General features: G+C 42.7%; 1 protein-coding gene across 1 annotated transcript; it reads right to left on the bottom strand.

The window, feature by feature from the left end:
• Nucleotides 1–20,043: 20,043 nt before the first annotated feature.
• Nucleotides 20,044–46,340, bottom strand: THEG (theg spermatid protein). Its single transcript, XM_036742170.1, has 7 exons — nt 46,207–46,340; nt 35,956–36,126; nt 34,859–34,920; nt 34,060–34,129; nt 32,888–33,005; nt 28,161–28,317; nt 20,044–20,417 (listed from the first exon to the last, which is right to left on the bottom strand). Exons 1-7 carry the CDS (start codon nt 46,338–46,340, stop codon nt 20,179–20,181), a joined length of 951 nt encoding a protein of 316 aa, XP_036598065.1. The 3' UTR covers nt 20,044–20,178.
• Nucleotides 46,341–72,089: the final 25,749 nt, after the last annotated feature.

The following is a 72,089-nucleotide window of genomic DNA, read 5'->3' as shown; positions in this document are numbered from 1 at the left end:
GACAGTCATACTCACGGGTACTTTATATTATCTACGGTTATTTTAAATGAACTATCTCTTACTATCTCTTCTTGTAGGACTTTGTTGGTGATATATAGAAATGCTGATAATTTTTGTGGCTTTATTTTATATCCTGTTATTTTGCTAAAGCTATTATTTCTATTAGCTTTTTAGTTGAATCTCTAGGATTTTCCAAGTATACCATAACATTGTCTGCAAAAAGCTTTATTACTTTATTGCCCATTCTGATTCTTTTAATTTCCTTTTCTTCTCTTATTGCTGTTGATAGCATTTCTAGTACAATACTGAATAATACTGATGATAATAGGCATCTTTGTTTCACTCCTGATATTTTTGGAAAAGCTTCTAGCTTATCCTCATTACAGATAATGCTTGCTGATGGTTTTAGTAGATGCTTCTTATCATTTATACCTATGCTTTCACGTGTTTTTAATAGGAATAGATGTTGGATTTTGTCAAAAGCTTTTTTCTGCATCTATTGATATAATCATATGATTTTTGTTAATTTTGTTATTGATTTAATCAATCATACTAATAATTTTCCTTATATTAAACAAGCCCTGTCTGTATTCCTGGTTTAAATCCCACTTGGTCATGATGTGTAATATTTGTGATATATTATTGTAGTCTCCTAGCTAGTATTTTATTTAGGATTTTGCATCAATATTCATTACTGAAACTGGTCTATAATTTTCTTTCTCTGTTTTTGTTCCTCATGGTTTAGGTATCAGTACCATATTTGTTTCATAAAAAAGGAGTTTGGTAGGACTCCTTCTTTGCCTATTATTCCAAATAATTTATTTAATACTGGAATTAGTTGATCTTTAAATGTTTAATGCAATTCACTTGTAAAGCCATCTGGTCTTGATGCTTTTTTCTTAGAAAGTTCATTTATGGCCTGTTCTACTTCTTTTTCGAAAATAGGTTCATTTAGATATTACGTTTCCTCTTCTGTTTATTTGGGCAATTTATGTTTTTGTAAGTATTCTTCCATTTCATTTAAACTGTTAAATTTATGGGCATATAACTGGGCAAAATAATGCTTAATAATTGCTTTAATTTCATTTTCATTAGTGGTGTATTCACTCTTTTCATTTTTATATAGGTGATTTAGTTTTCTTCTCTCTTTGTAAATCATATTAACTAATAGTTTATCTATTTTATTAGTTTTTTCATAAAACAAACTTCTCATTTTATTTGTTAATTCAATGGTTTTCTTGCATTCAGTTTTATTAATCTCACCTTTAATTTTCAGGATTTCCAATTTGGTGTTTAATTGGGGATTTTTAATTTGTTCCTTTTTTAGTTTTTTAATTGAATATCCAATTCATTGATTTGTTCTTTCCCTATTTTACTGATGTAAACATTTAGAAATATAAATTTTCCTAGTTACTGCTTTTGCTGCGTCCCCTAAGTTTTTATATGTTGATTCATTATTATCATTCTATTTAATAATTTTTTTGTTTCTATGACTTGCTCTTTATTTTAAAGTGCATTTATTTATTAATTTTTAGTTTTCAACATTCACTTTTATAAGATTTTGAGTTCCAAAATTTTCTTCTTCCCTCCCCTTCCACCCCAAAGATTACATGCAATCTGATATAGGCTGTACATGTACAATCATATTAAACATATTTCCACATTAGTATGACTTGTTCTTTAACTCACTCCTTCTTTAAGATTAGGTTATTCATTCTCCAATTAATTTTTAATCTGTAATTTTTATAGCATTGTGATCTGAAAAGGACGCATTTAATATTTCTGCTTTTTTGCATTTAACTATAATGTTTTTATGGCCTAATATATGGTCAGTTTTTGTAAAGGTACCATATATCTCTGAGAAAAAGGTATATTCCTTTCTATTTCCATTGAATTCTCTCCAGATGTCTATTATATTTAGCTTATCTAAGATTCGATTAATCTCCTTGACTTCTTTCTTATTTTTTGGTTATATTTGTCTAGTTTTGAGAGGGGAAGTTTGAAATCTCCCACATGTTATAATTACTAGTTGTGTACTTCCCTCCATCCTATTTTTTCTCACTGTTAATCTCTCTCTCTCTCTTTTACCTCATCCCTCTTCAGAAATGTGATTTACTTGACCACTGACTCCCTTATTCTATCCCCTTGCCTCCTATTTCTTAATCTATACACCCTTCTAAGAGACTCTACCTTAGCCTATCTCCTTGCCCTCCTATTTCTCTGTAAATTAAGAAAACTTGTATACCTTATTAAATATATATTCTTGTAGCCAGAATGGCCTTTGTTTTCTTTGAATGACTCAGCTTACCTCATTGAGCCTCTGGACACTGTGGCTTGCTCTTCCGGGGCAGGAAGCCCAAAGAGCATTCCAGGAAGCAGACAACTTCCTGTGTGAGGAGTCATGGGGCTGGCTGAGGGGAGGTGTTAACGGCCACGCTAGGGGGAGGGGCCAAGTCAAGAACCAATCGGCCCTGGTCGTTCAGGCGGTGCTTGATGATGTCAAAAACTCTATAAGAGGGGAGAGGACAGCTGGAAGATCCTCTCTTTTCCTTTTCCGGTTGGAGCCAGAGACAGTTACAACGACAGTTACAGCGACAGTTACAGCGACAGTTACGGCAGTTACGTCAGTTACAGCCACAGCCACAGACACAGCTGAAACAGGAGCTGCCAGTAGCAGAGCTGACCTACGGGAGGAAGCTGAACAAAGACTTCAGGCCATTACAGCAACAGTTACAGCGACAGTTGGAGCCAGAGGCAGTTACAGAGGCAGTTACGACAGTTACGTCAGTTACAGCCACAGCCACAGACACAGCTGAAGCAGGAGCTGCCAGTAGCAGAGCTGACCTACGGGAGAAAGCTGAACAAAGACTTCAGGCCAGTGGGTAATCTTATTACCATAGAGGGGGAAACATGATTTTGCTTTACGCAATCATGCTTCTCTGTAGCCTCCTGGTTACTCTTTCAAGGCGTACTTATTGGGCCTGGAAGCTTTTGATCAATATATCAAAATGGGGTTGCTGGTTCATGGGTTGGTTACTGTGGAGCCTAAATAAATGTTTTGATTCTTCTGCCTTCTACTTTGAGAGTTTCTTATATCCGGCGATTCCGAACGTTTCAGACATGTTTATGATCCTATTTGAGATTATAAACTCTGCCCTCCTAATACATTTGGCGACGAGGATGGGATCGCTAGGTATAAGATCTCTATTTAGAAGCAGAACAATTCCAGAGGAAGAGATGAATATCCCAGGATGGGAGGATCCATTTTATTCCTCCCTAGCAAAAGAATTGGCTAAAAAAGCTGGACCCTGTGAAAACTGGGAACCAAGGCTACGGAGAGGAGATCCTAGGGATTTGGAAAAGTGTTTACGAGAAGTTGGGATTCAGTCAGGGGCATCACTATCTAGGCAAAGCTGGATAGTGTTATCAGCCTACCGGCTAGTATACGAAGATTGAGATTAAGTGAAAGACATGGGGGCACTCCTACCCCACAGGAAGAAGGGGAATCTCAGATAGCAGGAGACCAAACTGACTCAAATGAGAACTTTTCTATTAATGTGGCTAAGAGCAACAGGAGACCAAAAAAGCCCAGAGTGCATTTCAACCCAGCCCAGAAAGAGCCTGACTGCCTGCTTCGTCCTAGCCATGGTGGCAGAGGAAGTGAGTGGGGGGAGAATGAGACAATGTTAGGGGCTGAGGCACAAAACACTACTGGGGTTCAGGATGTGCCTCACACAGAGAATAGGAGATGGTTAAATGATCAGACAAGGGCTCGACCCATACAAAGGAGGAAGACAGAAACCCGAGGTGAAGATTCAGTTACAAGGGAAATTCAGGAAGATTTCTCACCGCAAGAGGTCACAGATATTTTGAGTAGATTCAGCCAAAGAATAGGAGAACCATTGATATCTTGGATGGTAAGACTCAGTGATCAAGGGGCCAGTGGAATATCAGTAGATGGGACAGACTGCATGAGATTCATAGGTATCAGCCATGATCCTCTAGTTCAACAAGCTTTTAGGGAACATCATCAGCAAGGAGATGGTGATAGCAGGACTACTCTGTTGGCATTAGCCGCTGTGGGATGCAATAAGAGATATGATACTGATTCTATGTGGCCCACTGAGCACAGACCCTGGTATTCACTTAGAGATTGTATCATGAGACTAAAGGAGGAGGTAATGAAGACTGCCATTATGATAGGAACTGCAGACAAATATTACAATGATCCAATGGGACTGCCTCATAGGAATTTAATAATTAGGACAGCTCCCCCTGCTTATAAACAACTAATTTTGAATTTATTACTTGGAGAAGTAGGGAGCCGTCTTACAACAGTGATAAATAAGATTTTACAGTTATATGACTTAGGTGACTGGGGAAGGGATAGATCTCCTCGAGAGAGAAGAGTGAATAACCAGCAAACTTGGCGCCAAAGGAGAGTAACAAGGAAAGAAATGTTTACTGCTTTATTGAGAGCAGGGGTAGGTTTTGAAATGATAGATGGAATTCCAACCAATGAATTATATAGAATGTACAGAGATAAAGGCCTTGATAACAGGAGAGATAGGGAAATCAGAACTGCTCCTGCAAATGCTACAGATGTTGAACCTTCATACCCAAGTGAATCACATGAAAGGGAATACTAGGGAACAGGCCGAGCCCCAGTCCAAATTAAGGAAATACACAGGCTGGATTGCAGACCTCACATTAACTTGACCATATATTGGAAAAATGGGTCAAGTACGGTAACTGAGGCATTAATAGATACTGGGGCCGAGGCCACCCTTATTTATGGAAATCCAGACAAGTTCAGCCATGGAACTCCTATTACCATTACAGGACTAGGAGGGACTGAAATATCAGCCAGACAAGTTAAATTGATGATGAAAATTGGACAGTTGCCCAAGAAAGAATATAGTGTGGTTATTGTGCCTATTCCTGAATACATCATTGGAATAGACATTTTGAAGGGTATGACCTTAAATTTACCTGAAGGGAAATACCAATTTGCTGTGAGGAAAATAGGCATTAATGCAGTCTTAGTGGGGAAAATCAAGATGGATCCAATCACTTTGCCCGAACCTTCTGAAGTAATTACTTTGAGGCAATATCGTGTGCCAGGTGGGCAAGATGAAATTGCCAACACTATAAGAGAATGTGTTGAGGCAGGAGTGTTAGTCCCTACAACTACTCAATGGAACAACCCTGTCTGGCCAGTCCGAAAATCAGATGGAACATGGAGGATGACAGTAGATTATAGACAGCTGAACAAAGTGACTCCTCCCTTGTATGCTGCTGTTCCAGACACGGTTACTTTAATAGAGAGAATACAAAAACATGAAGGGACTTGGTATGCAGTTATTGATTTGGCCAATGCCTTCTTTATGATCCCAATAGACCCCAAGCAATGGAATCAGTTTGCTTTTACTTGGCAAGGCCGACAGTATACATTTACACGCCTGCCGCAAGGATATATTCATAGCCCAACTATTTGCCACAGGATTGTAGCTGAACATTTGGATGAATTAAAGTTACCTGGTGTACAGCTTACACATTACATAGATGACATCATGATACAGGGAAAGAATATAAAGGAGGTGGAGGAGAGTTTAGCATTATTAATTGACCATATGAAAAGCAAAGGATGGGAAATCAACCCCGCAAAGGTTCAAGGGCCAGCTCAAACTGTAAAATTCTTGGGGATACAGTGGAATAGAGGACTGCGAGAAATTCTCCCACAAGCTCGACAAAAAATCCAGGATTTTCCCACCCCTACCAATAAGAAAGAGGCCCAAAAGTTCATAGGGCTGTTTGGTTATTGGAGACACCACATCCCACATTTGGGACAGATTTTAAAACCCTTGTATAAAGTCACCAGAAAGAAATATGAATTTGACTGGGGACTTGAACAAAGTAGAGCTTTTGAGGAAGCAAAGGCTGCTATTCAATTAGCTCTAGACTTATGGCCTATGCAAAATGGGCCAGTGGAGTTACAAGTGACTGTACAAGATGACTATGCAAATTGGAGTCTGTGGCAAAAACACAAAGCCGAAGTGTACCTTTAGGCTTTTGGTCAAGGAAACTGCCCTCATCTGGAGTGCAATATACACCTTTTGAGAAGCAGCTGTTAGCTGCATATTGGGCTTTAGTAGAAACTGAGCAACTAACTCTGGGTCATGAAGTGGTATTAAGGCCTGGAATTCCAATTATGACTTGGGTAATGAGTACCCCAGCTTCTCACAGAATTGGACATGCACAAGAGGCAAGCATAATCAAATGGAAGTGGTATATTCAGAATAGGTCCAGAGCAGGCAAAAATGGAGTTTCTGCTCTACATGAATCTGTGGCGAACATTGATACTGAGAGCAATGAAAAGCCCCTTGAATCTAAGCAACAGATGGTACCATCCTTAGTGAAATGGAATAATGGATATGACGGACTAAATGAAGAACAGAAGAAACATGCTTGGTTTACTGATGGGACAGCAAAATATTTAGGACAGAAGAGACATTGGAAAGCAGTAGCCTATAACCCCTGTACAAGGAGAACTCTGGAAAGTTCTGGGATAGGTGGAAGTAGCCAATATGCTGAACTGATGGCAGTGCATCAGGCCATCAGAGCAGAGAAAGGAGGACAATGTCATATATTTACTGACTCGTGGGCGGTAGCTAATGGATTAGCTACGTGGATGCCTATATGGAGGAATCAGAATTGGGAGATTCATGGCAAACAAGTTTGGGGTAAAGAGTTATGGGAAAATATATGGGACATGTCTTTGGTTACAGATCTGTCAGTTTTTCATGTTGATGCTCATGCAACCCTGACCACACCAGAACGTGAGTACAATGCACATGCGGATCGACTAGCAAAGATTGCTACTGAATGTATTGTCCCTACTCCGACTCCAACTGATGACCCAGCCTTAGCAAGATGGGTCCACCAGACTGCTGGCCATTTAGGGGTCCAGGCCACCCATCGATGGGCACAGGATCGAGGTATCAGTATTTCTCATGCGTTGTTAAAACAAATAACAGAGGAGTGTTGTATATGCCAATTAGAAAAAGAACGAACTCTTCCTAGGATAGTTACTGGAGAAATAGCAAGGGGAAAAGTTCCAGCCCAAATTTGGCAGATAGATTATATTGGCCCACTACCCCAGGATAAAGGATGTAAATATGTATGTACGTGTGTTGACACCTATTCAGGTGTACTAGTGGCTTGTCCTTATAAAGACGCAACTCAGAAAAACACCTGTAAAACTCTAGATATTGTAAGTTTATATTATGGAACCCCAATGCAGATTCAAAGTGACAATGGGTCACATTTCAAGGGCAAAGAAGTGAAAAGATATTGTGTGTTGAATAATATAGAATGGATATATCATATTCCATATTACCCACAAGCATCTGGGCTAATTGAAAGAATGAATGGATTGTTGAAAGAACAGCTGAGAAAATTAAGCTCAAATAATTCATATCGACATTGGAAGAATAATTTGTCTATTGCCTTACGTAATTTGAATAATAGGCCCTTAGGGGGGAGTACACCTCTAGCCAGAATGATGACCCCAAATCTGCAGATCAGAGAACAGCAAACATGTGAGATCCAAAACATTGAATTTTGGACTGTGAGGGAAGATGTCCCACTACCAAGTCCAGGAACACCTGGTTCAGCAGGATATGATTTACATTGTATAGAGAATTTTAGGTTAAATAGGAAAGAGATAAGAAAAACCCCTACTGGAGTATGTATGAGAATCCCCAAGAATCATCTTGGACGGATATTACCTAAACCAGGATTAGCAGCTCAAGGAATACATGTATTGGCTGGAGTGATAGATTCTAATTATCAAAAAGAAATTGTTGTGACACTCCAGAATATGGGTAAAAAACCTGTACAATTTTGTAGAAATGATAGGATGGTTCAAGTCATTATTATCCCCTGTGAAAAAATACCCTTTGTGAAAACTGACCCTCCTCCCAAAATAACTACTAGAGGGGCAAAAGGGTCTTGCTCCATTGATAGAATAAAGTCAGGAGCTAAGGTATGGGTAAAACGGAAGCCAGATGATATTCCAAAGGCTGCAGAAGTTATAGCCCATGGGAAGGACAACACTGTAACAGTTGTCTATTCAGGGGAAAATAATTACCAAATCGTACCCCTGAACCATATATTTTACCGTGAATAGGTTATAATAATAGATTCACAGACTATTCTTTTTGTCCTTTGTTTTGGCTAACCTTGTTGCTAGTTTTGTTTCCTTCAGGCTTAAGCACCCTGCACTTTCCGGTGACTGCCTAAGCATGTAGCATTCTTGGAATTCCTGCCAGCTCGTTAAAGAAATGACCTCTGGAATGGGACTTTTTGGGGGCAGGGCCATCTCTACATCCAATTTCAGCATGAAGAAGCTATGGAAAATGAGACCTTCACCCCTCACCCCAAGATTTTGAGCCCCAATCGTTCAAGGGGGGTGGAAATGATGATAGTGTTCTGTTTACTTATTTTGTGTTATCCTTGCTGTGTTGTTTTATTGTTATGATATTATTGATCCTATGTAATGGATACAAGGATTTAGGGGTGGACATTTGAATTATTAATAATTATTTTGGGGATGATTGATTGAAGAGATTATCTTGCTGGGATCTAGGGGTGGATCACATTTGAATCGTAAACCAATATTTAGGAATGTCACCAAATGATATGCTTTGCTTTATAATGAATGATATGTTTTAGTTTCCTTTGTAATTGGATCACAATGTATGTTCTAGGATACATGGCTGATTAGATTATGTATCCTATAACAAGGGGTGGAGTGTAGCCAGAATGGCCTTTGTTTTCTTTGAATGACTCAGCTTACCTCATTGAGCCTCTGGACACTGTGGCTTGCTCTTCCGGGGCAGGAAGCCCAAAGAGCATTCCAGGAAGCAGACAACTTCCTGTGTGAGGAGTCATGGGGCTGGCTGAGGGGAGGTGTTAACGGCCACGCTAGGGGGAGGGGCCAAGTCAAGAACCAATCGGCCCTGGTCGTTCAGGCGGTGCTTGATGATGTCAAAAACTCTATAAGAGGGGAGAGGACAGCTGGAAGATCCTCTCTTTTCCTTTTCCGGTTGGAGCCAGAGACAGTTACAACGACAGTTACAGCGACAGTTACAGCGACAGTTACGGCAGTTACGTCAGTTACAGCCACAGCCACAGACACAGCTGAAACAGGAGCTGCCAGTAGCAGAGCTGACCTACGGGAGGAAGCTGAACAAAGACTTCAGGCCATTACAGCAACAGTTACAGCGACAGTTGGAGCCAGAGGCAGTTACAGAGGCAGTTACGACAGTTACGTCAGTTACAGCCACAGCCACAGACACAGCTGAAGCAGGAGCTGCCAGTAGCAGAGCTGACCTACGGGAGAAAGCTGAACAAAGACTTCAGGCCAGTGGGTAATCTTATTACCATAGAGGGGGAAACATGATTTTGCTTTACGCAATCATGCTTCTCTGTAGCCTCCTGGTTACTCTTTCAAGGCGTACTTATTGGGCCTGGAAGCTTTTGATCAATATATCAAAATGGGGTTGCTGGTTCATGGGTTGGTTACTGTGGAGCCTAAATAAATGTTTTGATTCTTCTGCCTTCTACTTTGAGAGTTTCTTATATCCGGCGATTCCGAACGTTTCAGACATGTTTATGATCCTATTTGAGATTATAAACTCTGCCCTCCTAATACATTTCTATTCCCTCTTTAACAGAGTTCTAAAGAGATACATTTTCAGTCATAACCAATTAGGGAGTTTGTTTTGCTTGATTATTCGTATCTGAGATAATTTATTTTTCTTTCTTTCAGTTTCTTTGGAAGGAGGAGGGGAGGAAATTTAGAAATGGGATGATCAAATTTTTAAAAGTTTGGGAAGGAAAAAGGTAAAAGAAAAGAAAGTAAGAAAAAAGGTCATTGAAGCATCTAAAAATGCATAGAAGAAAGTAGAATGAAGGACAGTAGGAAACTCAGAGATCAGTTGTTTGTTTGTCTTTAGTTCTCGAAGAGGACCATAATATTAGGGAAATGATGACATGACTTGCAGTTGATTTTACTTGAATGAGTCAAGGCTCAGCTTTGGAAAGAATGTGGTGAATTAGGAACTTAAAAGTAAGTTGTTCCTAACTCATATTCACAGTTTCATGCACAATCCTTATTTTCTGTTCTAACTTCTTGGGTGGAAATATTCATTTTATATGGTGTTGGTTAAGATCAGAATAAAAAAAAAACTCAATAAAAATCCTAAAAGTTATCAATAAATTATTTGAAGACAAAGATCAAAGCAAATAAACAGGAAAGAACAATTAGTGAGAAAAGTTGCAATAAGATATTTCTTCTCTAAACTACTCCCCCCCATTCTGCTTCCAAATTCTGTGACAGAAGGTGGTAGAAGAAGGAGCAAAAGAGAATACAAGGTCTTTAGTGGAAGAAGTAGAATTTATAAATGTGGTTTTGAAGGGTTTCAACTTGTGAAGAAATTCAGAGATAAAATCTGGAGGAAGAGAAATTTAGAAGAAATTGAGGATAAACTGAGAAATAACAATTTGAGCTGGAGAGAAAGGAGGGTTCAGCATATAATATTTATTCCAGTTATGATTCTGAGGTTTCTCCACCATGCATTGGGCCTCAATGGTAGTAACTAGGAGACCCAGCATAGTGGAGTGTAAAGTGCCTTAGAGGTGAAATGAGAGGTTATTGAGTCATTTTCAATGGTATTTGACTCTCTATGACCTCATTTAGGATTTTCTTGGCAAAGATACTGGAGCGGTTTACCATTTCCTTCTCTAGCTCTTTTGACAGGTGAGGAAACTGAGGAAAACAGGGTGAAGTGACTTGCCCAGGGTCACACAGCTGGTTGTGTTTGTCCTTCGTTCTCAAAGAGGACCATGATGTCAGGGAAGTGATGACATGACTTGCAGTTGACTTTGATTTGAGGGAGGGAGGGCTGTGCAAGGTCACCAGCCTCACTTTCTCCTCCAGAGCCATCTGGATCCAGCAGCCAGACATTCACCAGGATGACTGCAGAGGGCCTAGGATGTATTGGGAGACCCTGGTCCTTTTAGGCTAAGGTCTTTCTTTTCAGGTTCTCACTTTGAGTGAGGTGATGTTCATTCAGTGAATAGGCCTCTTTAAGAAGTGAGTCAAGGCTATTGTGTAAATAAGTTTAAAGGTATGTATAGAATGTATATCAGACTACATGCCGTCTTGGGTGGGGGGAGGGAAAGGGGTGGGAAGGGAAGAAAATTTGAAATTCAAGAACATGTAGAACTGAGTGTTGTAAACTAAAAATTAAAAAATCTAATTAAAAAAAGTGTGAATCAAGGGATGGCCCCTTTAATCAGAAAAAAAGAAGAAGTAAAAAACGAAAGCGGGAGGGGAAGACCCTCAGGGTTGCTGGTCAAAAGAGAAACAGTTAACCATTGACATCCACTCTGAGCCAGGAGGGCCCAAAATACAGCCCTTAAGTGGAGTTTGGGCAGGGACCTATTGTGGTCCAATCTATGCACGTCCGAGTGAAATGGGTTTAAGTCTTGTCCTTTGAGAAAGAGAAAGAAAGTGCTTCAGGTCAAATTGGAATTCAGGTCCTCCAGACTCCAGGCACTGTGCTGCTGCCTCTAACCCCACCACAACCAGCCCAGAGAAAGCTAGGTAAGACAAGGGAAATAAAAGAAATGAGTTAATCAATCAAACAGTTGCTAAGATTGCTACAGGGTCCGGCATTTGCTAAGTGCCATGCCAAGCACTAGGGATAAAAAAAGAGGCTAAAGACAGTCTGCTCTCAAGGAGCTCACTGTCTAATGAGGAAGATAACACTCCAATGATTGTGTTCATACAAGATATGGATGCATAAGATGGAGATAATTAATGGAGAGAAAGTACTGGATTGAGGAGGGCTTGGGAATGGCTTCTGTACAAAGTGAGTTTTTAGCTGGGACTTGAAGGAAGCTGACAGGGGCATTCTGGCTGGGGGGAGGTGGGTGGCCAGGGAAAATTCTCACGGTTGGTGGATGGAGCTTATTGTGTGGTGAACAGCAGGGAGGTCGCTGTCACTGGATTACAGGTGTGTGTGTGTGTGTGTGTGTGTGTAAGAAGACTGGGAAGAGGGAGGGAAAGGGAAGGTTATGAAGAGCTTTGAACACCAAAGGATTTTATCAGTTGAATCTGGAAGTGAGAAGGAGTGAATGGAGTGCTGGGTCTGGAGGCAGAAGATCGGAGTTAAAATCCAGACTCAGACACACCTTACTATCCACGTGGTCTTGGGCAAGTCACTTAACCACTGTTTCCCTCAGTTTCTTCATCTGTAAAATGGGAGTAGTAAGAACATTTATCTCCTAGGCTTATCGTGAGGTTCTAATGAGATGGTCATTGTAAAGTGCTTAGAACATAGCGTGTGCTATATATATAAATGTTAGCTATTACTATTATTGCTACTGTTCTCAGTGCAGTCAGTTGCCTCTTCCCTCTGATTGGAGGGCTGACAGGCTCCCCTCAAAGCCTTCCTTTAGAGGGGTCTGTCTCAGAACTTTCCAGGTAAGCCTGCTTAGTTTTGACTCCAAGAGCACTATGTTCTGGTGATCATGTATTATCTTCTTCCATTAGATTGTAAGCCATTTAAGGGCAGGAAGTGTTTTTTCTTTTTTAATTTTGTTTGTATCCTTGGTGCTTTGCACAGCGTCTGGTACATAGTACACGTTTAATAAATGTTTTATTGAACTGATATTATATAAATGTAATAATATGTATTATATTATATGGAGGCTATGTGATAAATAATAGCATAATTAGGTGAATTTTATACTGGTTGAATGACCCAAATCAAAAGAGTTGCTAATAGTGCTGTGTCAGTTTGGAAGGGGAGTGCCCCCGAGGATCTGTGTTTCTGCCTGGATGTTTAGTTTTTTTTTTTATCTGTAACATGGATAAAGGTATAAATGACATACTTATAAAATCTGCAGATGATGCAAAGCTAAGATGGATAACTAATACTGGGCGACAGAGCCAGGATTTGAAAAGACAGCGACAAATTAGAATTATGGAATGAATCTTGTAAGGCCAAATTCAATGAAGGTAAGTGTACAGTCTTTTTTTTGTATAGGGAAGGTGTGCTCTGAAAACCCAGAATGGAATCACAGAAGAGAAAGGTCTGATAAGGTGTTAAACTAACTTAAAAAAACCACAGCCATGGGGGCAGCTAGGTGGTGCAGTGAATAGAGTGCTGATCCTGGAGTCAGGAGGACCTGAGTTCAAATCCAACCTCAGACATTTGACATCTTACTAGCTGTGTGACCTTGGGCAAGTTACTTAACCCCAATTGCCCTGCCTTCCTCCCACAAAAAAACAAAACAAAAACCACAGCCATTCCCAGTTGTTTGTTGTACATCCTTCATTTTGAAGAGGAGAGGACCAATGACATCAGGAGGGTGATGTCTTAGACTTGCAAGTGAATTGGATTTAAGTGAGGCAGAGCTGGGTAAAGCCACCAGTCTCACTCTCTCCTCCAGAGTCATTGGAGTTCAGTGGCAAAACATAAGTCAAGACACCTGGCAATGCCCCGCCCCACCCCCTCCCCTGCCCAGTGGTGATGTCTTTATGAAGTTCAAACAAGTCCCTTGATTGAATTAGAAAGAGAGTGATATCATTGGCCAAGCCAAGATTGATCGTGCTCCCAGGTGACCTTTTAGAGACAGTGGAACAATTCAAGGAGAGGTCAGTTCAAGCAAGTCTAGCAGGATGAGGAACTCAACTCTTGGCAAAGAGAAGCCACATAAAACCGGAGAAAGGAATGAGAAAGCTATGAGAAGTCACATTGATCTGTGAGAGTAGAAGTATAGGCTGAGGCAGCACCCTGAGGAGTAGAGTTTGTGGGCACAGATCAGGATGGGAAGTGTTGGGACAAATACTCTGTCTCTCCCCCCCAGGGACTCTAGATCCTAAGGTTATAATTGTGTGTTTATACGCCCTCATTGGAGTCTGAAGTCTTTTCCTCTGTCTTAAATGTCTTTATAATTAGTGCTAACCATGAGCATTTGGGGATTGTGGTTGGGAAGAGATGATTGAAGCAAAAGCAAACCAGAGGAGATAGAGTGGGGTGGTATTAAAACTATTTTGCCAGAGTGCTGTCTCTCTGTCTGGGTGCTTGGAGCTATAATGATGATGATGATAAAAATAAAAATGATAAAAATCTTTTGTTACAACTTTTCAGAGCAAAGAGAGAATTTTTATACTGGTAGATATACCTAGGTGAGGCAGCTAGGTGGCACAGTGGATAGAACGGAGGGCCTGGAGTCGGGAAGATCCAAGTTCAAATGTGGCCTCAGATACTTACTAGCTCTGTGACCCTGGGCAAGTCACTTCGCCCTGTTTGCCTCAGTTTCCTCATCTGTAAAATGAGCTGGAGAAGGAAATGGCAAACCATTCCAGTATCTCTGCCCAAAAAAGCCCAACTGGGGTTACAAAGAATTGGACACACCTGAAACAACTGACCAACAACAACAACATACCTAGGCAAAGAATCAGCAGTAAGGTTGAGGGCAAATAGGAGTGGTAGACCAACTGTACCACACCATGCCACCATTACTATAAGTATGAACTCATCTGAGAACATAGTTTTTTTAATTTAATTTTTCCTCTGCACTGGCAGTTTAGATGTTTTTATTATTCTTTCTTCCTGTTTCTTTTAAGCAAGATTTTCCAGAATTACTGCTGTAAGCATTGTAGTTGTCGTCACTGTGAAAATTTTATTTTTTATGCACTTGTTTTTTTTCTCTTTGTATTATTTCAATTTTCCTTTGATGTTTCGAGCTTGAAGTTGACTTTAACACCATGTTCTTACTACTTTTAAGAACTACAACTCATTAAATTTTATGATTTTGATACACAATTTAAAAAAACTTGAAATACACTTTTATTACTTTCCCACTGATATTTTATGACTTAACTTTTTTAATGCCTTCCAGAGAGACCATGACTGAAGGGAGGTGCCCAATTTCAAGGAGCGTGACCCCTGGTAACAGAGAAGAGAGTAGACTGTGAATTCATGACCTCTTTCTTTCTCTCCCTCTGTCTCATCCTCTCCCTCTCTCTTCTTTTTGTGCTATGCTACCCCTACACTTTGTACTCTGGGCCATCTCCAGTCATCCTGATGAATATCAGGCCACTGGACCCGGATGGCTCTGGAGGAGAAAGTGAGGCTGGTGACCTTTCGCAGCCCTCCCTCACTCAAAGTCAACTGCAAATCATGTCATCATTTCCCTGATGTCACGGTCCTCTTCGAAAACGAAGGGCAAATACAACAACAACCCCAACACCTACTGCCTCCTTTTCTCCAAATTAAAAAAAAAGAGCTTAATAAATATGTCTAGTCAGGCAAAATAAAATTCCCACCTTGTGTTTTATTCTGTTTCTTGAGTCTTTCACTTCTCTGTCAAGGAGTGGGTAATAATAATAGCTAACATTTATGTAATGCTTACCATGTGCCAGGCACTATACTAAGCACTTTACAAATATTGTCTCACTTGATCCTCATGAGAAAAAATATTTTTCTGTTATATTAATAACCAGTTAGTAAACTGGGATCTAGGCCTTTCTCCTTTATTTCCTCACTTAGGGCCCAGCCCCTATAGAAGGTCAGTCAGTGTCTGAAAGACATGACTGATTAATAGGATTGCCTTGGCCCTTGGGGGAACGTGCTCTTCAATCTTGGGCAGGACTCTACCCAAGTAGGAGACCTTGCTTTTGTTTAGAGTGTAAACAGAATCCAGTCTAGGCCAGTTCCTACTCTGAAAGAAATGAGCCCCTGTCCTTGTACCCCTTCATTAGAGTTTAGGGTGACTCAGCTCATGAAGGAAAACCAAGCAGAGTGGTCTGGATGGAAATGCATTCCCCTGTCCAGATTGCTGGTGGTGGCTGAGTCCCATGATCAACCCATGTTCTCAGCAGGAGGAGCTGAAGACTTCTAGCCCACATCCTCATTAAATGTCCACCAATCAGGATTGATTTTCATGTGTCAGGGACATTCTCTTTTACAAAGGTATTTAAGGCATTTGGTGTCTCCATTAGAGGTCTTTGGTTACTGAGAGAAACCACTTACCTTCAATTTATTGAATATTAGCTAGCATAATTAATAAGTTGATTATTAATTACCCAGAAACTCTGTCTCTTGGGTTTTTCATTTGTAACACAAAAACCCTAGGAGGTAAATGCTACTATCCTTTAATGACTTGCCCAGGGACACAAGTGTTGGAGTCTGAATTTGAATTCAGGTCTTCCTGACTCCAGGCCTGATGCTGTGCACTATGGTGCCCCCTAGGTACCCTCTGCTTCATCATCAGTCATATGGAATCATGGTTGGTTATTTTATCGATCAAAGTTCTGAAGTCTTTCAAAATTATTTGTCTTTACAATGTTGTTATCAAATAAATTGTTCTCCTGGTTTTGCTCATTTCTGCATCAGTTCATATAACTCTTTCCAGGTTTCTCTGAAACTATCTCTTTCATCATTTTTAAACTACACAATACTATTCCATTACATTTATACGCTATAATTTTTTCAGTCATTCCTCAAATGATATGCACCCCCTTAGTTTCCAGGGTTTTGTCACTATAAAAGGCTGACATACATGCGTATATATATATAATATATATATACTTTTGTGGAGTGTTAAACTATGTATATTTATATATGTGTGTATGTAAACATATGAGTCCTTTTCTTCTTTCTTTGATCTTTTTGGGGGCATAGGCCTAATAGTAGTATTGCTGGGTCAAAAAGTATGGACAGTTTAATGACTTTTGGGGCATAGTTCCAAATTGCTTTCTAGAATAGCTGGACCAATTCACAGTTCCTCTGATGATACATTAGTACACATGTTTCCCCACAGCCTCTAACAATGATCATTTTCCTTTTGGGGGGTCATTTTTGCCAATATGATGGATGTGACATGGAAACTCACAGTTACTTAATTTTCAGTTCTCTATTAGTGATTTGGGACTTTTTTTTCCCCGTGTAGTTGATAGTTTTGTATTTCTTTCTTTGAAAAACTGCCTTTCCTTATCTTTTCATCATTTATATATTGGGTAGTGGCTTTGTTCTCATAAATTTGAATCAGTTCTTTATATATCTTTGACATATATATATATACATATATATATATGTATATATATATATATATATATATATATATATATATATATATATATATATATATATACACATACATAAAATGACCTTTATCAGAGCAACTCACCACATGGATTTTTTTCCCAGTTAACTTTTTCACCTCTAATTTTAACTGTATTGGTTTTGCGTAAAAACTTTCTAATTTTATGAAATCAAAATTGCCTGTTTTTATCTTCTGTAATCTTCTCTGTCCTTTGTTTGGCCATGAACTCTTCCCTTATCCATAGTCGTGAAGGGTATTTTTTCTTTCTCTTCTAATTTATTTATGATGTGACCTGTTATAATCTGAGTCATTATCCATTTAGAGATTATATTATGTGGTGGGAGATACCTGCCAGCCTTCTTTCTAGTTTCCATAAACCCGTACCTGTACCAAATTGTTTCGATGTTTACTGCTTTGTAGTATAGTCTGAGATCTGGCACTGCTAGGTCCACTTTATTCTCACCTTTTATCATGATCTCCCTTGAGATTTTTTATCTTTTTGTCCTGCAGATAGATTTCATAATTCTTTTTTTCTAGTATTAGAAAGTAATCCTTTGGAAATTGGATAGTTTGATTCGTATGACACTGAGTTAATAAAATAATTTAGGTCATATTAGGAAAGAAGGAAAGAAATAAGTTTTTATTAAGCTGCCTCTGTTTCAGCCTTTAAAAAAAATATATTGACTTGGCCTGTACATCACAATTACTATTTCTCCAGTTAATTCTATTTTTAGTAGTTTCATCATTGTATTCATGTAGTCGCTATGTGTCTTAGAAGATAGACTCTCAAATATATACATTCTGTAGTTACTTTGAATGGAATTTCTTAATCTCTTCCTGTTGGGTTTGGTTGGCCAATATAAATGCTGCTGACTTATGCGTATTTATTTCATAACCTTCAACTTAGCTAAAGCAATTAAATCAATTTTTCAGTCGACTCCTTTGGGTTCTGACATTCTAAGAAAAAATTAGGCACACTGAAGAAAGGGAGCTTCAAGGGGTCTGACTCCTCAGGGCAAAGAGAAGGGTTATATATATATGGTCTCTACAAGGGCAGCAACTCTCAGAGCCCAGCAGAGGTCAGCACCTACAGGGGAGTTCATGAGGCCTCTAAGAGCAAGGGAGTTATGGTAACCAGGCACCGTGATACTCCTTTGTTACCCGTGCTCTCAACTCATGTGTCTCCCTGCCTGTATGCTTTCAGTTTGAGAACACTTGGAGATTTTTTTTTTTTGCAGGAGAAGAATGCACCAAAGACTTCTGGGGAATATCTTAAACCAACTGTTTTTGCTATATAACGTTAGTAAATATCCTTTGTAAAAACTAATTAAATCTACCTGATAATGATCATAGAGTTGGGACAGCAGAGAGAGTGATGAATGTCGAGTCAGGAAGACTTGAGTTCAAATCTGGTTTGATGTGCTCACTAGCTGTGTGACTTTTGGCAAGTGCTGAAATGCTATCTGCCTCAGTTTCCTCCTCTGTAAAATGGGGATGATAATAATAGCACCCCCCTCCAACATCATTGTAGGGATCAAATGATGTATTTCTAAAATGTTACATAAATGCTGGTTGTTATTATTATTGGGGATCATGAATGGAAGTGCTAAAACAATCTTCAATCTTCCTTCTAGAACCCTGAGGCAGCTAGGTGACTCAGTGGTTCCAACAGTGGGCCTGAGTTCAGGAAAACCTTAGTTCAAATCATGCTTTAGATGCTTACTAGCTGGGCAGGTCACTTAACCTCTGTCTGCTTCAGTTTCCTCAGTGACAAAATGCAGATCATAAAACCCAGGGTTGTTGTGAAGGTCAAGTGAGATAATATTTTTAAGGTGCTTAACACACTGTCTGGAGGTAGTAGGTGCTATGCAACAAAAAACGCTTGTTTCTTTCCTTCCTGAGGGGAGTAAGTAGCACCTTCTCCCTTCCCCCTTCACCCAAACCATATGAGTACAGTTTGGGGAACTGCCCTCAGAGAGAGTCAAATAAGAGAGAGACAGCCGGATAAAAGGTATTGTAAACACAAGGCTGAACTAAATGCCTGATCACAGAAGCACATGGCTGGCTGGGGTCTGTGACTCCATATAGGTGAAATAGTTTGTAAGTATGTGCTCTTTAGACCCGAGACCCTAGTGGGTGAAGGAACTGAGCGGGAACTCATCAAAAAGGGTGCACTAGGAGAGAGCGGCAGGATGTTGCCACTAGAGGGCAACAGTGGAAGCCATCTGCTCATCCATGCTCATCCATTATGTTTATTCCCTCCCTGTATGCCTTATGTACCCACCCCTCCATATGGGTTCCCCGGCCGTGTGTTCCTCCTTCTACCATACTATTAATAAATACTATTCTGTGGCAGAGTGCACTTCTGTGTGAAGGAGGGAACAGACCCACTCAAATGACATGAACCTGAGTGGCTTTCTGGGGACCCATTTGTGAGCATGAGGCCAGCTGCTGTATATCTATCATCCATTGATTCAGGCCTAACCATGTATGTGGCTCTTATACCAATGACTGCATTCAAGTCACCAAAGTCCCTGGGAGCAGTTAGCCTGGGCTCTCTTCCCAACCTCATTGCCCAATATGACCGACTAATGAAAAGAGGCCCTGGGCTGGAAGTCAGGAGACCTGGGTTCTAGCTCCAGCAGTGTCCCTTATTTTCTGGTGAAAGCTCAAGCAAATTATTTTCATCCTTCTTTGGTACTCATGTTCTCCTCTGTAAAGTGGAGATCAAAATCTCTGTCCTGTCTCCCTTCCCCGGAATGAGCATAAAATGGCAATTAAATAAAAAACACCACTGTATAAATGGTAGTAACTATTATAATGCTTATAATTAATAGTATTATTACTATTATGCCCCTTTCGTTCATCTGCTCCTCCTCGTTCAAAATAGATTGCACAGGGAAGACATGCTCTATTGTTTACTTGGAAGAAGAGGTTGGGCTGCTACCATCTGGGAGTATGAGAGGGGTGATGATGAGGAACGTGAGGCTCTTAGACTTTTTTGGCTACTCTTTTAGGAGTGGCAAGCTCATAGATTCGGGGAGATGGCTCCGCCCTCATGGCAGCCACTGAGATATAGTAGGGGTCATGGCCCTCATTGCAATCTTTCCGCTCCTTGGGCTTGGCCAAATAGAGGATCCGTTTACTGGCCACAGCATTCTTGGTCCCATCCGAGATCACCCAGGAACAGGGCTTGTCATAGGCATAGTTAGTGGCTAGCATCTTGGGCACTGCAGAGGCAGACAAGAAAGGGAATCGGGTTAGGTTTGCGCAGAACTATAGGCTAGACTCAAGAAGGAAGGAAGTTTAAGGAAGTAGGAAGATTCCTGAAGGTTCTAGGAATTCCAAACTGCCTCCTAGAATCATTGGGTTTACAGCTGGGAGGGACTTTGGTGCTTGCCTAGTTGCTGTTTGTCGTTCATTCTTGAAGAGGACTATGACATCAGGGAGGTGATGTCATGACTTGCAAGTGAACTGAATTTAAGTGAGGCAGGGCTATGTAAAGTCACTAGCCTCACTTTCTCCTCCAGAGCCATCTAGGTCCAATGGACAGATATAGATCAGAATGACTGGAGATGGCCCAGGAAGCAGTAGGGGACCTTGGCCTTTTCAAGTTAAGGTCTTTAACAGGTCTCAGTTTGACTGAGGCAGCACCCATTCAGTGATTAAGGCTTAATTAGAAATGAGGCAAAGAATGGCTTCTTTTAAAAAAAACAGATGAGAGTGGGGAAGACCCTAGTGTTTCTGGCCAAAACTGCAGAAACAATTGTTATTTACATTCATTCTGAGCTGATCAGGGCTCAAACAGTGACCAAGTAGGGCTTGGTCTGGGACCAGAGCGTTTTGGGGTAAAGGCTAGTCTTTAAGAGAAAAAAACAAAACAACAACAAAAAAGTTTCAGAGATTAAAATTTACATTCCTTTTGGGTAAAGCATGGGCAGGTAGGGGTGTGATACCCTATGTGGAAACAGAAGAAAGAAAAGAAAGGAAAGGAAAGGGAAGGAAAGGAAGGAAGGAGGAAGGAAGGAAGGAAGGAAGGAAGGAAGGAAGGAAGGAAGGAAAGAAGGAAGAAAACTGTGTTGCCTACCTGGAAGTTTGGTCTCTAGTGGGCAGCTCCTTCTCTACTCACAGAGGTTGCTGTTTGTCCTTCATTCTCAAAGAGGACCATGATATCAGGGAAGTGATGCCATGACATGCAAGGGAATTGGATTTATTTTGCTGTGCAAAATCACCAGCCCCACTTTCTCTTCAGAGCCATCTGGGTCCAGTGGCCAGATATGGATCAGGACAACTGGAGATGGCTCAGGATGCAGTGGGGGACACTGGCCTTTTCAAGAGCTAAGGTCTTTAACAGATTTCAATTTGTCTGAGGCAGCGTCCATTCGGTGAGTAGATCACACTCTTCCCTGCCCCTGCTCTTCCCAAAGGGAACGTACATTTTAATCTCTGAAACTTTAAAAAAAAATTTTTTTTTCTCTTAAAAACCAGCCTTAACCCCAAATCATTCCCAGACCAAGCCCTACTTGGTCACTGTTTGGGCCCTGATTGGCTCAGAATGAATATAAATAGCACTTGTTTCTGCTTGCCTAGTCCAACCCTTCCATTTTTCAGATAGAAAATTGATGAGGGGAGGGAATTAGGGATTGACCAAGGTCACAGCTTTCCTCATCTGGAAAGTGGAGGGGTTGAAGCAGATGACCTCCAAAGTCCTTTCCAACTCTAAAGACTAGGTTTTCTAAGGTCACAAAGGTAATTAATTAGCAGAGCAGCAACTCCAACCCAGATTACCTGGCTTGAGATCCAAGGAAATGGAGGTGAAGAAGGGAGAGTATTCTAGGAATGAGAGAGAGCCAGTGCAAAGATACTGAGGCAAGAGATGGAGTGTTGTGAGGTGTGAGGAACAGGAAAAAGGCAAGGGTGGCTGGACTGCAGAGTACTTAATAAAGAAGAATGTGCAATGAAATTAGAAAGGTAGGTTAGAGCCTAATCAGAAGAGTTTATATTTGATCATGGAGTTAATAGGGAGCTACTAAAGTTTATTGAGTTGCTAGTGACATGGTCAGACTTGAACTTTTTTTTTTTTTAAGGCAAACAGGGTAAAGTAACTTGCCCAGAGTCACACAGCTAGCAAGTATCTGAGGCTAGATTTGAACTCATGAAGTTGAGTCCTCCTGATTACAGGCCCAGTGATCTATCTATTGCGCCACCTAGCTGCCCCATACTTGAACTTCAGCAAAATCACTCAGGCAGCTGTGTGAGGGGTGGATTCCAGAGGGGATGGACTTGAGGCAGGGAGACCAATTGGGAGGTGACTGTCATGGTGCAAGCTATAGGTAGTAAGGGCCTGAACTAGCAAGGTGGCCAAATGAGCGAAGAGGAGGATGCACAGGAGAGAGACTTAATGGAAGGGAGACAGAAACAACAAAAATTTGGCAACTGACTGGCCATGTGGACATGTGAGCAGGAGGGAGATATCAAGGATGACATAAGTTTTGAATCTAGGCGAGTGGGTGGGGTTGGCCATACCCTTGACAGACATGAGAAGTCACGCAACTGCATGACTGGATCTATCACAAGTTTGTTTTCCAATACCCATTGGGCTTTCCTTGTCACTAGGCATCCTAGCACCTCTTCCCTGACTGACCCTGTTCTTTTCCCCTGTGAAACTGTTCTAAATTTTCTTCTCCCCTCAAATCATTCATAACACTCCCTGCCCCCTCCCTTTCAGCAGAGGACCTTGAATCCTATTTTAACAAGAAAATAGAGACCATCTGTCATGAACTCCCTCTTTGCTCTTCTCCTAAACCCTGACTTCTTTCCAGATTCCCTATAATGGTAGAGGGCACCATCATTCTTCCAGTACTCTGGCTCAAAACCTCATCTGGACTCACACTCACCACACATATCCAGTATCATGCCAAGTCTTGTCTTGTTTCTACCTTCACGACATGTCTACCTGTCTTATATATGTCCCTTTATCTCCATTCACAGTCACCACTCTGGTGTTAGAAGTTCTTTTACCAGATCACAGTCTATTGACTTTCTACCTCTTCTTCTCTCTTCCCTTACCAAACCTTGCTCTATAATCATACCAGGACCTCCAATCCTCCCAGCCTCTTAGTTCTCTACCAGGCCATCAGCCTAGCCACTCTCTCCTCTTTTCCTCATCTTGACCCCTTGGTGAACCAAATAAACGCTACACTGTCCTCTTCTCTTGAGTTTTTGACTCCTTTATCATATCACCCATTATGACCTGCCAAGCCTCAGCCTTGGATGGATCCCACCATGCACTGCTTTCACTCCTACACTCATGCTGCTTAATAGACATGAAGAAAATCATGAAATTGTTCTGACTGGGTCCACTACAAACTTCTTGTACATAACCTCAGCTGGGCCCTCACTGCTGCTGGCCAATCTTTCTACACTTCCTTAATTAACTCACTATCTCACTTTCTACAGTGGTTCTTCTAAACCTTTTCATCTGTCATGAAATCTCCCATGGTTCTCCTTCCCTGACCCTCTCAGGGAGAACCTTGCCTCACATTTTACTGAAAGAAATTGAGGCTATTTACTAATAGCTCCCTCTTCTCCCCTTCTCCTCGTCTCACGTTGCCCAGATGCTTTCTGCCACCATCTTAGCCTTGATGCCTGTCTCATGCCAAGAGGTAGCCCTTCTCCTTGGCAAGACTAACCCCTACAAATACACAAGTGATCTTATTTTATGCTGTCTCCTCCAAGAGATTGCCCTCTCTATCATCTTCACTATTTCTTTTATCTTTAATTTGTCCCTAATAGCTGCTTCCCTGCTGCCCACAAGAATGTCCATATCTTCCCATCCTCAAAAAATCCTCCCTTGATTTTTCCATCCCCAATAATTATCATCCCATATCTCTCTTCCTTTTGAAGGCTAAACTCCATGAGAAAGCCATCTACAATAGGCACTTCCACTTTCTCTCTTCTTGCTCTCTTAACTCCTTGTAATCTGGTTTCTGACCTCATCATTACACTGAAACTACTCTCTTCAAAGTCACCAATGATCCCTTAATTGGCAGATCCAATGGCCTTTTCTCAGTCCTCTTTCTCCTTTTCCTCTCTGCAGCCTCTGGCACTGCTGATCATCTTCTCCTCCTTGTTGCTTTCTTCTCCCCAGGTTTTTGAGACAACACTCTTAATTCTCCTCCTACTTGTCTGACCACCCCTTCTTAGCGTCTTTTGCTGGATACTCAACCAGCTCATGACTGCCAACCATGGATATCTCACAGAGCTCCTTTCCAAGACTTATTCTTTTCTCCCTCTATATTTGTTCACTCAGTGATTTCATTAGCTCCTACAGATTCAATTATCATCTCTATGCTGATGATTCTCCAATCTACCTGTCTAGCCCTAACCTTTCTGCTGACCTCCAGTCTCACATTATAGATATCTCAGAATAGTTGTCCTCTAGACATTTTAAACTCAACATGTCCAAAGCTGAATTTTTATTTTTCCACCAAAATCCTCCCTCTTCTAAACTCTTCTGTTACTGTTGAGGGTACCACCATCCTCCCACAAATCTCTCTCCACTCCAGTTCACTCTTTATTCAAATGCCAAAGTGATTTTCCTGTAAAGTACAGGTCTTTACTCAACCAACTCCACTGGCCCTCAATCAGCTCCAAAATTAAATATAAAATTCTCTATTTGGCATTCAAAGATCTTAATAACCTTCCCCCCTCCCACCTTTCCAATCTTCTTATACCTTACAGATATTCCCTAATCCAGTGACACTTGCCTTCCTTCTCACTATTCCTTCCATAAGACATTGCATATTTCAGCTCCGGATATTTTCTCTTGCTGTCCCCCATGCTTAGAATTATTTTTCCTCATCTCCTCCTTCTGGCTTCCTTAAAGTCCCAGCTAAAACCCTACCTTCTACATACAAGAAGCCTTTCCCACCCCCACCCCTTAATTTTAGTGACTTTCTTCTCTTGATTATTTTCCATTTGTCCCGTATATACCTTTTCTTTTTTTTTTTTTTTTTTTTTTGGTATGTGCTTGTTTGCACATTGCCTCCCCCATTATTGTTACCTCCTCAAGGGCAAGGATCATCTTTTGCCTTTCTTTGTGTCTCCAGGACTTAGCACAGTGCCCAGCACATAGTAGGCACTTCATAAATATTTATTAACTCAGTGATTGGTGCAAACCCTCATCACCTCACCCTTGGGATATTCTGGTTGGTCTTCCTGCCTTAACTCTTTTCCCCTCCAGTCCATCCTCCACTCAGCTGCTAAACTGATCTAACCAATGTGCAGATCTGACCATCTCACCTGCCTACTCAGTAAACTCCAATGGCTTTTTATTACTTCCAGTATCAATAACAGCAGCAGTTAACATTTATATAGCGCTTACTGTGTGCCAGGCATTTTACAGTTATTATCTCTTTTTGTTCTCAAAAATTCCTGGGAGGTAACTGGTGCTATTATTATCCCAATTTACAGATGATGGAACTGAGGCAAGTGGAGGTTAAGTAACTTCTGAGGCTGGATTAGAACTCAGGTCTTCCTGACTCCAGGCCATTCTTTTTGACTCTTAATTCTCTTCACAGCCTGGCCCCCTTCTACCTTTACAATCTTCTTATGCCTTTTTCAAACTGCTCCCCCCTCCAGTATTCCCCTTGAACCTTCTCCCGTGCACTCATCTCCTTATTGTTCTCTTCACAGGACACTCCATCTCCAGACTCCAGGCATTTCCACTGGCTGTCCCTCATACCTGGAATGCTATCTCTCCTCACCTCTGCCTCCTGATTTCCCTGGCTTCCTTGGTTAGCTCAAAGATCTCTGGTTCCTAGTTCTATGCCTCAGAAACACTTGACAGGATTCTTCCCACCCCTCCTTCTCTCCTCCTTTGCTCGAATCTCTGTTGAAGTTCTTCTGTGAAATAAGCGTCCCCAGTACAGTGGCGCCACTGTCCTTTAGAGAAAAGAATTTGTTCTATTTTTTTTTTTTTTTTTTTACCAATCATTTCCATTTTTTTTTGGTCTGTTGTTCTCCTTCCAATTTTATCCTTAAATGCTCTCAGAATGATCTGGATTGGCCTCTTGTCATGTTTCCTAGAAACTTTTATACTGCTTCTGAGCTTATATTCTAAACCAGTGTCTCTTTGATGTCCACAGCTCTCAACTTGATGAGTTGATCAAATGTTTGCTGGCTGAGGCTGTTTTCTAACTTCTTCTGGGTCCTTGTTGTTCATCTCTTTAAAGAGAATTTGCAAACCATTCTTCCATTTGGTGGCAACTTTCTTCTGTCTTCTGTTTTCATTTATAGCAAGAATGTCAACACTGATATGATTCAGTCCCTCCGTTGTATATTCACTTTATCACTGGATAAAGAGCCCTTATTTAGAGTTCTGACAGCTGTTAATGTTTATAAGCAGTGCAAAAATTGTGTGATTCTTAGCATCTGATGCCTCCTTTTCCCACTACTGCAGAAGTGGAAGGGGGATGCACCAGATTGAAAGATATTTTGTATTTTTCTTTGTCGAATGGGTTGCCATAGCCAAATAATTCATCAGCAAGTGGCCAGACTAATGGTAATGGTCTGTTTTGTACAAAAGCAGGCTAGTCTTTGCAAAGCAGGCATAATCTACTGTGGAAACCATAATCAAAACTTTTTTGGCTGTTAAGAGGATGCCGACCAACTGGGGAGTGGCTGATTAAATTGTGATATATGAATATAATGGAACAATGTTATGTCATAAGAGATGAGGAATGGGATAGGTTCAGAGAAATCTGGGAAGACTTGTATGAACTGATGCAGAGTGAAGCGAGCAGATCCAGGAGAACAATCTATACAGTAACCACAACATTATAAAGACAAACAACTTTGAAAGACTAAGAACTCTGCTGCAATTATCAATCACAATTCCAGAGGATTTAGGATGAAATGTGCTGCCCACCTCTCTTGATAGAGGAATGATGAACTCAAGGTGCAGAGTGAGACATACGCTTTTGACATGGACAATGTGGGAATTTGTTTTGCTTAACTGTGTATATCTGTTCTTTTTTCCCCCCTTTTAAATTGGGGAAGGTAACAGGGAGAGAAAATAAATGTTTATTAATTGAAAAACAAAATCATATAAGAAGGCAAGAGGGAAAATAGACCCTTTCCATGGTGGTAGGAACCCATCAAAGCTCATACTTGGCTGGCATACCCTTTAAGAATCCAGGTCACCTCTATGACATGATAAAGCTTTAGAATAGGATTTTCTGGGCCCATTTATCAGAAAAATAATAATGATAATTTCTATTTCTAGATGTTTATGAAATATTATGCAACGATATGCCCCACATTATTAGGAGCCGCTAGGTGGCTCAGTGGATAGAGTGCTCAGTGGATAGAGTGGATAGATAATAATAACTTCTATTTCTATATGTTGATGAAATATTATGTAACAATAAGCCCCATATTATTAGGAGCAACTAAGTGGCTCAGTGCATAGAGTGCTAGGTCTGGAGTCAGGAAGATCTGAGTTCAAATGTGTCCTCATACACCTACTAGCTGTGTGACCCTGGGCAAATCACTTAACTGTTTGCCTCAGTTTCCTCATCTGTAAGATGAGCTGGAAAAGGAAATGGCAAACCACTCTAGTATCTTTGCCGAGAAAAGCACAAACGGGGTCACAAAGCATCAGACATGACTGAAAACGACTGAACAACAAAATACTATTATGAAGGAAAGAATTAATTCCTGATTGTGGCATCTGGGGCACTAAGCAGGTCACTGGGGAGGGTTGGCAAGAGGGAGGCAGGGAGGCCTTCCTGGGGAGTATTTGGTACCCTGTTAGCAGTTCCTACTAGAAAGGTTGGTGGACAGTGGGTGTGCCAAAGCTTTCTCTACGTCTCCCTCCAAGTCCCAGCTTCTTCTCTCCCCTAGAATTAGAGGGGGAAGCGAAACAGGATGGCTAGTAACTGGAAACATTCCCAATGCAGGCTACTTACTAGCCAAATTGTAGATCCGGTCAAAGTCTGGAGAACGCTGCTTAGCCTTTTGCGCCATGTACCATTCAGTAGATGACAGGCTTTTGCTTTTGGGGGCTGCCAGCTCCAGGGTCCGAGGTCTGACTTGAGCCAGTTGTGCTGCCTTTGACACTTGGATCTAGAGAAGGGAGGGAAGGAGGAGGAAAGCAGATACGTGGCGTGGGAAAGGGGCCAGCATGTTACCGTCCCTCCCTCCCCCTCCCCTCTGCTCACCCCAGCATACAGCTCTAGAACCATCTATGTCAGTCAGGCAATAAACATTATGCACCTACTGTGTGCTGAGCACTGTGTTAAGGCACTCGGGATACAAAGAAAGGCAAAAGACAGTATCTTACCCTCAAGGAGCTCTCATTTTAATAGGGGAGACAACATACGAACAACTATGTACAAACAAGATAGTTATGGGGTAAATTGGGGGTGATCTCAGTCACTAAAATTAAGGACAAGAAAAGACTTCTTACAGAAGGTGGGTCTTTAGCTAAGACTCGAAGGAAGCCCAGGAAGCTGGGAGTTAAGGGGGAGAGTTTTCCCATTTAGAACTAGGTCTCACCTAACTAGGATGGTTTAAGGAGGAGGCCTGTCTGCAGGCCCAGAGATAGATTCAACAGCCTCTTAGTGGCCCATTTGAACTTGGGGATTGCAAGTATAAACTTATCCTGGCTTTGCCATGTCCTCCCTGTGTTACCTTGAGTGAGTCACTTAAACTCCAGGCCCTGACTTGTTACTTTTGGATAGCTCTCCCCATTGGAACATTTTTCTTGACACCCCCCCTCCCCATCAGCTTAAATCCATCTTTTTCTAAAATGTCTCCCATTGTTCCTGGATCTAGGACCAAGCAGAACAAGTCTTTAAAAAAACCCCAAACCAAAAGGAGGAATATTTTGACAATCCTTCAAATACTTGAAGAGAGCCTTTCTGCTGCTCCTAAGTGTTCTGTTTTCCAGGCTAACCTTTCTCAGTTCCTTCATCATGGGACATGATCTAGAGATCTTTTACATCCTGCATGGCTACATTGGCAGCTATCCAGCTTGTTGACGTTCTAGCTAAAATGTTGGGCCAGAATGGGACAAACTATATCAGATGTTATGACTAGGGGTAGAGTAAAGGAAAACAGTGATCTTCTGGTTCCTGGAAGTTAGCCCAGGATTTCTTGAGCTTTCTTGGCTGCTGCATCAGTGTTGATTTATGTTGCTCTGGTGTCAGGAAAGGTAAGTTGAGTCAGGTCAAATCAACAAACATTTAATAGTATGTTCCAGGGACTGTATGTACTAAGACTGAGGAATACCCTTCCCCCCCAAAAAAAACCCCACTGTAGTCCTTTCTCTCAGTAACTCCTCTCTACCCGTGCATCCTCCTTCCCTACTTGATCAAATGAAGTCACTTTTTAATTCAAGTGTATGACTTTATATTTATGTCTATTAAATTTCATCTCATTGAATTCAATCCAATATATTCCTGCTTGTCCAGAGCTGTTTATATGCTGAATGCTGTTGCCTGAGAAAGGTTGGATTAGATGATCTCTAAAGTTCCTTTCAACTCTAACAATAATAGCTAACATCTCTATAGCGCCTACTATGTGCCAGGCACTGTGTTGAGCATTTTACAACTGTTGCCTCATTTGGTCCTCACAACAACTGGGAAGTAGGTGCTGGTATTATCTCCATTTTACAGTTGGGTAAATTGAGGCAAACCGCAGTTAAGTGACTTGCCCAGGGTCACACAGCTAGTAAGTGCCTAAGGTCAAATTTGAACTCAGGTCTTCCTGAATCCAGGCCCAGCACTCTGTGCACTATGGCACCACCTAGGTCCTCTAGCTCTCTCAGTTTATGATCTTGGGTATTAGCTTGATGTCATCTGCATATTTGATAGGCATGTCGTCAAAGCTTCCATTCAATCAGTGATAAAAACGTTGACACAGGACCAAAAAGCAGCTCCTGAGGCGTGGTATACCTCCTTCTGAGATGCCTTTGAACCACTGGTAACAGCTACGGGCCTGGACATTGAGTAGTTCTGCAGGCCTCTCAGGCCTCTCCACATCTCTCCATCTTTTCCCCCACTTATGTAACATGAGACTTTGTCAAATATATCTATAGTATTTCCATGATCTACAAATCTAAACTCATCTTGATGGAATCTTCTTGGATTTGGGGGACGACAGTTTCCTTTTCTTTTGTTAAGTCATGTCTGACTCTTCTTGACCCCATTAGGGGTTTTCTTGGCAGAGATACTGGAGTGGTTTGCCATTTCCTTCTCCAACTCATTTTACAGATGAGGAAACTGAGGCAAACAGGGTGAAGTATCTTGCCCAGGGTCACACAGCTAGTAAGTGTGAAGCTGGATTTGAATTCAGGAAGATGAAATCTTCCGGACTCCAGGCCCAGGGCTTTATGCACTATGGTGCCACCTAGCTGCCCCTTTTCTAACTGTTCACTAATCAAATACATACATACATATAAATAATATGTAATAATTATATATACAGTACATATATATGTACTGTATATATAGAGAGACATTACATCTCTCTCTCTATGTGTGTGTGTGTATATATATATATATATATATATATATATATATATATATACACACACATTTATATAGTGAGAGCTTTGTAGAGAGCATTCCTCTTTGAGAAAGTACCCATGTGCTCCAGACTCTCTTTGGCACTGACTCCAGATACATAGTGAAGGACAGACTTTGAAAATTTCAGGCGTGTAGGACAAGCTGCTTCCATTATCAATGAGCCTCTGATTTCCAGCTTTCTTTCCTAAAGACCAGGAGAATTTCCCCTCGGGTGAGTGAGTTTCTGGACTTCTCTTGGTCGAGATGAGATTTCATCCCACTCCATCTAAACAGCTCATTCATTCTTGGATATTTTTTGATACATTTTCATCTGTACAACTTCAGTTTCTGTTTGCCGTTTACTTGGAGAAATGGCTTTACTTGCTATTCACTATTGGGACAGTCTTTTATCTAAGTAGCCTTTTGGTGGGAAGGTTTAAACTGCAGGCATAAACTTGCTGGAACCCTCCCACTTTAAGGGCAACTGTTAGGGGAATCAGCTTTTTGGTTTGAACCTATTGTACCGTAGACCAGCAATATTTATAGAGTACAGTTAGATATGTCTTGTCTGAGAGAGCACCCAGCCTGTTGGTACTCTAGGGTTTGCCTGCCCTTCTATTATCAACTATCATGCTGGCTCTCCCCCTTTCTTCAGGGGGTGGTTCAGAATCTAGATGCTGCCTCCCATGAACCACATTTAGATAATGCATGTGGACATACATATCTTCCATGAAAACACACTTTAGAGATACATTCTCAAATTTCACCAAGAACTGAAGCCTAGCTCACTGATATATTGTTTGCAGACTCTGTTCTTTTGCTTTTTTTTTTTTAAACCAAGATGTGAATCATCTTCAGGTCTGCACAGACACCTCTCCTCTCCTCTTTTTCCTCTGAGTCTTATTGGATGAGTTCTTTCCCGACAGCTCTTTCAAACCCACATCATCACTGCTTGAAGGTGAAGCAGCTGCTTCCTCCCCATGAGGTCCAGCTCTCTCTTCTTCAGGAAGAGTTTCTTATCTGTTTTTTGGCCATAAGTGTGCAGTGGTCCCCCTTCTCTTCTCCTTTTCACTTTCATGACCCAACATGTTGGCTGTCACAGCAAAGCTGTTCATATATGGTGTTAAAACTGCCCTAAGAATTTTGGGCTCTCTCTCTCTCTCTCTCTCTCTCTCTCTCTCTCTCTCTCTCTCCCTCTCTCCTCCCACCCCTCTCCCCCATCTCTCTCACTCCTCCCTTCTCTCTCTCTTTCTTTTTCTCATTCTTTCTTCTCTCTCCTCTTTCTCCCCCCTCTCTCTCATCTCCTTCCCTCTCTATCTCTTTCTCCCTTTCTCCCCTTCTCTCTTTCCATATATGTATTTATGTATATTTATATGTATATATGCAATCTATACATATATACACAAATATACATATCTATACCTGCTTTTTTTAAAAAGAAAACTTTATTCTCTCTCATAATTTAGAAAGTTTAGAAGCATTTCCCTGCCTCCTTTACCTTCTCTTCAGGTAGGGACATTGCCCTACATTTTGAGCACAAATACCAAACCCTTGGCTGTATCAGAAGCACAAACATTTCATACTCTACACAGATCTCTGTTCTCCATACTTGCTGGAAGTGAGATCCGCTGTCCTTCATTATTCTTAGGAGTAGCTCCCCTAGAAGATTCTTCACTTGGTAATGACCTTCCCCCATCAGGACTCACATAGCATGTTGCATTTCTCTAACAAATTCATGGAACATTCTGCATTATAACCATCCCTCTGTATTTGTGTCTTATTTCCCTAGTAAACTGGGAGCTCCATGAGGGAGGGGACCGTGTCTTACCTAAATTTTGCACCTTCTCTCCCCAGCCATCGGGGGCCCAGCACATAATGGGTGATAATAAATGTTTATTGTTTGTTGACTTAAAGAATGAGACTCTGCCACCATCCAGTATAATTCAAGGAATAGAACCCAGGAGGTACTAGCTTACTAAAGACCAAACCAGACCCAGAAGCTTCTAATATCCTCTAGCATCCTCCCCCCAACAACAAGGAGAACAGTATTTCGGTTTGATGATTTGGAATGGAAGAAGGTGGCAATCGCCCCAGAAAGACCTAGTAGGTAGTGAGGAGATACATACCTCAGCAGGATCAACGACCCAGATGTTGTTCCGAATCTTTGGATATGCAAGCATCTTCAGACGAGGTGAAGCCTTGGCCTCCAGTGATGCCCGTGAAATGGGCCAAATAGGTGTGGACCTGAGATAGGGAGGGCCGGCCCCCAGGGAACATCATAATAGAGAGCCCTCCTGCTCCTGGTGGTCCTTTTCCACCAGGGGACAAAGCCTGTGTGAGGTCTGCCTCCCTTCCCTCCTCCCCAGCATGGTCAGTCTCCATTCTCAGCTTGGTGCATGGACCAAGTATTCATCTTGGAGGTGTGTCAGGGGCTGTAGGATAGAGCTGGAAGGGGGCATCAGGGCTGAGACCAGTACATGCATCCTCCCACCTCCTGGTGGAAACAACTACCTAAATTTGGGTCATGATGAAGTGTCACTACTTTTCTGGTGCCCTGGGCTTATGAGTAAGCAGGAGGTGATAGGCTCTGGATGGCCTGGGACATTTCCAAAAGGTTTTACCAAAAGGGTTCCAAGAAGAAGCACTGGGATCTCCAGTTTCTCCCTCCCCCTCTGATATGTTGACCAGACCCCTAAGGAAAGCCGTGGCCCCAGCCACCCTCATTTGATCACAGGCAGGAAGAGGATGAGTCTTGAGTGCTTCCCTCTTCAGGTCCTCCCCTGTTAGACTGAGCCTACCAACAACCACAGACCTCCCTGGTCAAGACTTAGATCCCAGTTAGAATCATACCACATGGAAGGTCAGAGCTGGGAGGGCCCTTAGAACACAGGATGTCAGAGCTGGGAGGGCCTTTAGAACCCAGAATGTCAGTGCTGGGAGGGCCCTTAGAACAGAGAATGTCAGAGCTGGGAGGGCCCTTAGAACATAGAAGGTCAGAGCTGGGAAGGCCCTGAGACTTCTCATCTATAAAATAAGGGGCTTGTACTAGATATCCTATAAGGCACTTTCCAGTTCTACTATTCCCTGAGTCTAGTCCACAGCACTGGGAATGGCAATGCTGGGAGGGACCTTGGAAGTCACCAAATCCAAGTCTTTCATTATTCCCTCAGATTTGTTCCAGCTTTGCCTAAGATTCCAGATGAGGCCAGGAGAAGCAGTGATGGGGGGCTGAGTCTAGAGGCGGGCAGTCCACCTCTATCTTTTGCTGTATATATTGCCCCCCTGACAACCCTCTTACCTGCTTTCATTGTAGTAGGTTGAATAGAACCTCTTGGGTCTAGACAGCTCTTCTACCCTTGGTGTCACAACTACAAAAAAAAAAAAAACAACAACAGCCCAGGAATTACTCCTACATCCATCTGACAGGTAGAGGGTGACAGCTCCTGAGTAGCCCCTTGCCTTGCACAACAGGCACCTTCCTGAAAAAGCTGTATTCGAGTCAAATCCAATTTAAAACATAGACTGGAAATGTAGAACCACAGAACTGGAAAGGACCTCCGAACACAGAGTGCAGAATGCCAGAACTTAGACAGACCCTGGAACGTAGAATGGCAGAGCAAGGAGGGACCCTAGAACAGAATGCCATGGCTCAGATGGACCTCAGAACATGTAATATCAGAACTAGGTGGGCCCTTAAAACAGACTATCAGGTCTGAGAAGGACTTTAAAACATAGAACACAAGAGTCAGAACATGGACAGAAATTACAACACAGGTAAGAGGCAGGAGGAATCTTAGACTTAGATCATGAAGGCCAACCCCCTCATTTTATGGGTGGAGAAGCTGAAGTACTGAAAGAGGAAGTGGGCATGCAGCCCATGAGTGACAGTATTAAGATATTATGCCCCCTGCCCTCCATCTGTGTACTGGCATACACTTACATGACAGTTTGGTGGTCACCAGGTTTTCCCTGGATCTACATGTCTGCCCAGTGGGCAGGGTTAGGAAAAGAGAAAGCAAATCTATAGATGGAGGGAGAGAGACTTCCCTAGGGACAATGGGGAAGAAAGCTGGGCATGGAACGTAAGTTCAACTTACTAGGAAAAGTCACACTGAGGGTAGTATCTGGTTGTATCTTATCTGTCCAATATACTGAAGGCCTGCAAAGAAACCAAGGAATTTCATGGGTTTATAAGATCTGTAGCTTGAAACAACCTCAGATATCATCTAGCCCATTCCCTCTCATTTTATACATGAGGAAACTGAGGCCCAAGTGCCTCAATTGTTCCCAGTGGCCCCTTCCTCCGTCTCCAGTAACTTATCTATCTATACCATTCTTTCATCCATCCACCCACTCAGGTGTATGACACTAGGGGCTAACCTCTGCCCTGACTCTGCCCTCTATTTCAACCTGAACCCATAGAAAGGTGCCCTTTCTATGCCATCACCAGCCAGGGACCCTCCCCTCCTTTCTTGATTCATCAGTCTCTCAGCCTCACTTAAGACCCTTTTTCAGCAGCAAAGAATCCCAAAGACTTTGAAGATAGTCTTATTCCACCCCCCACCCCCCCATTTTACAGATGGGTCCACTGGAGTCCAGATGTGGTAAAGGGACCAGATCACACAGGGATGAAGACCTGAGCCTGGGTTCTCTTACTCCAATTCTGGGGCATTCTCTGCTATAGCATGCTGCTTTGCCTTCCTTTCTGACATCTAGAACCTTACCCATTCCATCCCACTCTCCTCTCCTTCCTCTTGTTCCTTTCCTCTATTCCAAGGGGCAAAGACCTTGTTTACTCTCTATGGCCCCACCTTCACCTGACCCTGTTCTAAAGGTTGTTCGGGGATTTGGCATGGGATGAAAGGTCATAGCAGGAGAAAGCCAGGCTGGCATGTGGTTCTGAGTACTGGGTCGGGGACCCAGAGGGTTAGGAGGGGACAGGAGACCCTTGGGGGCAGAGATTAGTGAAGACCCTGAGTTCTTATTTCCATTTAGAGTCACTGAATGTCAGATCTGGAAGGAACCTTAGGAAATAGAAATAGGATGTCAGAGCTAGAAGGGATCCCTGAGACCATCCCACTCAATGTCCCCTCTCCCATTTTACAGATAGGGGAAACTAAGGAAAGTGACTATAGGCTGGGATCTTTCCATCCTTCTCTCTGTTCCCCAGTGATACTCCTGGTCAAGTCCACACCTGTCTATTATGATCTGATGGTTGATCTTGGGCTTGGCCAGCTCATCGATCCTGCATTTCCTGTGGCGTCCAGAGCCATGGCGTTGACGAATCTTCTTCCATGACCGAAGCTCGGTGACGATGACGTCTGGCATTTCATCATCTTGTATACAAGGATGCGAGATGATCTCCCTTGGGAAGAACTTGGTGTTAAGGTTGAGGGCAGGAGAAGGCTGTAGAGGGTGTGAAACTGGGCACACAAGCCCAGAGTGGGGAGCCATGGAAAGAGCCCCCCTGAGTTTGGAGTCTGACAACCAAGTGCTGCCATTTTGCCACCTGTGACCTTGAACTTCTCCTTTGGGGACTCAATTCCCCCTCCCCCCATTTTAAGATGAAGGGACTGAACTAGATGGCCTCTAAGGACCCTTCGGGGTCACATAGTCTGTTTTACACAATGTAAACCCGTCAATTATAGAATATGTGTTCTGAGATCTCATCCATCTCTGAAATTCTGGGTTCTTCTGAGTTCTGTGGACTAAGGTCCCTTTCCAGCTTCTGCCCTTCAGTGTGCCAAGGTCCCTGCTTTGCACTCTTGATGCCCTGGGTGTTGTTCTAAGGGCTTTTGCTGCTTTGAATTCTATAACCTATAAAATGCCAGACACAGTTTGAGCTGTCCTTGCCTGCCCCAGGCATGCTCAAAGAAAGTTTCTCTCTTATTGAGAGAATATGCCTGTCTGTATTGTTGTTCATTCGTTTCTGATTCTTCATGACCCCATGGACCATACTGTCTATGGGGTTTTCTTGGCAAAGATACTGGAGTGGTTTGCTATTTCCTTCTTCAGTGGATTAAGGCAGACAGAGTTTAAGTGACTTGCCCGAGGTCACTCAGCTTGAATTTGAACTCAGGTCTTCCTGACTTCAGGCCCAGAATTCTTATCCACTGGGCCACCTAGCTGTCCCCTGTGCCTGTCTGTACACCTTCTCATTCAAGGGCCTTTGTCTTTCAACTATAACTTTGAGAATGTGGCCCCCACTAACCTCTATCCTCCTCTACCTCTTTGTCCTCAATCAATCATATACCAAAGATATATTAAAGAACCATGTGCCAAACACTGTGCTAGGTGGTAGGGGTACAAATGCTCCCACTTTTACAGAGCTTACTTTCTTCTTCTTTCCCTCCCCCCTTCTCTACCACCACCTTTTCCTCTTTCTTCTTCTCTTCCACCTCCTCTTCTTCTTCCTCTTCTCCTTCTTTTTCTTCTCTACCTTCCCTTTTTACTCCACCTCCTTTCCCTCCACTTCTATGTCTTTCTCCTTTCTTCTCCCCATCGCCCTCTCCTTTTCTCCCCCTTCCTCTTCTTCCAACTCCTTCTCATCTTTTTCTTCCACCTTTTCCTGTTCCCCTACCTTTTTATGTCCTTATTCTTTCTCTATGTCTTCCTCCTTTCTCTTTTTCTGTATTATCCCTTTCCCCCTTTCTTCTCTTTTCTTCCCCCTCTCTATCTTCTTTCCTCTACTCTTTCTGTAGTATAGAATGAATCAGATTTTTCAGCCAGAAAACCTGGGCTTGAATCCTAGTTCTGTGCTCTTTACTATGTGACTTTGGACAAATCCCTTCACTTCTCTAGGATCTCAGTTTCCTCATCTGTAAAATGGGACAATTGGAGTGGATGATTCCAAAGGTCCCTTCTGGCTCTAAATCCTATGAGTTGGAAGACTGAGCTCAAGAAACATCTGAGCTGCGTGGCATGGCGTGACTGTGGGTATCAAAGCTTGTAGCAATCTTCTACTCTTTACTCTTCCCTCAACCCCCACCTTACTGTGACCCTAGACAATTCATCAGTTCCAACGTCTAGAGCCTATTATCTTCTAGGTCATCTGGCTCAGTGGATAAAGAGCCAGGTCTGAAGCCAGGAAGACCTGGCTCTAAAGCATACTGGCTGTGAGCCCCTGGGCAGCAACTTAACCTCTCAGGTTCTAGGCAATGTTCTAAAATCCCAGTTTCCAGAGCAGGAGCTGGTCTGTATTGGATAAGGAAGTTTCCCTTTTGGGAGGATTTCCTAATGCCTATAAAGTAGACCGATAAATCTGGTCCTTGTCCTAATCTACAAGTTACTGTTGGAGATACACAGACAAAGCGGAACAACAGTCTCTGTTCTCAAGGAAATGAATGAGGGCAGGACACTGACACCTAGAAGATCTGGGAGGGCTTCCCGTAGGAGGTGGCTCCCGTGCTGAGCCTTGGAAGAAGCTAAGGTTTCCGAGAATCTGAAGTGAGGAGGGAGCACCTGCTAGGACTGGGGGAAAGTATATACAAAGGCAAGGAGGTGGGAGAATGAGTGTATAAGGTACAGCAATAGGAAGTCTGGAGAAGTAGGATAAAGGCAGAGGCTAGGAAGGACTTTCAAATGCCCAACTGGAGAGTTTACGTCTTGTCCCTCGGCAATATGGCGTCCAGCCTCATCACTTTTTTTCTTTTGGACGGGGGAAGGCAGGGCAATTGAGGTTAAGTGACTTGCCCAAGGTCACACAGCTAGTAAGTGTGTCAAGTGTCTGAAGCTAGATTTGAACTCAGGTCCTCCTGACTCCAGGGCCAGTGCTATACTCACTGCACCACCTAGCTGCCCCCAGCCACATCACTTAACTGAAACTACCCTCTCCAAGAGTTACCAGTGATCTCTTAATGGCCAAATCCTCATCTATCTTGAGTCTCTGCATCATTTGGCAAAGGATCCCAGAACCCGAGACTTGAAAGGGATTTCACTGGCCCGCTAGTCTAAGCCATACACAGAGTTGCCAACTATTAACTCTGCTGACCGTCTCCTTCCAGCGATCCTCCTCTTTAGGTTTTCATGACATTTCTCATGGTTGTCCCCCTACCTTCCTAAAGTTCTCTGTTGGTCTCCTTTGCTGGCTCTTTGTCCGTGTCATACCCACCAACTGCGGGTACTCCCCAAGGCTCTGTCCTGGGCCCTCTTTTGTCTCTATGCATTCTCATCTGGTGATCTCATCAATTCTAGAATCGATGCAATTGTTACCCCTATGTAAATGATTCTCACATCTATATATCCAACCCTAGGGGCAGCTAGGTGGCACAGTGGATAGAGCAATATATTGCTCTGAAATCAGGAGGATCTGAGTTCAAATCCAGCCTCAGATATCTACTAGCTGCGTGACCCTGGGCAAGTCACTTAACTCTGCTTCCGAAAAGAAATCCAACCAAATATATTTCCAGCCCTAGTCTCTCTCCTAATTTGTAGTCTCACTTAGCCAACTGCTTTCTGGATATTGAATTAAAAAAAATCTTTTAACGAATGCATTTATTCTTGCATGAATTTATAATGTGTTCCTCCCATTGCCCACCAATCCTCCCCCACACCCCATAGGGAAGAGAAGAAATGTCATGCTATAGAGGACCAGACTCTTCCCTTACAGGGAAGAAGAGAAAGGCCATTTCATCAAGTCTCCAGCTTGGTCTCCTGTCTTGAAGGAAGGGAAATAACATCATTCCTTTAGCTCCTGAATCGCCTAAGACCCTGAGAAGGTGCCACTGTGAGGCCATGCCCCATTGACAATGGAAACCTCCCCCAACACATTCCTCAATGATTAACAAACTCTCTGTGGGTCACACCTCTTTTGGTGATTCCGAATCAAGTCATAATTCAAACCCCCATTCTCAGTCTCCTAACACTTTATTCTTTATTCCCATGTGCCTGAACCCAGTCCTCACAATGTCTCCCTCTAAAACTACCCACACCTCCCACTGTGATATCTGTAATGCCTGTTTCACAGGCAATAAACTTGCTTCCATGCTAAATCCTCTCCTTTCCCGTTCCTACTTTCTGGCTCTCACTGAGACCTGGCTTCTATTGATGACATGACCTCCCCGGCCTGCATTTCTAGCACTGGTTGATGTCCTTTCACTCATTCTCCTGACTAACTGGACAAGTTGGGGAAGTTCGAATACTCCTTGCTCCCCACTGCCCCTTCTAGGCTCTCCCTTCATCATCATCTCTAGGTACCTTCTCTTACTTTGAGCTTCCCTCAATCCATATCTACCATTCAATCTCCTTTTTTTTGGTACAAAACTGGGATCCAACCAAGGACTTTTAGGTCTTCAGAGTGAGGCTGACATCATCCAGAAGGATGAACGACAACAACAAGCATCCAATCAAAATGCTGGTAGCTGTTGTCTGCCTGGATACTCTTCCTTCCTCAATCAGTCCAGTGCCTGGTTCACAGAATCTCCTCCCTAACTCCTGTCCTCATACTTGGGGACTTCAACATATGCGTCGATGCTCCCTCAAACACTCTAACTTCCCAGTTCCTCCACTTGTCCTTTGTCCACCCCACCTCAGCCACATGCAAAGACAGTCATACCCTTTGCTGTTCAGTCATATCCAAGTCTTTATGAACCCATTCTTGGTAAAGATACTGGAATGGTGTGCCATTTCCTCCTCCAGCTCACTTTACAGAGGAGGAAACTGAGGCGAACAGGGTCCATTGACTTGCTCAGGGTCACACAGCTAGTAAGTGTCTGAGGCCAGATTTGAACTCAGGAAGATGAGTCTTCCTGACAGTGAGCTCAGTGCTCTACCCACTGGGCCACCTCACTGCCCTTACTAGTGGTATCCTAGATCTGGCCATCACCCACAAATGTACCACTTCCAGGCTGATGAACTCTGAATTTCCCTTATCTGATCACCATCTATGGTGATTCCACCTCTCCCTCTGCCTCGCAGCCCCTCAGAATGACCCCCAATCCCTCAACCACCCAGTTCTTTCCCAGGCTATCACATACACTCACAGGCTAGCTATACTCTCTTCCATTCCCCATCTTGACCCACTGGTGAGCCAGTTTAGTTCAATAATGTCCTCTTCCACTGAGTCCCTTGTGTAGCCGAGCCTCTACGTTGGGTCATTCCTATCATCTGCCTTTGCTCCTGCACACATGCTGCTGAACGAAGCTTCAAAAATCACGAAACCACACTGACTGGATCCACCACAAAGTTATGTTACACAACCTCAACTTAGCTCTCACTGCGGCTGGGCAATCATCCTACACCCCACCTTATCAACTCGCTATCCCACTCTTCCAAACTGTTTCATCCTTCCTCAGACTTCTAGTGGCTCCCTCTACCCACAGCTTTCTCAGCTGAGAACCTTGCCCCATATTTCACCAAAAAAAATGGAGGTTATTTACCGAGAGCTCCCTCTTCTCCCTTCTTCTTCACCTCACATCACCCAGATGCCTTCTGCTACCATTTCCTTTATCCCATTTCACATAATGAGGTGGCCCTCTTCCTTGCCAATGCAAATCCCTTTCCATACACAAGTGATCCCATTCCATTCTGTCCTCTCCAAAAGATTGTCCCTACTATCATGCCTGCTCCGTCTTCCATCTCTCCTTGTCTACTGGCTCCTTCCCCATTACGAATTAAACTCCTGTGGGACACCTATGGACGTGACTAAGCTCCTTGAGGAAGTTATCGACAATAGCCACTCAGGAGTACAACCTCATCTCAGCCTTGACTCCTTACTCTCACTTATCCACACCAATCAATCAACCCACAGGCATTTTTTAAGTGCTTAATATGTGCCAGGCATTATAGTAAGCACTGGGACAACAGTTCAAAGAAGGGAACAACCCCTCTCCTCAAGAAGTTTACATTCCTAATGGGATACTGTTGTGCTATAAGAAATGATGAGCAGGATGACTTTGGGAAAACCTGGAAAGACTCATATGAACTGATGCTGAGTGAAGTGAGCAGAACCAGGAGAACATTGTACACAGTTACCATCACACTGTGAGAGGACTGATTTTGATAATTTGGCCCTTCTCAGCAATTCAAGGACTCCGAAAGACTCATGATAGAAAGTGCCATCCACATCTAGAGAAAGAACTATGGAGTTAGAATGCAGAGCGAAACAGACTCTTTTCTCTTTTGTTTTGTTTTCTTTCTCATGGTTTCTCCCATTCATTATAATTCTTCCATGCAACATGACTAAAGTGAAAATGTGTTGAAGAGGAATGTATATGTAGAGCCCATATCGGATTGCATCCCATCTTGGGGAGGGAGGGAGGAGGAAGGGGGAGAAAATTTAAAACTTATGGAAACAAATGTTGAAAACTGAAAATAAATAAACATAGATAAAAAAGAAACTTACATTCCACTTGGGTAGACAATACATGCACACACAGAGAATAAAAATAAAGAGAACGAGTGTAAATAAATTCAAGGTAGTTTGGGAGGAAGGGCACTGGCAGCTACGGGGATTAAGAAAGGCTTCATGTAGATGGAAAAAGCGAGCTACATCCAGAGAAAGAACTGTGGAGTCTGAATGCAGACTGAGGCACACTGTTTTCTCTCTTTTTTCCCCTCTTTTCTGGGGTTTTGTTTCTTCTCTGTCATGATTCATTCTATTGGTCATAATTCTTCTTTGCAACTTGACTATTTTGTAAATAAGTTTAATGCGAAAGTCTATGTAGAATATATATTGGATTGCATGCCATCTTGGGGGGCAGGGTAGAGAGGGGGAGGGGAAGAAAATTTGAAACTCAAGAACATGTAGAACTGAGTGTTGTAAACTAAAAATAAAAAATCTAATTAAAAAAGAGAAAGGCTTCATGTAAAAGTTGGCATTGAGCTGCATCTTTAAAGAAGGGAGGGATTCTCTTCTTTAAAGTGGCAGAAATGAACAAGAAGTACATTTCAAGAAAGGAGGACGGCCAGAGCAAAGGCAGAGAGATGGGAGGTGGAGTTTTGTGTGAGGAACAGAGAAAAGTTCAGTTGGCTGAATTTTGAGCTGGGGAGGGTGAGTGATGCATAGTGAGGCAAGAAAGATCAGTTGGGGCCAGTTTATAAAGGGCCCTAAAAAGCCAAACAGAATAGATTGGATTTTATCCTAGAGGTAATAGGGAGCTATGGGAAGGGATTGAATCGGTGAGTGACATGATCAGATCTGTACACAGAGAAAAATCATGTTGGCAGCTTGTGTGTAGAGATTGGACTGGAATCACAAGAGACTTGAGGCAGGAAGCTGTTACAAAAATGTAGGCAAGAGGTTGTGGTGGTTTTTGTTTTGTTGTTGGTCAAGCAAGAGGTGATGACAGCCTGAACTAAGGTGGTGTCTGTGTGTGCAGAAAAGGGGTCAGATGTTAGATATGTTATGGAGGTAGAAATGGGCAAGATTTGACAAATGGTTGGGTATGTGTAGCGAGGAGATGAGCATAAGCCTGAGTTGAGAAATTTGGGAGACTGAAAAAAATAAGAGAAATAGGGGAGTATGGAAGAGGAGGTGAGTTTGGGGGAAAAGATGAGTTCTGTTTTGGACATGTTGATGTTCAATGGACGTCTGGTTCAAACTGTCCAATGGAGATTTGAGAATACAGGATTTGAGCTCAGAGGAGAGAGTGGAGTTAAATGAATAGATCTGGGAGTCATCTGCATAGGCGTGATAACTAAACCCATGAGAGCTGATGAGAGTAGATAGAAAGATGATACATAGATAGGTAGATAGATAAATTAGATAGACAGATTAGATAGACAGATAGATAGATGATAGATAGATAGATAGATGATGGATAGATAGACAGATGATAGATAAACAGACAGACATACAGATAGACAGACAGATAGATAAACAGACAGATAGACAGACAGACAGACAGGTAGATAGATAGACAGACAGACAGACAGACAGATAGATAGACAGATAGATAGATGATAGACAGATAGATGATGGATAGATAGATGATAAATAAACAGACAGACAGATAGACAGACAGACAGACATACAGATAGATAGATGATAGATAGATAGATAGATAGATAGATAAGGTAGTAAGGGCTCAGTTATGTACCAGGAACAGTGCTAAGCTAAAACAAGTTCATCCTTCTTCTCAAGGAGCTTACATACTAACAGCATGCTAGGTGTCGCAGTGGATAAGTCTGCTTGGCCTGGAGTCAGAAAGGCCTGGATTCACATCCAGCCTCAGACATTTATTATCTACATGAACCTGGGCAAGTCACTTCATTTTCACTCGCCTCAGTTTCCTCAACTGTAAAGTGAGGTCAGTAGCAGCTACCTCAGAGCTGTCACAAAGATCAAATGAGATGGTATTTGTAAAGTGTGCTAAGGCACAGTGCTTGGCATATAGTAGGTGCTGTATAAATGTGAGTCTCTCCAATGAGAAAGACAGTATGTAAACAAACAGATGTATACAAGATGCAGAATAGAAGGATGGTAACCTTAGAGGGAAGATCTAAGTGGCTGGGGGTACTCAGAAGCTCTCTAGGCAAGAGGCGATGAAGGTCTGCTGATGAAGGTGGTGGCTGTGAGTGGAGAGATAAGGGTGGAATACAAGCGGGTCTCCAAAAGGTAGAAACAACAAGATTTTGCAACTGACTGGGAATGTGGGATAAGTGAGAATGATGAGTCAGGAAGTACCCTGAGGTTTCAAACCTGGGGAAGCTGGGGGGCGGGGCATTAATAGGGAAGCTTGGAATACGGGAGAGATTCGGGAAGGAAATACAGAGCTCTGTTTTGGGCACTTTGAGTTTAAGATGCTTACAGGACATTCAGTTTGAAATGTCCGATAGGTAAATGGATTAAGATTGGCGCCCTTGAGAAAGACTGGGAGGAGAACCCAGAGAGAGCGCCCAGTGTCATAAAAGCTCTGAGTTAAGAGAGAGTAGCCAGGAGAAAGTAGTCAGCAGTGTCAAAGGCTGCAGAGAGGTCAGGAAGGATGAAGGCTGAGAAAAAGACCATCAGATCTGGCAGTTAAGAGATCGTTGGTAACTTTAGAGAGAGCAGTTTCATGTTTCATTATCATTAAAGTAAGTCAAGAAGTTATCAGCTGCTCTGCTTTCAGTGGAAAAAAATTCTAGAAGCACTTAGTAAGCACCTACTATGTGCCAAGAACAATGCACTGCTGTAACACGCTTCTATATCTCATAGAATTGTATCTTTCCTGAGCTGATTGACTTCCTCTGTAGATTTTAAGTCCTTATGATCCTGCCTATTCTGCACCTGAACCCTTCGGAAAAGGCTCTTCCCAAATCTGGGTGGCATGGAAGTCTGCCCTTCTTCCTGCTCTTTCTCTATGACGAATTCACATTGCTCCAAATGTTCCATCATTATCACCCTAGTAACCAGGTCCTCTCTACTGGTGGAGATCAGATGTAGGGAAGAAGCTTCCCTTGGAGCATTAAGTCAAATCAAGACATTTGTAGCTGCAGCAGATGTCCAGACAAGAAAGTCCCTTCTCACTACTCAGCTGTGCCCTTGGCCCAGATTTACAGTCCATTGCTTCTTTCTGCTCCGGTGAGCTGTAGTAGAATCCAGAATTTCTATCTCTCCCTCCATCAATCTTTATCCAAATTCTCTTCCACTACATTTTACCACTCTAGACCCTGAATTTTCTCATATTCTCAACATACAATCCTAATCCCACCTTGCCTTCTACCAGTCTTGTTTCCTTTGAATGTGATATATCCATCCAGAGCCATAGTGCAGTCATGGATCTCATCCCACCAAGTGTCACTGATACCTATGAGGTCAAATTTGCCTCCTTGCATTAGGATATCTAATTAATTTTGCCTTTTGTTTAGTTGTCATATATTTGTCTGCAGATATTTAAAGCAATGAGGGTTATTGCTGTCTATTCTTAGATTTTGTTTCCTGTGAACCTTTGGGTGTCTTAACGATTATTCTTCATTCTGTGTTGTAGCTACTCTCTATGGCATCTCTTTTTTAGTTTGAAACTAATGAGTGGCGAATCTGGGGTTCCAATCCAAGTCATAGGATTAGAGTCACAGCTCTAGAGCTGGAAAAGATCTTAGAGGTTAGCTCGTCCAATTACCCCATTTTATAGAGACAGAAACTGAGACCTAGAGATGTGAAGTGATTTATATGAGGCCATGCAGTAGATAAGTGGATGATCCAGGATTTGAACCTATATCTTCCTGACTTAAAATCTAGTGGTTTTTCCCCATTATACCAAGCTGCCTCTTAATATTCACCCCAAAATCTGAAAGCAGAAACATCTTCAAATTCAAGAGCAGGGACAGGGCAATTTGGGTCATCCAAATATTTGTATTTAGAGACTGAATTTTTTGTTCTCTTTTTTCTTCCCCTCCCCTTTGTCCTTATTCCTACCCAGATATTTAAGACAATGTGGATGACAGATGAAGTCTAAGTCTCTCTTTTCTCCTTTATCCTGGGTTGGGGTTGTTCATTTCTCTTCCTCTCACCTTTTTCCGTCCATACCTTTCTGTGGAAGTTATCATGTCCTCTAAGGGAAGACTGTCTTCCAAAGGAATGTCTTCCAGACCACCATCCTCTACTAAAGACCCATGGCATGAGAAGCTGGATAAAATGTCTGGGTGGATCCCTTCCATCATTTCTCGCTGAAGTGCTTCTTTGCTTACTATCTTTCTTAAAGTCCCCTCCTTTTCTTTCACTTCTTTCTCTTTCTCTTCCTTCTTTCCTTACCCACCCCCCTTTAGGCACTGGCCACCAGTTCTCAGGCCCCAGTGGAAGGATGTGGTCACCGTGGTAACAGGGAACACTATCCCGGTTACCATGGAAACCCTTGTAGCTGCCTCCTCTTCTATGGACAGGAGTAAAAGGTTGGGAGGCAGAATGAGCTAGAGTAGGTACGGACTGCTCAAGAGGGATTTTTTGGGTAAATAGTTTAAAAAATTGTTTAGGCCTCAAATATCCCACTCCCCAATTTCTTGCCTCCCTCCCCCTCACCATGAAGCTCATAGAATTTAGTTGGAAGGGACTCCAGAGATCATTTAATCTGACCCATTCACTTTTACAGAGGGGGAAACCGAGATCCCCAAATTCAGTGTTCTTCCTGCTACTCTGAGCAGGCCTCCAAGTAACAATCTTTATCAGTCAGGAAGGTGGTAACCAATTCCAATTTAGCAGACAGTAGCCTATGATAGTTTCTCCCTTATCTTGTGGCTCTTGATAGACTTCTGCTTGGATTATTGCAGCTGATTTCCCATCAAAATCACTGCTTCCAGTGTCTGCTTCCCCTCAAACAGGGTTTTTTTTTTTTAAATGTACTTGACTTCCCTCTAATAAACCATCATCCGTCATCATCTTCCTCCTTCCTCCTCCCATTTCTCTAAGGCTTTCCTCCTAATATCCCTGGGAGGGAAGGAGGGAGGATTGTTGCAAAATCACAGAATTTGAGTTGGAAGGAAACTCAGAGGCCAACTAGTCCAGCCCATATCTGAATGAATCTCCCCCACAACCACCATTATCCTGGTAAATGTTTAACAGCCGGCTCTCTGCAAAAAGCAGGACACGTTTCAGTTTGACCTGCATCGCTTTCTCCAGTCTAGTCAATCAACAAAACAATCAAGCCCGGATTTGTCGCATTTACCAATTTCAGAAGTGTAAATGCTCACACTGAAATTTTAGCAATTGGCTTTCAAGACCCCATTGGAGTTGGCTCCTCCCAATTCTCCCAGCCTCATCATCTTTCCAGCCTGGAAAGGCAAGGCAGTACCATGATATCACCACAAGATGTCGCCCAGCTCAATGCCATGGTGAGGAGGAGGCGAAGGAAAATAGAACTTGGGTAGGGGAAAATGAGGAAAGATTTGGCTCCCAACCTTACTCACTAGGATCATAGACTCTGGGCAAATTTGGCCAAGCCTCTTCCCCTTCCCTCTCGTCTGGTCTTAATTTCCTTATCTGTAAAATGTTGGGGGGTGGGAAGACAGAGTGGACAAGGTGATCTTTAAAGATCCTTTCAACTATGATATTCTAAGTTCCTACAACTCATGGTAATAGGGAATTTGAGGGAGCTTCTTTCCCAGAGCTGGAATTTGGCTATGAGTATCTCTTCCCTCCCCAAACCCCAACACCCCACCGTATTGTGACATTGTGGACAGTGGGATGGATTTACAGCCAGAGGAGATGGGTTCAAATCTTGGTTCAGCCATTTACTGCATTGTACAACTGGACCTTAGGACAGCCACTTCCTCATGTCAAGTCAATATACATTGCAAACAAGTGCAAACAAGATATATACAGGATAAATGGGAGGTAATTAACTAGATGGCTCCAACCAGCTCTAAATCTGTGATTCTGTGACCCTGGCTCCAGGATGGACATTCTGGATGGACATCCCTTTGCCCTTGAGTTTCACCCTGACTTTCCTGTCTCTGTCCTCTTCCTCTCTCTCCATTCCTGTCTCCCCTACTTCTCATCTCCCTTCCCTGTCCCTTCTCCCCTTTTTTCTCTCCATTCCTTATTTCACCTTTTCTCTTCATTTGCATTTTCTTCTCTCTCCTCTTTTACTTTCTGTCCTTTCCCTCTGCCCCTTCCCCCTCTCCCCACCCCCTATTCCCTCTTCTGCCTCCACTCTCGTCCTCACCTCTGTCCTTTGCCCTTCTTCCCAATCCCTTTCATTCCACTCTGCTCCCCTTTCCTCCTCTCCTCTCTGCTCTCCTTCTCCTTTCCCTTCTCTCCTCCCCTTTTTCCTCCTCATTCTGGCCATTTCTCTCTCCTCTCCTGTTTTTCTTTTCCTTTTCTCCTCTTTCCCCTTTTCCTCTCCCATCTCCCCTTTCCTCCTTCCCCTTATCTCTCCCCTCCCCCTTTTCCTTTCTTACTCCTCTGTTATACTCTTCTTCCTTTTCTCCTCTCCTCTCAACTCTCTTTTCTCCTCTCCTTTCACTCTTCCCTCCACCCCCTTTTCTTCTTCTTTCTCTCTTTCACTTTTCTCTCCCATTATCACTCTACCATTCCTTTCCTATTTCTATGCCTCTCTTCTCCCCTTCTTTTCTTTCTTCCTCTTCTTGCTGTCTTCTTTTCATTCCTTCCCTCTCCCACGACCTCCTTTCCCTGGCTCCTCTTCTCTTCTCCCAGGGTTTCACATCCTCTTTGTTGACTGTTGGAGTACTTTAAAACACCCAATTTTCCCCTTCCAGTTCTTCCTGCACATCTTCCCATAGTCCAGTGCTGGCCACATCTTTCCCTGCTCTAGTACCTTTCATGACTTCCGTCATGGGGTGCCTACTATGTGCCAGGTGCTGTGCTAAAGACTTTTTACAACTATTATCTCATTTGGCCTTCACAACTCTGGGAGATAACTACTTTTACTATTCTCATTTTACCACTGAGGAAACTGAGTTAAACAGAGGGTTAGTGATTTGTCCAAGGGCACACAGCTATTAAGTGTCTGAAGTCAAATTTGAACTCAGGTCTTCCTGACTCCAGGCCCAACACTCTATCCATTGCTGGGTCAGTACCTGGAAACAAAAGTTACAGTAAGCAGGAAGACATCCACTTAGGGCTATTTGTTTAGTATTTTCTATATTGAGATCTTTTCCTTCTATGCAATGGGCCATCATGCAGTTACTGGGGGCTAGAAGAGGTTCTAACACACCTTTCCCACACCCACATCCATCTCATCCAGTTGAAATCCAAACGAGCCTTCTAGGAAAAGCTTAGGTGCTACGTCTTCCAGGAAGCTTTGATTTACGTCTCTCAGCCTCCCTAGATCTCTCTCTCTCTCTCTCTCTCTCTCTCTCTCTCTCTCTCTCTCTGTCTCTCTTTATCTCTGTCTGTCTCTCTCCTTTATACTGCCCCAGTCTTTTGTCTGTCCCCCTCCTGGGGCATCCTGTCTATTATTGTAGTTTTGTGTACCTGGGTCAAACCTAGCCTTCCACCTAGACTACATACTCCATAGATCTTATATGTTCCTATCTCCCTTTCAGGATGGCCCAGCCCAGGGCCCGGCATATAGCTGGTGCTTCGTAAATGTTTATCGAATGGATACTTAAGTCACCCAGTTAATGGACCCCCCCTCCCCCCCACACACACATACACAGAATCTTGGAGTTGAGAACTCACCAAAGAGGAATGGAGATAGAGGTGGAGTATTCTGCCTCAGTCACAGAGTCTTTGAATGGCAGAGCCGGAAGGGACCTTGGGGATCATCTGATGCAACCCCCTCATTTTACAGATGAGGAAACTGAGGCCTAGGGAGGGGAAGAGATTTGCCCAAGGTTGCAGAGCACATTGGCTTCAGATGCTGGGCTTAGACACCTAATCTCTTTGCTCCTGCTCTGGGTCTCTGCTCCCTGCAAGCAAGCTACCTCTCAGCATCCCCTGAATCTGGAGGCGGAGGACCATGGAGGGATCAGTGCCCTTTCAGAAGAGGGGGGCCTGGATCTAGGAAGAGGGGCTAGCACCCCTCCTTTTGCCCCCACCCTTGGACTTAGCCCCTCCTCTCTCAGTCTTGGAGGCAGAGAAACTTTGCTCAGCTGGTATCCATGGAGACAAGTCTGGCTTCTCTTCCAAGTTCAAAGTCTCAAGGGAATCAGGGAGGCTGAGGAAAGGAAGAAGGAATAAAGGAAAGAGGGAAAGACTAGGGGACTTCAGACCACCCCAGGCTTGCATTATCTTCTGGGGGCCTCACTAGCTTCCTACCCTTCCAAGGATTGCAGAATTTCAGAATTGGAAGGAACCATAGACAACATTTCATCTAAGCAGTAACTGAGCAAGAGTTCCCTTTATGGAACCCCACCCACGAGTGGTCATCCACCCTCTGCTTGAAAACCTCCAATGAAGGGGAAATCCATTAGAGAGATACAGTTGTGTGGATGAAATAGACTGGACTTTGAGTTGGTTAGTATCCCACCTTGCTAGCTTATGCCAGTGAACCTTTTAAACCATCTGAGACTCCATTTCTTCCTCCATAAAATGGAAATATTAATACTTATATTAATTAGTTCATGGGATTGTGGTAAGGATTGAATGAGATCATATATGTAAAATGTCCTATAGACCAATTTGGATAGCTCTGATTATTAGAAAGTTTCTTCTTTTTAAAAAATTTTGGGGCAGCTAGGTGGCGCAGAGAGTCCTGGAGTCAGGAGGACCCGAGTTCAAATCCATCTTCAGACACTTGACACACTTACTAGCTGTGTGACCTTGGGCAAGTCACTTAACCCAAATTGCCCTGCCTTCCCCCCTCAAAAATTTTTTAACAAAAATTTATGTATTTATTTTTAGTTTATAACACTCAATTCCACAAGCTTTTGAGTTTCAAATTTTCTTCCCATCCCTTCCCTTCCCCCTCCTCCTTTCTCCAATATGGCATGCAATCCAATATACATATACATTAGGAAGTTTCTTCTTATCACAGAATCACAGAATTTGAAAGCTGTAAGGGATCTTGGGGCCCCCTAGTCTAACCCTTATGTGAAGGGAAGCCCCACTGTGATTTAAGTGAAGAGTAGCCATCCAGTCTTTGATTGAAAACCTCCAAAGTGGGGAGCCCATGCCTCCTGAGACAAGCCCCTCTGCTTTCGGATAGGTCTGGTTGTTTGGAAGTTCTTCTTGATATCAAACTTGAATTGGCCTTTTGCTACTTCCCCCCCATGCTCCTGGGTTCTACCCTCTGGGGTCAAACAGAATAAATCTAAACCTTTTCCCACATGACAGCTATTGGGTCCTCCGTGAGTCCTCCTTCTGTAGACTAAGCAGTCCCTGTTCTTTCTACTAATTGTCACAGACTCAAGACCTTTCACTTTCCTGGTTGTCCTCCTTGGTATGCTTGCTAAATTACCAATGTCCTTCCTCAACTGTGGTGTCAAGTATTGAACCTAATGCTCCAGAGTACAAAGGGACTATAAACCCCTCATTCCTAGAGATGATCCTCTTAATCTGCATTCCCATTAGCTCTTTTGGCTGTCATATGGGGAGCTTGGAGTATTCTAAAAATCCCAGATCTTTTTCAGACAAACCTTTAGCTAAGCATGCTTGTCCACCTGTGACATTGATTTCTTGAGCTGGTGTGTAAGATTTGACATTTAACCTTACTGAATTTCATCTTGTTACATTCAGCCCATGGCTCTCATCTGTCCAAGAAATTAAAAAAAGACTTGCAGTTTATTTTTTAAAATAGTATTTTATTTCCTCCCAATTACATGTAAGAACAATTTAAAACAATTTTTAAAAGGTTTGAGTTCCGAATTCTATCCCTCCCTCCCTCCTTCCCTCACTCCACCCTGAGACAGTAAGCACTCTGATATAGGTTATACATATGCAGTCATGTAAAACATTTCCAAATTAGTCATTTTGTGCAAGAAGACAGGAAGGAAGGAAGGAAGGAAAGTAGGAAGAAAGGAAGGAAGGAAGGATGATAGTATGCTTCAGTCTGTATTCATACAACATCAGTTCTTTCTTTGGAGGCAGATAGCATTTTTCATCATGAGTACTTTGGGATTGTCTTGGATCATTATGTTGCTGAGAATAGCTGAGTCATTCACAGTTCTTCATCAAACAATGTTGCTGTTACAATGTTCTCCCAGTTCCGCTCACTTCACTTTGTATCAGTTCATGCAGATCTTTCCAGGTTTTTTGAAATCATCCTGCTCTCCATTTCCTATAGCATAATAATATTCTATCCCAATCACACACCACAGTTTGTTGAGCCATTCCCCAGGTAATGGCCATCCCTTCGATTTCCAATTCTTTGCCACCACAAAAAGAGCTGCTATAAATATTTTTGTACAAGTAGGTCCTTTTCCCTTTTTTAAAAAAATCTGTTTGGGATACAAACTTAGCAGGGGTTTTTGTATGCACAGTCCAAGAATTTTTTGAATTGGATCACAAGGCATATTAACTTTCCTGACTAGTCAGCCAGTCAGTCAATAAACGTTGCTTAAGTGCCTACTATATGCCAGGCATTGGGCTAAGCACTGAGGTCCTCTACAAATCTAATGAGCATATCATCTGGGCCTTTACCCAAATCATTGATAAAAATGTTAGAGTGCAAGGCACAGACTCCCAGCCCCACCCCCCACCCCTGGCCACTAACCCCACTAAATAACTCCTGTGTCTTTGACATTAGAGTCTTAATGCTTACTTTTTGAATCAGTCATTCAGCAAGTTCCAAATTCATCAATCTGTACAGTTACCTAGTCCACATCTCTCCACCTTTCCCATGAGACTAGTATAAGATGTAAGGCAAATGCTCTGCTAACATTAAGGCAAATTGCCTCCGTAGCTTTCCCCTGATCCGGTAGCTGAGTAACCCAATTCACAAAAGGATAGAAGGCTCTTCTGGAATGCCCTGCCTTAATGAATCCATGCTTCCTCTTCCTTTGTGATCACCGGTTCCCTTACTAGATGGCTCACTTGCCATCACTTTAATGATTTCTTCCATAATTAAAGCCAGGATTACATGCTTAGGATAAACTCTGCTCTCTTTCCTTTTTGAAAATTGGGACGACATTAGCCTTTCTCTGGTTTTCTGCAGTACCTCTCTTGTTTGCTGCTGCTTTTTGAAGATCAATAACAGTGACTCAGCAATCCTATCTGCCCATTCTTTCAGTCTTCTGGGATGCAGTTCACATGGACCAGGTAGCTTAAACTCACTAGGAGGCAGCTAGGCAGCACAGTAGATAAAACACTGGGCAAATACAGCCTCCTACATACTCTAGCAGTGTGACATTGGGCAAGTCACTAACCCACTTTCTGCCTCAGTTTCCCCAACTGTAAGTGGGGATAATAATAGCACTTATCTCCCAGGGTGGTAAAATGCTTAGCACCATGCCCAACACATAGGAAATGCTAGCTCTCAGGGGCATCTCAGCGTTCTCAAGCTCTTGCTCTATTTACCTCGGATATTCACTCCTGTTAAACATCTTGATTCTACCCTTGCCACTCCAAAGGTCATTCTCCCTGTAGAGAAAATAGACCCAAGATAAGAAACAGGCAGCTCGGTCTTCTTTTTGATGGCAGTCATCCATCATCCCATTTACCCCAAGCAGCAATCCTGGTCTTCTTTCCGTCAATATAGCTTTAAAAAGAAGGCCCAGACACAATGCCTTTACCAACAAAGCCTTCTTTTAGGTAGAGGCAACTCTTGAGGCTGCCCTGTTACGGAAATTCGTAGAGAGCTTTCCACTTCCTTAGACCCTAGAAAATCAGCACCAGAGACAGCGAATGTGGTAGCTGGGGCAAGATCAGGGCCGTGGGAGACCTTGTACACAGCCAATCCAGTCAACAAGCATTTATCAAGTTCCTACTATGTGCCAGGTTCTCTGCTAGGGGCTGGGATGCAAAGACAAAAATGAAATAGCCCCTGCCCTCAATGATATATTCAAAGGGGGAACAAAATGTGCATAAATGAGCATATACAAGATAAGGTCCAAATAATTGTTTTCAGGGCTGGAAGGAGGGCAGTAGCATCTAAATACTTCTTATGGAAGATAGCGTTTGAACTGGACTTGTGTGTTGGTAAGCAAAATGGGCTTCTTAGCACTTAGTTCAACAAGTGCCCTTGAATAGTTTGGCTTTTGTTCCCTTTGAGTAATTCATTGAGCCTTACTAGGTGCTAAGCCCCAGGCCCAAACCCCTGTTAGGTGTAAAACCTTAGTGGGTGTGTATTGGCAACTAAGGTGGGGCCCAAGGTGGGGCTAACTCCAGGGAGGGCCTAGTTTACATGTCTGGAAGAGCAGAGGCTTTTAGACCACATGGGTTTAAGTCTGCCTCTTTGTGACGATTCTAGGTCACCTGGGTGAGTCGCATGTGTGACTCACCCCTGACGTTGAAAAAGATATAAAAACCAGGGGTTGGCTGTTTGTTCTTTGGAGCTCTTTGCCGCAGCAGTGGTGGCGAATGACTCTGGGCCAGCCCTTGTTCTGAGCTCCCGGGCTGAACCTAGATGTTGGTAACTATGAATTGTATTGGGTCTGTCTGTTGATATTTGTAATTTGTTTGTATTTTGTTCTGAAGTTCAGGGTACTGGTTTTTTCCTCTGAACTAAGTGAATGCTGTCTGTATGCTGGATTAAAGTAAACTTGTCAACCCCTTCACCTTGCTTTTGTTAGTTAAGCAGATCAAAAGAACCTGTGCTATTGGCAGCTTTCCAGGTGCTGGCTGTGGGTGGATCTTACACCCCCACAGAAGCTGCTAGACGGATTGTTGAAACAACTTGGAAGGAAACAAGGGATTCTCAGAGGTGGAGGAGAGGAGGGAGGGACTTCCAGGCATATGGAATAGTCGGTGTAAAGGCAGGAGGGAGGAGATCAAATGTCATGTCTGAGAAAGCTTCACTAGCTGGACTGCAGAGCTCAGGAAAGGAAATAATGTATAACAAGATTGGAAAAGTAGGTTGGGAAGGGCTCTAGAAGCCAGAAAGGGTTTATATTTGATCCTCAAAGCGAATAAAGTTTATAGGAGGGAAAGAAAGAAGCATTTATTAAGCATTTACTATGTGACAGATACTGTACTAAACCTTTACCAATATTACCTCATTTGAGCCTCACAACAACCCTTCAAGGTAGGTGCTATCATTATTTTACAGTTTTACAGTCAATAAATGACTTGCCCAAGGTCATACAATTAGCGTCCAAGGCTGGATTTGAACTTAGGTCTCCCCCGAACCATCCAGCTGCCTCTAAAGCAGTAGGGCAGTCAATCCATCGGAACTGTGCCTGAGCAGAATCTCTTTGGCAGTCAAGTGGAGGATGGGTTGGAGTGGGGAGAGACTTGAGCCAAGGAGACTGATTAGGAGGCTATTGAGATAGTCTGGTAGGCAGTGATGAGGCCCTGATGAGGGGGATGGTGGTGTGAATAGGAAGAAGGGAACAAATTCCAGAGATGCTGTTTCAGTGGGAAGAACAAGATCTGGCAGCTTACTGGATATACGAGGTTAGGGAGAGTGAGAAGTTGAAGATAATGCTGGGTTTCCAAAACTGGGTGGCTAGGAGGGTGGGATAAATAAATTAATAAGCATTTATATAGTGCCTACTGTATGCCAGGCACTGCGCTAAGTACTTTTGCCAATATCTCATTTGATTCTCACAACAACCCTGAGACGTATGTGCTGTAATTATTCCAATTTTGCAGCTGGAGAAACTGAGGCAGAAAGAGGGTAAGTGACTTGCCCAGAGTCCTTCAACTAGTAAGTTTTTGAGGTGGGATTTGAACTCAGGTCTTCAGTGCTCTATCCAATGTACCACCAGCTGCATGATGAGAATAGAGAAATTTGAAAGGGCAGTGATTTGGGTGAAAAATAATGAGTTTTGTATTGTACATGTTGAGCATGAGATGCTGATGGGATTTTTTGTCATTGTTGTTCAGTCATTTCAGGCTCTCTGTGACCTCATTTGGGGTTGTCTTGGCAAAGATACTGGAGTGGTTTGCCATTTCCTTCCCTGGCTCATTTTACAGATGAGGAAACTGAGGCAAACGGGGTCAAATGATTTGGCCAGAATACAACTAGAAAGTATCTGAGGTCAGATTTGAACTCAGGTCCTCCTGACTCCAGACCCAATGCTCTATCCACTGTACTACCCAGCTGCTAATGGGATACTTAGTTTGAAATAATCCGATAAGTAGCTGGGGAAGCACATGTAATGGAATCGTTCCCTTTCTGGGAGGGCACAGGCTCTGGCCTCCGACTAAGTGACATATAGGATATAAAGGCTCCTGGTCCCCATCACAGAGATGTGGCTTCAAAAATGATTGGCGACAGAGTCAAGGAGCAGCTACCCCTCCCTGTTCCCCAGGTGAACTTTTCTCCATTCCATCCTACCTGCTCCATCCCCTGAGGGAAAACCTTCCCAGGTGCAGCCTTCCTGTATCCTGGGGACTACAGACCCCAATTCTTCTTCCATGAAGTCTCGAGCTTTATTTATGTGGCCCAGGAGAGCCTGTCCCCCAAGGGTTCTGCTTTAGACTCACCCAGAGCCTGGATCCATCCTGGGGCAGCCTGACTCACCAAAGAAGTGTTAAGCATCTTTTGTCCTTTTTCTCCATTTCATTATGCCCCACCCCAAAGTTCCAGGGGAAATCTCTTATATAAAGCTTGGTGTGGTTCAGTCTTCTCATGGGATTAATAGGGTATCTTCAATAAGAGAAGACACCTTTTTCCACATCTTTGGAAAGTGGGGGTGGGGCACAGGCATGGAGCATTGCATACAATAGGTTTTTAAATGTGTTAATTGATTTTGTTTAAAATATTTTTTTCTTTTTTTCTTAAAAAACTCTATTATAAGATACAATTCTCTGGGAAGAAAGGGGGAAGGATGCAAGGGGAAATTTAAGCTTTATAAAAACAAAGATATTAATAAAAATGTATTTATAAAAGGCCAGGGTCTTTCCTAGAAAAGGTATGAAATGTACCCAGCTCTATAGTAATTTATTTCCTCAACCACAAAAGAAATGCCTAAAACACAAAAGACTCATAAGCACACATTCACAAATACTTGAAACCTCAAACAATAGTGTATCACACCTATTATATGCTCCCCTAAAGGTAAAGCCTCTTCATGGGACTGCTGGACAGATATTTCCTGTTCATCGTTAGGTCTGAACAGCTGCCAAGGTTCGGTTCTTCTGGCCAGCCAGGCATGTCTGTTTAGCTCCTTCAGGTTCAGATGCTCCTGTCAGCAGCTATCTTCTTCCCCAAAAAGCAGCATCGTTTCAGAAAATACCTCCTACTGGGTAGCTGACACAGACTCCAGAAGCCAGGAACTCACACTGTTGGAGTAACCAGCCAGGCTGAAAATGTCCATTTCTAAGGCTTGCTGGTTGCTGGTCAAAGATACGTGTTCAAGGAAGAAACACAAAGGTAGCAGAAAGCAGCCAGGAACCCAGGCAAAAACAGGCCCTTACTGAAACGGGCTCAGATTATGGCCTGCCATTGCTTCAGAGGATGGGAGAGGGTCAGATACAGTCTAGTTAATAACTCCCAGACCCAAAACCCCAAGAAGGAGGCTGAAAGACAGAGTGGAAAGCAGAGGGCATCTCCCTTGGGTGGCTGTCTCCCTTGATCTCAGCATACTGCAAGAATGTACCTGTAACAGAGTGGCCCTGCCCTCAGGTCTCTCCAGTGACAGGACTGTTGGGGGGGCAGTCAAAGGCCGGTAGTCAATCTGTGGATGAGGTTTGGGACTAGCGGATGTCAGAGAGGTGTGGGAGGGCTACTACCGAAGGAACAGTGCTCCTCAGAACCAAGTGCCCTGGGCAAAACTCTTATTACCCTTTTCTAGTTACAGATCTGTAGAAAGAAGAGCCACATGAGCAGTCCAAGAAATAATTCCCATGCCTGGCACTTCAAATATTCCAACATCTGCTTGAGCACTCTCTCTGCCAAAGGCAGGGCAGCTAATAATTTCTTGATTTGCCTTAATGATAATTTCATTCTTCAAAAGGTAGAGGAACCAAAAGGTGAAATTCTATTCTGGATGTAGTTCTCCCCCAAAAGTAGAGACTGGTTTCTAGAGGGGAAGTTACAGGAGTAGCAATAATGGATTCAACTCTCATTTTGCTTCATGGTTTGTTTGGGGGTTTTTTTTGGTGCCATAGGGAATGACCACTATCCCAGAGAAAAGGAACGAGGCTGGACAGAAGCTAGCACACTCCAGATTGTAGAAGAGCAGTTCTCAAAGAATGGAAGAAAGGAGAGAGGCCATTTAGAACTGGAAGTCCCATAGCATCTCCAACTTGACCTGTCCAAAACAGAATCCATATTCTCCCTCTTCCTCCCAAACTAATCCCCTTCCTGAACTTCTTTGTTTCTATAGAGGACAGTTCAAAATCTTGGTGTTGCCCTCATTTTCTTTCCCCCAGACATGTCAATTCCATTGCTAAATATTATCGTTTCTATCTTCACATCTCTCACCAGAGACCCTGTCTCTCTGCTTGTAACAACCATTCCCCTAAGGCCATTAACCCTTTCTTGCCTGGAGTGTCAAATTAGCCTCCTAACTGGTCTTCGTACCTTAAGTCTCTCCCCTTCCAATTTACCCTCCAAAAGCCACCAAAGCAATTTTCCTGAAGGACAGATCTGACCATGTTACACACTTCGCCTCACCCCACCCCTCAAAAAACCCCATTGCCTCTAGGATCAAGTACAAACCCTCTATTTGTCATTTAAAGCTTTTCTTACAGCTTGGTCCCAACCTCCCTTTCCAGATTTATTATACACTACTCAACCTCTACACAGTCTATGTTCTAGTCATACTGGCCTTTTAGCTATTCCTTACACGTGAATCTATTGTCTCCCACTTCAGTGCCTTTATATTGACTGTCTGACTTGCCTGGAATGCTCTCCCTCTCTTGCTCTGCCTTTCCTAACCCCAGACTCAACAGAAAAGCTGCCTATTGACCAGGCTTTCCTGGTCTCCCTAGCTGCTGATGCCTTCCCCACATGGTTACCTTGTCACTTTTTTATATATACTGTACCTATTTCACCACTACCATCACCAACAAAACATCGTACATGCCGAATTATTTGCACGTTGTCTCCCCATCAGAATGTAAGCTCCCGGAGGACGGTGTACTTAATAACTCCCAGATCCCAAACCCCAATGAGAAGTCTAAAAGGAGGAGTGGAAGGCAGAGGGCATTGTGGTGAATCAGAGCACAAGGGTGGCCATCTCCCATGACCCCAGGAAGGAACCTCCTTTTGTCTTTCTTTGTATCCCTAGCATAGCATCAGTCACAGAGTAAGCGCTTGAATGCTTGTTGACTGAATAAATGACTCAAGAAGGATAGACAATTCTTAAGAAGGAAATTCTGAAGATGAGAATAGAAACAGGTCCAATGATGTTGATAAGATAGAATTGCTCAAAAAGATGAACATGCCCAGGGTATTCACTAAGATTGGTCAACTAAGAAATTTAGGGAATATAGAAGCAAGGGAAGGTCATAGATGATAGATATAAAAGCATAACACAGATCCTATATGAATGATTTCAGGAATATTAAATCTCAGAATGAACTGAAAAAAAAAAGCTAAGAATAACCCCTCCTCTTCCCCCCAATTAGCTATAATGGGAGAAAGAGTATATCAAGGAAGGGATAGGATTGCTGTTCAGGATGACTGACAGTAACTGACTGGACCCTGGATTTGTTGGTGTTTTTTCCACTCAAGAGAATGATGTATGGACTGAAAAGGACAGACCAAAAAAGGCTACTATAGGGAACTGAAGCCCAAGATAAATAAGGAGATTATAAGAAATCACCTAGTTGCCCTTGCTGAAATAAACTACCTCCCAGGGCAATGAAATGATTGGCAGGGGTGATTTCTGAGCCATGGGCAGGCATGATTTGAAAGATCATGTAGAATGAGAGAGTTAATAGAGGACTGGAGAAAGGCAAATGTCCCAATTTTCAAAAGCGGAAGAGAATGGAGTCTTCAAATGATAGGCAGATAAACTTAACTTCAATTTCTGGCAAAGTTCTAGACTACATTATCAAAGGGATGGTTAGTGGACAATAGAAAAGGAAGTAACGATCAAAAAGAGCCATCATGGTTTCATCAAGTGCAGGTTATGAATGAATGAATGAAAAGACATTTATTGAAAAATACTATGTGTTGGGGCAGCTGGGTGGCGCAGTCAGGAGGACCTGAGTTCAAATGCAGCCTCAGACACTTGACACACTTACTAGCTGGGTGACCTTGGGCAAGTCACTTAACCCCAATTGCCCTGCCTTCCCTCCTCAAAAAAAAAAGACAAAAAAAACACTATGTGCTAAGCATTTTGCTAAATATCAAGGATACACACTGAAATGTAAGCCAGTCCCCAATCACATTCTAATGAGGGAAGACAACATGTATGAAATGTTTCAGTTGCAAGTCGAATAAAGGTCCTGCCCTAAGAGTGCAGCAGCAAAGCAGATGGTCACACATTTTCTCTAATGTCCTTTCCACTGATAAAAGGATGTCCATTTCCCATGATGAACCATTTGACAGAGGCAAGGACTTTGGTGGTGAAAAAGTCCTGGACCTTCAGTAGCTGTAGCTTCAGCACCTGCAGAAGTGATTTCCAGACATCTCAGTTGGGAATTGTTTCCTGGGATGACGGCTGTGAAGACTGGGCTGGTGGTCTGGAGGGTGCTATCACTCTCAGGGTTCTTGGACATACTTGCCCATTGGTAGGCAATTGGTTAGTAGTGAGTGGGGAAGATGGACTCCTTTCTCCATAGTGTAGTCCCCTCAATGATGGCTACAGGCCTGAACTGAAAGCAAGGGGGCACTGCTAATTCTAAGGCTTTGGGGTTCAAGGTCCCAGGCTATCTCCATAGGGGAGGTGGTGGTGGTGATTTGAGTTGCTTGGCATATGCCACTTTCTGCCTCTCTCTTAAGGTGCCCTGTTGCTTCAGCTAAGCGGGCACATGCCACTATGTCACTTGCCTACTGAATAATCTCCAGTAGTTCCCTTACACCACAAGGATCAAACACAAAATCCTTCATTTGGTATTCAAAGCTCTGGAATGCTCTTCCTCCTCATCTCTGTCTTCTGGCTTCCCTGGCTTTTGCTGTAAGCCTTCCCCAATACCTCTTAACTCTAGTGCCTTCCCTCTGTTGATTATTTCCTATTATTTTCCCTTACCTTTGCCGTCTTCTTATACCTTCCCATTCTTTTCTCCAGGTATTCTTCAGTCCGGTGACCCTGGCCTCCCGGCTGGTCCTCACACAAGATACTTCATCTCTTGACTCCAGCCAGGCATTTTCATGGCTGTCTCTCATTCCTGGAATACTTTCCTCATTTTCACCTCCTGACTTGCATAGCTTCCTTTAAGTCCCAGCTTACATTCCATGCACTGCAGGAAGCTTCTCTCAGTCTCTCTTAATTCTGGCGCCTCTCCTCTGTTGATCATTTCCTATTTATCCTGCATATAGTTTGTATATAGTTGCATTGTCAGACTCTGAAAATAAATGACCAAAAGAGCCACAGAGGTTACACACCAAATGTTAATTCTGGAAAAAAACAAAGAGCCAAAGATTATTACACCAACTGTCAACCCTGACCAAAAGGCTATGGAGGTTATGTAACAACTGTTAACTCTGAAAAATAAAATAAAACCAAAGAGCTCACAGAGCTTATAAGCAAAAAGCCTTCTTTATTCTGTTGGAGGAGGGAAACTAGACACACGTGTCGGGGTGTCCTCTAGGGGGAGACTCAAGGCAGCAAGGCTAAGCTTTGATATGCATAGTTGTGGCCAGACAAAGAACCAAGAAATGTGGGGTAGCCACAGCAGTGAGGGGGTAACAGTAACAATGAGGCAAGTTAGACTAGTGAGAAAAGTATATTCCTAGCAGGGCTTCATGACTGAAATGTGGTTCCTTCAAACGCTCGCCCAGCTCAGGGACCACCTAGGGCTTGTTTGAGCCAATCCTGTGATTTAGGTGCAGCAGAGTTCATCTAGAGGGTTAGTGCAAAGAATTGTTGTTGTGCCAAGCTCGGGGAACAGCTTGCTTGCTGGGCCTTAGCTCCAGAAAACAAGGTGTTTCCTAATAGTAAGAAAAGAGAGGAGGGGCAGCTAGGTGGTGCAGTGAGTAGAGCACCAGCCCTGGAGACAGGAGGACCTGAATTCAAATGTGACACTTGACACACTTACTAGCTGTGTGACCTTGGGCAAATCACTTAACCCCAGTTGCCCTGCCTTCTCCCCTCCAAAAAAAAAGATTAAAAAATATATATACTACTTCAAAAGAGAGGAGTAAAAAGAGTCTTGGGATGGGGGTCTGGACAGTATGCATGTTGTCTCTCCCATTACGTTGTGTACTCCTCGAGGTTAGTGGCTGTCATTTGCTTTTCTTTATCTCCCCAGGACTTGCTTAGCCTGTCATAGTCAGTGCTTAATAAATGCTTATTAACTGACTGGCTTACCTGCCTCAAAGTTATGCCTTATTAACTATCAACATTGGTATATTAAACTGTACTCCTGCCTTACCCTCTCATCTCTTTGACTTATTGTTTTCACCTTGACTCAGGATGATTGTCTAGATAGAGGGAAATTGGCAGAGTAGTTTCTGGTGATCTTGGCACATGAGAAACTGATTACCCTTCCTCTTCATCAGAGATCTCTCTTTTCTCCTTAAGAACATCTGGGCTTCCATGAGAGAGATTGGAGTGGATAGGGCTGGGGATCTATTGCTGCTACCAGATAACTGAGACCCCATGGGTAAACAGAGAGAGCATGGCCACTGCTGTCTGGCAATTTCTGTGCCGTGAGGACAAGTTGGCTGCAGATCAGTGCAGCAGAAATGGGAACCAAGAGCCAGGAGGAGAATAGATCCTAAGATGAAAAATTGCCAAATACCATGAATTCCCCTAGTGAATTGGGGACTGGGGCTACTCAAGGAGATTGATTTCTCTTATTTCCTTTCCTGTTTCCTTTTGTTTCTAATCTGTGATCATGAGATGTGGTGTGGATTATTTAGGAGACAAAGGTATGTACGATCAGGAGTCCTAAAATTAAACCCAAAGATCTAAGAGGGTAACAGAGAGGAGTTTTAGCAGATGGCTAGAGGCAGATGACTCCATATAGGAATTCTTGATTTATTTCCTTTCCACTGTATTCCATATGCTATAAACAATGTAATCAAAATGTACTATGTCTCTGAATTCATGGGTGCAGTTGGCCATGAATAGAAGAAAGGGAATCAAGGAAGATGAAGGGTCATGAGCAATTACAGAAAGCAGATGTTATGTCTTAATATTTTACTTCATCCTCTAAAGTAATGTTATTTCCAGACTCAAACAGTGGGGATTAATCCATATTGCTTAGCATCACACACACAAAAAAGTAGGAAAGGATGGTAAAAGAAACAAGTTGAGCACCATTTGATGGTCAGCAGGGATGCTGCATCCTCTGAGGAAGTCTATTCCATGACAAAGACACCCTGCTGAGGGTTCAAGTAGAGTGCCACCTGGTGGATGACTCAGATATTACACTTCCTTGCTGGATAACTATGACAGTTACATACTGCTTTTCTATAGAGCTAAGGAGAGCACTACACGATCCAAGGACCCAAGGTAGGGGAAGGGGCAATGTGTCAGGTATCACGTATAGTTTACCTTAATTTTGCAAAGTATTTGAGAAAGTCACTCTGGCTATTCTTGTGGAAAAGGTGTAGACATGTTTGTTGGATGAAAATACAATTAGCTGAATTTAAGACTGAATGGTCACTCCCACAGGGTTGTCTTTATGGTTTGATAGTAACTTGGTAAGAGGTAGCCAATGGATTGCTTCAGGAACCTGTACTTGGACCTGTGTTGTTTAATGTTTTTATCAGTGACTTGGATAAAGGAATAGATACAGCATGCTGAGGAGCCATATGTGGATGAGGATAAAGGTTAAGTCTTATACATGTATTCAAACATCACAAGTACAGGCATGGCTAAGCAATACTTTTAAAAAGATCTGGAGGCCTTAGAAGATCTCAAGCTCAACCTGAGTCAATGGTGTGATATGAAAGGAAGGAAGGCAAGAAGCATTTATTAAGTATTTACTATGTGCCAGGCACTGTGTTAAGTACTTTACAAAGATTATCTTTGCATAGCAACCCTGGGAGGTAAATGTGATTATAATCCCCATTTTACAGTTGAGGAAGCTGAGGCAAACAGAAGTTAAATGGCTTGCTCAAGGTCTCTTAGCTAGTAAGTGTCTGAGGCTGGATTTGAACTCTGGTCTTTCTGACTCCAGGTCCTGCACCCTATCCCCTGAGCCACCCATATGGCAGCCAAGAGAGGTAATACAGTATTAACTTTAGGTTGCATTGAGAGACACATCACATTAAGGAATAATGACGTGACAATTCCATTTTACTCTGCCCTGGTCCGATCACATCTGGAGTCCCAATTGTGACCAATTCTGGGCATCATGCCTTTGGCTGTACATTTATACTCTGGAGAGTGCCCAGAGAAAGGCAGTCAGGATGCTGAAGAACCTCTGCATCAAGCCACCAGGAGGATCAGTTGGAAACTAGGATAGATAGATAGATAGATAGATAGATAGATAGATAGATAGATAGATAGATAGATAGATAGATGATAGGTAGATAGATGATAGATAGGTAGGTAGGTAGATAGATAGATAGATAGGTAGGTAGATAGATAGATAGATAGATAGATAGATAGATAGATAAACTAGGAAAGTTTACTCCATTAAAAAGAAGATTCAAGGAAGATAGATGAGCCACTTTGGGTATTTGAAGGGCTGTCCTAGGGAAGAGGCAATAGGCTTGGTCTCATTGGCCCTGGAGTGCAGAACTCAGAATGATAAGTGAAAACTGCAAAGTGTAATCTTGAGGTAAGGAAGAACTCCTGACCATTAGAGACATTCCAAAGAGGGACAGGCTCCTGCCCGAGGTCATAGGCTGCTCTTCAGTGTCTTCAAGCAAAGGTTGGATGATCACCTGTTGTAGAGGGGATTCTTGTTCAGGCTTAGGTTGACCTGGAAGGCCCCTGAGCTCCCCTCTTTTCATTCTTAAATCCATGATTCTATGGCCCTTAGATCTCTATCACATGGGCTTTGGTCTTGCCATGCACACCTCTCTCATCCTGTACTTATACCATTGATTTTTTGAACCCAAGTGTAAGACGTCCTATTTGTCCTTATTAAATTGTCTTTTATTAAATTCAGCCCAGTGTTCTAGTCTGTCAAGCTTTTTTTGGATCCTGACTGTCTTCCAACATGTTGGCTGTCACTCCCACCTTTATGTCATCTCAAATTTGATAAGCATACTGTCTCGAACACTCAAACACTGTTTCTTTTCCCTCTCCCTCTCCTTCTCTCTCTGTGTCTCTATCCTTTTCTGTCTCCTCTCTTCTCCCTCTCCCTCTTTCTCTCTTCTTCCTCTGCATTTGTCTCTCCCTCTCTTGCCTCCCTCTCCTTTTTTCCCCTCTCTCTGTCTTTTTCTCTCTCTCTCTTCTCCCTCTCCATTTTTCTTTGTATCTCTCTCTCCCTCTGCCTCTTTCTCTGCCTCTGTCTGTCTTTCTCTCTTTGTTTTTCTGTCTCTGTCTTGGTTTTTCTCTGTCTGTCTCTCTCTGTCTCTGTTTCTCTGTCTCTCTATCTTGGTTTTTCTCTATCTGTCTGTCTGTCTCTGTTTCTCTGTCTCTCTCCCTGTCTTGGTTTTTCTCTATCTCTCTCTGTCTTGATTTTTCTCTATCTCTCTCTGTCTCTGTTTCTCTGTCTCTATCTCTGTCTCTGTCTCTCTATCTCTGCCTCTCTCTTGGTTTTTCTCTGTCTGTCTATCTGTCTCTGTCTCTGTCTGTCTTTCTCTCTTTGTTTTTCTGTCTCTTTGTCTTGTTTTTTTTTCTGTCTGTCTCTCTCTGTCTCTGTTTCTCCGTCTCCATCTGTCTCTCTGACTCTGTCTCTCTTTCTCAGCCTCTCTCTGCCTCGGTTTTTCTCTGTCTGTCTGTCTCTGTTTCTCTGTCCCTATCTCTATCTCTCTGTCTCTCTCTTTCTTTGCCTCTCTCTGCCTCTGTCTCTGTCTCGGTTTCTCTGTCTCTGTCTGTCTCTCTGCCTCTGTCTCTGTCTTTCTCTCTCTCTCTCTCTCTCTCTCTCTCTCTCTCTCATCAGCACCAAAATCGGGAGGGCTTGGTCAGGCCTGGCAACACTTAATCCAGTTCTGACTGATGTAACAGACAGACACAAAGCCTCAGAGCTGACTTACAGAGACAAGATTTAAATCCAGGTCTTCCCTATATTAAGGCCAGGCACCGCTAAGCACTGCTGCCTAGATTTCTACTCAATATGAGAAAGACATTTCTTATGCTCCAAGCAGCCTCCCTGCCGCTTTGCTCTCAGACCAGACCAAGGATGCCTTGCAGGCTTTAACCCTTTCACCTTGGTATGCCTGCCCTGAGGCTCCTGCTGCTTCTATTGGTGAGGGCCTGGTGAGGCTTCCTTCACTTTCCCTTCTGGCCATCTTTTTAATTAAAATGCTGCCATTGGTCACCAGCAGACACTCTGCCTTCTTCCCCTTCCAGTTTTTTAACAAAAACCAAATCAATACTGATGTTGATATTGGACCAAAATGCTTAGCATGGTGCCTGGCACACAGTAAGCACTTAATAAATGCGTGTTGATTTAACTTGAAACATGAGTCAATTTCCTGCTCTGTGCTTCCAGTAACTGGCCCTGTCTGTCACTCTCTAGACCAAAATGTCTCCTCCGTTACAGTATGTGTTTCTTGAGAGCAGGAATGGCTTCCAATTTTGTATTCCCCAGAGCTTGGCACATAGTGAGAGCTTAATTAATGTTTGTTTGTTTTCATTCATTTACTGTACTGAGAACAATGCCGAGCTGGAATGGACTCCCAGAGGAACCTCTCTAGTGCTCCACGTGTCCAGTCAGGGGCCAGATGAGTCTTTGTGAGGTTTGGGCTTGAGAGGATTCCTGTACTAGGAGAGAGTCTGGACTGAAAAGCAGCTTCTGTGGACTCCCCCACCCCCACCCAGGGAACCACAGGGAGATGCGAAAGTGCTTTGAAAACTCTAAAATATCATGTAAAGATATGCTAGTCACAATAATAACTATGATTATTATTATCGTGGTTTTGGAGTCAGAACACCTGGGTTTGAATCCTGATTCTGCTATTTAGAATATCTGCGACCCTGGCCAAGCCCCTTCTGATCTCTGAATGCCCCAGGAGCAAATGGGAGCCACAGGAGCAAAATAGACAAAACAAGAAGTTTGAAATAGATGGTCTCTAAGGTCTCCTCCGGCTTCAAATCTCCTGTCTGGGAGGCAGAGGCAGAAACAAAGAGCTCTGCGGGAAAATGAAGCGAAATTTGCTGAACTTGGAGTCAGGAAGAAAGACCTGGGTTCAAATCCTGCCTCAAATGTTTACTTAGTCGTGTGACCTCTAGAGCAAGGGTGTGAAGATCTCTGAGCCTCAGTCTAGTGATCTGTAAAATGGGGAGAATGACTACCCAACAGAGTTGTTGTGAGGATTGAATGAGATAAAGCACCAGATAAATGGGAGCTATTAACTTTCTTTTTCTTTTTTTTTTTTGAGGGGGGAAGGCAGGGCAGTTGGGGGTTAAGTGACTTGCCCAAGATCACACAGCTAGTAAGTGTGTCAAGTGTCTGAAGCCAGATTTGAACCCAGGTCCTCCTGACTCCTGGGCCAGTGCTCTACTCACTGTGCCACCTAGCTGCCCCGCTATTAACTTTCAATAAGGAGATGTGGAAATGGCCTGAGCATCTATGGTCAGGGATCCCAAAACCACACCCAAAAGTGTGAGAGGCCAACTGGAAAGTGCTTGAACAGATAGCTGGAAGTATTATTTGATTTATTATCTAAGCATTTATTTAGATCCTACTCTGTGCCAAGCACTGTGCCAAGCAGTGCCTTTTTACAAATATCTCATTTGATCCTCACTACAACAACAATGATAGCTAGCATTGCATAGCACCTACTATGTGTCAGGCACTGTGCTAAACAGTTTGCAAATATTTCATTTGATCCTCAAAACAATCCTGGGGAGTAGATGCTATTTTTATCTTAATTTTATAGTTGAGGAATTTTATAATTGAGGAAACTAAGGTAGAAAGAAATTATTTGACTTGCCCAAGGTCACACAGCTAGTGAATGTCTGAAGCTGAATTTGAACTCAGGTCTTTCTGACTCCAGGACCATTGCATCTATCCACTGCACAACATAGTGGCACTTTATTCTATATAAACTATGTGACAATGACATGATCCTATAACATGACAAAAGTTTTTTGATAAAGTATCTCAAGCTGTTCTTCTGGGAAAGATGGAGAAACTCAGACTAGAAACAATAGGATAGTTGTTGGTGAGTCGCTTCTGTCGTGTCTGACTCTTCATGACTTAGTTTTGGGTTTTCTTGGCAGAGATACTGGAGCGGTTTGCCATTTCTTCTCTAGCTCATTTTACAGATGAGGAAACGGAGGCAAACAAGCGTGAAGTGATTTGCCCAGCATCACACAGCTAATAAATAAGTGTCTGAGGCTAAATTTGAACTCAGATCTTTCTGATTGAAGCATGCTATTTTTCGCTTTCTTTCTTTCATTCTTTTTCTTTTATTCGAGTCTTCTTGTACAAAACAACTAAGATGGAAATGTCTTATATGATTGTACATGCATAATTTACATTTGATTGCTTACCATCTCAGGGAGGCAGGAGGGGAGGGAAGGATAGAATTTGGAACTCAAAACTTAAAGTTTTAAAATTTTGTTTCAACATGTAATTGGGGGAGGAAATAAAATATTACATATATGTGTGTGTGTATATATATATATATATATATATATATAATTTTAAAAGCCTCAGTTTAAGTGGCACTTTATGCAGGAGGTCTTTTCTATCCCTCTAGCTGCTAGCACCTGCTTCCCTCTATCTACCTTTCACCCTACTCTGTATGCATCAGATATGTACTGATTTATGGATATGTTATGTATATGCTCCTTATCACTGTTATTTTGGTTCAGTTGTGTCTGACTCTTCGTGACCCCATTTGAGGTTTTCTTGGCAAAGATACCAGAGTAGTTTGCCATTTCCTTCTCCAGATCATTTTACAGATGAGGAAACTGAGGAAACTGAGGCAAGCAGGGGGAAGTGACTTGCCCAGGGTCACACTAAGTGTCTGAGGCTGAATTTGAACTCAGGAAGATAAGTCTTTCTGATTTCAAACTCATAGCTCTATTCTCTTTGCCACCTAGCTGCCACTACCTTTGGTCATTGCATCCCTAGTACCTGGTACAGTGATACAGTAGTTTAATAAGAGCTTGTCAACTGACTATCTGATTGTGGAATCTTTGGCAAGTCATTGAAGATGAGTCTTCCTGATTCCGAGCCCAGTGTTCTATCCACTGCACCACCTGGCTGCCCCCAAGCTCCTTGAGGTCAAGGACTATTTATGCTGCTTCTTCTTGCTGCCTGTCATAGCCCAGCACTTAGTACAATGCCTGGCACATAATAAGCCCTCAATAAACACATGTTGATTGTCTGTTTGGTTAATCGATCTGATGAGTACATTTCCATGAAGAATATGGACACAGGTCTTGGCATTTTATTGAGGGAGCAGAAAAAGGCTCTTTATTGAGTTTCAGTGACCAGCAATATCCCCAAGTTTATTAGTTGGCTGGGACTCAGGAAGACAGACTCTGGTGGAAAGAAGTAGCCCATAAAAGAAGGCCAATAAACTGCTCTTGTCCGTTTTCCCTTTTCACCTTTTTCCTGGTCAGCCCACAGCAGAATGCACCTATATTCTGACATGGGGGAGGTAGAAGGAGGGAAGATTGTGTACAGCCTCCTCCCTCTCTCCACCCCTACTCCCAACTGAAAATGTCTGCCTTGGGAGAAAAAAGGAACTTACATGGGCTTCCTCACAGCTTTCTCAACCACTTTGAGATCTGGCACATGACAGGTAGCTTAGAATGCCTTTTGATTTTATTTGAAAAGCTGTGGACTTTTCCAGCCCAAGAGACATCAGCATCTGAGGCAGTGATAGACTTCCTGAAGCAAAACATGACCCTTATATGTTTCCTTTCTTGGCTGCAGAGGGGAATTCGTGGTCCACCTTTCTGAACCCCAAATTCCTCTGTAGAAGAGGGAAGATTGCAATCTCCTAGGCAACAAGATCCTAGAATACCATCCTCTGGTAGAGAAGAGAGTTATCCTGGGCAGCCCTAGCTATAAGGATTGCCTTGAGATTTACTAGAAGTTCAAGAATTGGAGATGACCTCAGTTTCCTCATCTGTAAAATGAGCTGGAGAGGAAATGGTAAACCACTCCCGTATCTTTGCTAAGAAAACCCCAAATGGGGTCACAAAGAGTAGGACATGACTGAACAACTGTACAACAATTGTCCTGTTGTTTGTAGTCTGAGTTTCTCCATCTTTTCTAGGAGAACAGCATGAGATACTTTATCAAAAAAAAACTTTAGTCATGTTATACAATCATGTTATTGTCACATAGTTTATTGTATATAGAATAAAGTGCAACTATGTGGTGCAGTGGATAGAGACTGGTCCTGGAGTCAGGAGGAGATTTCTTGATCGTTATGAAGAAGAGGATGGATCCCCTGTGAGACCCCTGTGGATAGACAGCAGAGTCATAATATGTGAAGGGAGGAGAAAGCAACTTACATAATATTCTGTGCTGTGTGACTGGAAGCCAGTAGACTTATCATCTCCTGTTATTATAGTGAATTATTTGGAGAGCAAAGGTCTGAGGAGAAGGGGATTGCTTTCCTAGCAGCTCCAAAATATATTTGCTTCCTTGAGAGAATTTAAAAACAGGAGTCACTAGTAGTCTAAGTAGGACTATATAGGACTCTGTGAAAGTGCTAGGGATCCACTGTTATGTCAGAGTATGACAACCCATGGCAATCATGAGTTCAGTTCCTTCTAAAGGGAACTAGTGGGAGTGTTTTGTGTATTTTTGTATCTGTTAATGGGCTCCCGTGCATCCTTTGCAGCTTCTATATTTTTTGTGGGATAAAATAAAAACTCTCCTATACTTCATATGCTTTTGTAAACTTGAGTGCTTTTATAGAAGCTGGAAACTTTGTGTTGAACTAAAAATACATTCATACAAATAATGTACTTTGTGATCTAGGCTATTCTGCCAGAAACAATACCTTCGAATATATTAATCTATATCCAAGCCATTTCTAGCTTGAAGAGAGAATGAGATGTCCAAAATGGCATGGTCCTTCTGACATGCCTTCTGACATGACTCTGCCTCAGGAAAACTTAAGGTAAAATTTATAAGAATATTGAATAATAAAAAGGTCATAATATGTTTCTTCAAAAAAAGTTTGTGGTTAACGGTCCAGAAAAGCAATCATGCAATTCCTTCCTGGGCCACTTCTTCTTAACTGTTCCTTCTTTGTGATCAGTATCTTAACCTTGAATTTCAAGAGAGAAGGCACAGTCCCCAGGTGGGTCATGGCACCAATCACTTCAGGTGAGTGAGAAGGCAAGGATCCTATCTAGGCAAGATTTAGGTTAGGTTAAAAAAAAGATTTAAGTTTGGGTATCACCTTTACTCCATTTCAAAGGAAGTTTCTGGCCTTCGTTCTTCCCACTTTCTTAAGGGAACAGTCTAAAAAACATTTTAGGCTGGAAAAATAGTATTTTTCTTTCTCTGGGAGGCTTTCTTAGAGTAAATTCCACATGGAGTTATGAGATCCCAAGAGAAAATGACTCTTTTGGGACTTAGTCCCCAAGATTGGACTTAATCCTTGTTAATCTAAAGCTTTGGGGAAGGGGGTGCTGGGCTCTGAGCCATGGATCATAAGAGATTAGACTTGGTCTTTTTGGCCCTAGGGGCCAGAACTAGGAGAAATGTGTAGAAGTTGCGAAACGGTAAATATAGAAAGGATATCAAGA

The sequence above is a fragment of the Trichosurus vulpecula genome, chromosome 1 (assembly GCF_011100635.1).
Source record: "Trichosurus vulpecula isolate mTriVul1 chromosome 1, mTriVul1.pri, whole genome shotgun sequence".
Taxonomy (NCBI): domain Eukaryota; kingdom Metazoa; phylum Chordata; class Mammalia; order Diprotodontia; family Phalangeridae; genus Trichosurus; species Trichosurus vulpecula.
The sequence above is the reverse complement of the archived record's forward strand: the minus strand, read 5'-3'. Positions and strand labels throughout refer to the sequence as shown.

Coding starts and splice junctions, on each gene's coding strand:
- THEG (XM_036742170.1), bottom strand. CDS start 46,340: ATGATGGAAGGGATCCACCCAGACATTTTATCCAGCTTCTCATGCCAT. Junction 28,318..32,887: donor GGGTCGTTGATCCTGCTGAG/GTATGTATCTCC, acceptor TCCCTTCTCTAG/ATCCAAGTGTCAAAGGCAGC. Junction 20,418..28,160: donor CCGGATCTACAATTTGGCTA/GTAAGTAGCCTG, acceptor CTGCCTCTGCAG/TGCCCAAGATGCTAGCCACT.